This window comes from Lathyrus oleraceus, chromosome 4, assembly GCF_024323335.1.
Source record: "Lathyrus oleraceus cultivar Zhongwan6 chromosome 4, CAAS_Psat_ZW6_1.0, whole genome shotgun sequence".
Classification (NCBI taxonomy): Eukaryota; Viridiplantae; Streptophyta; class Magnoliopsida; order Fabales; family Fabaceae; genus Lathyrus; species Lathyrus oleraceus.
The window spans coordinates 499,543,563-499,615,651 of NC_066582.1; the positions used below are offsets into that span (position 1 = coordinate 499,543,563).

The window sequence follows — 72,089 nt, forward strand, 5'->3', positions numbered from 1 at the left end:
AAACAAACTCTTTCCTTCCTCAATCCCAGGAAATATCACAGTCTTATCAAAACAGTTGATAGAGACTCGGTTAAACACCAACCAATTCATACCCAGGATAACATCAATCTGCACTAGTGGAAGACACACAAGGTCTATCCCAAAGTCTCTACCAAAAATACTTAAAGGACAATTCAAACAAACCGAAGTAGTAGTCACTGAACCCTTCGCAGGAGTATCAATCACCATACTACCCAACATCTCAGATATCTCTAACTTAAGTTTCACAGCACAATCCAAAGATATAAAAGAATGAGTCGCACCTGTGTCAATAATAGCTACAAGAGGAAAGCCATTAATATAACACGTACCTCGGATCAAACGATCATCTGCAGAAGTCTCAGAACCCGATAAAGCAAAAACCTTGCCTCCTGACTGATTCTCTTTCTTCGGCTTAGGACACTGTGGACTGATATGACCCACTTCTCCACAGTTGAAACAAGTCACAGTCTTCAACCGACACTCTGCAGCCAAATGACCACCTTTGCCACACTTGAAACACTTCATCTCAGCACTGGTACACTCATGAACACGATGTCCAGCCCGACCACATCGGTAACACTTAACAGGAGCACTAGAGTCTCCCCCACTAGGCCTTTTCATCCCACTCTGCCTCTGAAAACCTTTGCCAGCTGTATACGGTTTTCCACGATCAATCTGATTCTTGCCTTTCCTATCAACCCTCTGCTGATAGCTCTCAGCTCTGGCCTTGGAATCCTGTTCAAAAATCCTGCAACAGTCAACCAGATCAGAAAACGCTCTAATCCGCTGATATCCAATAGCCTGTTTGATCTCGGGACGTAACCCGTTCTCAAACTTCACACATTTCGAAAATTCTCCAGCAGCCTCATTATAGGGAGTATAATACTTCGACAGCTCTGTGAACTTAGCAGCATACTCAGTAACAGACCTGTTACCCTGTTTCAATTCCAAGAACTCTATCTCTTTCTTTCCTCTGACATCCTCTGGAAAGTATTTCCTCAGAAATCTCTCTCTGAATACAGCCCAAGTGATCTCAGCATTCCCAGCAGTTTCCAACTCAGTGCGGGTAGCAACCCACCAATCATCTGCTTCTTCTGACAGCATATGCGTACCGAACCTGACCTTCTGGTTCTCGGCACACTCAGTTACTCTGAAGATCCTCTCAATCTCCTTCAACCACTTCTGAGCACCATCTGGGTCATATGCCCCCTTGAACATTGGAGGATTGTTCTTCTGGAACTCACTCAACTGACGAGCAGCTCCCATTCCCACAACATTCGGATTTCCTCCAAGTACTCCAGCTAGCATACCCAGAGCCTCAGCAATCGCAGCATCATCTCTACCTCTTCCAGCCATCTCTATTCTGAAAACCCAAACAAGCTAAACAATAAGTACTGATAGGGTTACACAACACCTATCCCGTACAGGGGAAATAGAATAGTTACGACTCGACACGACCGACTATGCTCTGATACCACTAATGTAACACCCTTCTAAATACCCCAAAATATTTAATTAAAAATATTAACATATGACAATCAGAGTAATTATGCCCCGAAGGGTGTCACACCATATTCATCAATTCATCCTGTCATGCTCATTTATTTAATTCAAAATATAAAGTATCTGCATAATACGCAGCGGATAGAATCAATTCAATTATTCCAAACATGTAACCTATTACATGCAAAATGGTTCACAACCAATCAATAAAATATTCAAACATCCCATCCCGATGTTACATCTATCAGAGCATGACCCCCTAGGAGACTACACTAGACTCTAATCCTTAGCTTCTACTCAACTCACTGCTCGTTACCTGAAAAAGAGTTGTAAGGGTGAGTTCCTCAATCAATATAATAAGCATTATACAACATTATGTAATGTTAAGTAAATAACGCATCAAATCACCCTAACCAGACTACACACTCCATAACGGCAGTATCAACGCAAACATTATACTCAACAATAATATATATCATATGTATAGTCTCAAACCATATTCAACACCAACAACACAACACAACGATTTACTCACTAATTCCTCACAATGGGAATTAGCTACAGCCCCACAGGCTATGCCATGCATTCATTATGCAATGAGACTCCATGAAATGCGGTACCAACTCTTCTTGAACATATAGTCCAAGCTCACCGATCCCTCCGGATACGGCTACTGAGCTCACTAGTCCCACTCATTGAGATCTAATGACTCACTCACTAATTCCTCACCATGGGAATTAGCTACAGCCCCAAAGGCTAGACTATGCACACTACTCATCTAGTATGCAAACATCAACAACAATTTCACAAGGATTCACTCACTAATTCCTCACCATGGGAATTAGCTACAGCACCAAAGGCTAGAATATGCATGCTAATCACCTAGCAATGCACTAACAACAACAATTCAAGAATAGACATATGCTCACACTCTAAGCCATACAACAGTCTATTAATAATGCATACATAACCGATACATTCACAGCATTATGCATACCATCACATATCATCAACACATTTTATCACGAAAGCATATCATATCATGCCATATAATTAATCATAGTATTAGCACACCCTACTAATACCTATGCCACTCAAACAACGGGAAATGATCCCTATTACATCGGTCCTCAGCTAAGTCACATCATTCAGCCTAGACAGCCAAAAACTGCATCACCACCACACAGAATTCACCATCCAACATCAACTTCTGCACAGCACAGTTCGCGCCGCGCAGCAGGGTTCGCGCCGCGAACGGTGCGTTACAGAACCCTTCTGGAATTGCCAGTTCGCGCCGCGAACTGGGCTTCGCGCCGCGAATCGCGCGCGAACAGAACCCTCTGCTACAGAAACCAGATTTCAGATCTACAAAGGTTTTCCCTATTACGAAACCTATCCGATCCAACCTTTCACAGTCCAATTTACATCAAATAATCGTCCATATTCTCAACACAATTCATATCTTATTTGATTTCACAAAATCTAACACGGTTACATCAAATTCCTACGAATTTCCTCTCGATTCTACCCCAATTTCGTTCATCCAAAAAGGTTCACAATTCATCATAATCATCCAATTCAGAGGTAATTTAAAGGTCTATCACTACCCATGACATATTATCATATAATACCCGTTAATCAACGATAAACTCCCCTTACCTGAGTTAATCCGGCAAATTCTGCAGCTTCAAGCTCTTCCTCTTCTCTTGCTCTGCCTTTTGCCCTTTCTCTCTTTCAGCCGCTTCTCTTTTCCTTTTCACGTGAAAACCCTTTTTCCAAAATTGGGACTTTTTATTCCAACTTATATATTCCAATAAATAATTATTCCAATAATTATTATTCCAAAATAATAATAATAATAATCAAAAATTCCAATTATTCAATTAAATTAATAAATAAAATATTAATTTAAGTTAAATAATTATCTTATTTTAATTGGGGTGTTACACGTACCCATCTGAGATAAGGTTCCATAGGAATAGAATTTTTCTGTCCTAACGTACCTCTCTTCACCATGCCCCAAGCTCGTACAAATCTTTGACGGAGGCCTTGGGAATCGTTGTCATAGTCGAACACAATGCCTTCGATGATCATTTCATGTGGACCATCTCTTCGAGCACAACCAAACTGTCGCAGAGCTAAAGCAGGATTATAAGTAATACCTCCTCTTATTCCTAGGAGTGGTACATTAGGGAACTCGCCACAACGGTCAATGATGGTAACATTTTCCTTGAACTGAGGACACCAACAGATGTCTGGGTGGGAGAGCGACATTATCCTTTGAGACCATTTCAAATTCTGCTCGTTCTTCAAGACTGATTGAGGAAGGTGCGAAATAAACCACCTAGACAACAAAGGTATGCAGCACATGAGAGTCCCTTGCTTCTTCATGGTACGAGTGTGGAGGGAATGCAAAATGTCTCCCAGCAAGGTAGGTACAGGGTTATGAGTGAGAAATATCTTAATAGCATTCATGTATATGAATTGGTCTGGATTAGGGAATAATGTAACACCCCGAATAAAATAAGAGAATTATTTAAATTAAGTTAATAATATATTTATTAATTTAATTAAATAAATTGAATTATTGGATTATTATTATTATTATTATTTGGAATAATAATTATTGGAAAATATATAAGTTGGAATAAGGAAAAGGGTTTTCAGTATTGGTAAAGAGTTTTCACGTGAAACAGAGAAGCGGCCGAAAAGTGGAAAGTGGATAAAGGGCAAAGAGGAAGAGCTAAAGAGCAAAGGTTGAAGAACGGAAAAGCTTGAAGCTTAGAGATTGGCGGATTATCTCAGGTAAGGGGGGTTTATCGTCGTTTAATGGGTATTATAGATTAACATGTCATGGGTAGTGATAAACCGTTGAAGTGACCCTAATTGGGATGTTGAATGCTGAAATATTGTGATGAATAAGTTGTATTAAAGCTGTAATTGAGTCCGTAAGTGTGTGAGTCGTGTTCCCCCGAACGTATAGCTTTTTACGGAAATTGAATCGGAGGTCCGGAAGTCCTCAAACGGCGGAAAATGCGGAGAACTCTGCATTCTGCCTTGTGTTAGCGCAGGAACTGCTGTTTTGTCTGCGTTAACCGGTTAACCCAGGGCGTTAACCGGTTAACACTGTTATATTTTGTGAAAATGTGCTGTTTTGCCTGCGTTAACCGGTTAACCCAGGGCGTTAACCGGTTAACACTGTTGCGTTTTGCCTGAAAGTGTGTTTTGTCCTGCGTTAACCGGTTAACCCAGGGCGTTAACCGGTTAACACTGTTGGAAATTGGAAAAATTGATATTTTTAATGTTGTGAACATAATTGGTGATTGACCTATTATCGTTAATTTTGATGAGTAATTTTGTTGAGTTTATGTTATGAAGTGTTGGTACAAATATGTTGATAAGTTGTGTTAAAGTTGTCGAAAATACTGAGTTGTAGGCTTGGTGAGCCAAAGTTGATTATAAGTTGATTTTGTTGAAAACATTGTTGTATTGCTATTATTATTATGTTGTTGACAGTTTAAAGTCGTGTATGCCATGTACATTCATATGCATTAAGTCGGAGCTTTGCTCACACCACGTTGGCCTGGATTGGCAAATTTTAAGTTGAAAGTTGAAGGCTTATGCCTTGATGCCCAATAAAATGGCAATGATTTTAAGTTGGGAGTTTTACTCCGAATGGTACCACATGCATGACGAGTCGAGTCTCATTAGAGTTGCATTTTGTTGGCTTGTTGTATGGATATTTAATTTAATTGAGGAGTGGAATTGTGTTGATATTAAGTATGATGTTTGAGTTGATGTGCCGTTACTGGATGTATGTTACGATTAGGGTGATGAAATGTGTGAATTTACTTAGCATTACATGATGATTTATAATGCTTATTATATCGATTGAGGAACTCACCCTTACAACTATTTTCAGGTAACGAGCAGTGATTGAGTAGGAGCTAGTGCCTGGAGTCTAGTGTCGTCTACTTAGTGGGTCGTGCTCTGATAGATGTAACATCGGGACAGGATGTTTTAATTAGTTTATTGTTGGTTGTTGAACCTTTTTACCTGTAACATGTTATATGTTTTGAATGGTTGGTTGATTCTATCCGCTGCGAATTATGCAAAAATGTTGTTTTGATTAAATAAAGAGCATGACAGTTATTATGGTGTGAAATGTTGTGTGACACCCTTGATTGCATATTTACTCTGATTGATATGTGTTATTTTTATAAAATATTTGGGGTATTTTAGAAGGGTGTTACATTAGTGGTATCAGAGCAGGTCGGTCTGTCCGGCCAGTTGTCGTGTCGTTACTGTCTAACAATTGTGTATTGTTACTAATCTAACTTTTAAGTTGTGTTGTATTGTTAAGTTGAAATGGCTGGAAGGAATGACGCTGCAATGGCTGCCGCAATGCAAGCGATGGCACAAGCTGTGCAGAACTTGCCAAATGCTGGTGGTGATGCTGGATCACGTAGCTTGGCGACTTTTCAGAGAGAGAATCCGCCGGTGTTTAAAGGGAAGCATGATCCAGATGCAGCCTTGGGATGGTTGAAAGAGATTGAGAGAATCTTCCGTGTTATGGATTGCACTCCAGCTCAGAAGGTTCGGTATGGTACTCACATGCTAGCAGTCGAAGCTGATGACTGGTGGCTAGAGACTCACGAGAGGTTGACCGTGGCAGGTGAAGTCATTACTTGGGATGTATTCCGTAGGGAATTCATGAGAAAGTATTATCCGGAAGATGTCCGTGGTAAGAAGGAAATTGAGTTCCTTGAGCTGAAGCAAGGAAACATGTCTGTCACTGATTATGCTGCGAAATTTGTGGAGCTGTCCAAATTTTATCCTCATTACACTGGTGCTGGTGCTGAATTTTCAAAGTGCATCAAGTTTGAAAATGGACTGCGCTCTGAAAATAAGAAGGCTGTCGGGTATCAGAAGATACGCATTTTTACTGAATTGGTTGATAGCTGCAGGATATTTGAAGAAGACAATAATGCTCATTACAAGATTGTCAGTGACCGCAGGGGCAAGCAACATCAAAATCGTGGCAAGCCGTATGATGCCCCAGTGGGAAAAGGGAAACAGGGAGCTGCTCCGGCTCAGAGGACTAGTAGGGGAGGTGATCCTGCTGGTATAGTTTGCTTCAAATGTGGTCAGGCTGGTCATAAGAGTAATGTATGCACTGCTGAAGTAAAGAGATGTTTTCGTTGTGGTAAGACTGGTCATGCAATAGCTGATTGCAAGCACAAGGAAATGATTTATTTTAATTGTGGCGAAGAAGGGCATATTGGAAGTCAGTGTCAGAAGCCAAAGAAATCTCAGACTGGGAAGGTGTTCGCATTGACCGGAACTCAAACCTCCAGTGAGGACAGACTTATCCGAGGTACGTGTTATATTAATGGCTTTCCTCTTGTAGCTATTATTGACACAGGTGCGACTCATTCCTTTATATCTTTGGATTGTGCTGTGAAACTTAAGTTAGAGATATCTGAGATGTTTGGTAGTATGGTAATTGATACTCCTGCGAAGGGTTCAGTGACTACTACTTCGGTTTGTTTAAATTGTCCTTTGAGTATTTTTGGTAGAGACTTTGGGATGGACCTAGTGTGTCTTCCACTAGTGCAGATTGATGTTATTCTGGGTATGAACTGGTTGGTGTTTAACCGAGTTTCTATCAATTGTTTTGATAAGACGGTGGTCTTTCCTGAGATTGAGGAGGGAAAGAGTTTGTTTCTATCAGCAAGGCAAGTGAATGAGGAAGTAGCTGATAGGGCAGAGTTGTTTATGCTGTTAGCGACTTTGGAGGCTAAAGATAAACTGGTGATTGGCGATCTAGCCGTGGTGTGTGATTTTCCTGATGTGTTTCCGGAAGAGGTGAATGAATTACCGCCAGAGCGCGAAGTGGAGTTCTCGATTGATTTGGTACCTGGTACTAGGCCGATATCGATGGCTCCGTACCGTATGTCTGCTGTTGAGTTAACTGAATTGAAGAGTCAGTTGGAAGATCTGTTGGATAAGAAATTTATTCGTCCGAGTGTGTCACCGTGGGGTGCACCAGTGCTATTGGTTAAGAAGAAAGAAGGTACTATGAGGTTGTGTGTGGACTACAGACAACTGAATAAAGTGACGATCAAGAATCGGTATCCTTTGCCGAGGATTGATGATTTGATGGATCAGTTGGTTGGTGCAAGTGTGTTCAGCAAAATAGATTTGAGATCTGGGTATCATCAGATCCGTGTGAAAACCGAGGATATTCAGAAGACTGCTTTCAGAACAAGGTATGGACATTATGAGTATTCTGTAATGCCTTTTGGTGTGACTAATGCGCCTGGAGTATTCATGGAGTATATGAATAGGATTTTCCATCCGTACCTAGACAAGTTTGTTGTGGTGTTTATTGATGATATTTTGGTGTATTCGAAATCTGAAGAAGAGCATGCTGAACATTTGAGAGTGGTTTTGGGAGTTCTACGAGAAAAGAAGTTATTTGCTAAATTGTCCAAGTGTGAATTTTGGTTAGGAGAGGTGAGTTTTCTTGGTCATGTGATTTCAAGAGGTGGCGTTGCTGTTGATCCTTCTAAGATAGAAGCGGTATCTAAGTGGGAAGCTCCGAAGTCTGTTGCTGAGATTCGAAGTTTCCTTGGTTTGGCTGGTTATTATAGGAAGTTCATTGAGGGATTTTCTAAGTTGGCGTTACCATTGACGATGTTGACTAGGAAGGGGCAAGCGTTTGTTTGGGACTCAAAATGTGAAGAAGGTTTCCAAGAGTTAAAGAGAAGGTTAACTACTGCTCCTATTCTGATATTACCGAGTTCGTCGGAACCATTTGAAGTTTACTGTGATGCTTCATTGTTGGTTTTGGGTGGCGTGTTGATGCAGAATAAGCAGGTTATAGCTTATGCTTCAAGACAGCTGAGAGTTCATGAGAGGAACTATCCGACGCACGATTTAGAGTTGGCGGCTGTGGTGTTTGTTCTGAAGCTATGGAGGCATTACTTGTACGGGTCAAGATTTGAGGTTTTCAGTGACCATAAAAGTTTAAAGTATTTGTTTGATCAGAAAGAGCTGAATATGAGACAGAGAAGATGGTTAGAGTTTCTGAAGGATTATGACTTTGGTTTGAATTACCATCCGGGTAAAGCAAACGTAGTGGCTGATGCATTGAGTCGAAAATCATTACATATGTCTATACTAATGGTTAAGGAATTGGATTTAATTGAGCAGTTTAGAGACTTGAGTTTGGTGTGTGAGAGTACTCACAATAGTGTTAAATTGGGAATGTTGAAGTTAACAAGTGGTATTCTGGATGAGATCAGAGAGGGTCAGAAATCCGATGTGCTTTTGGTTGATAAGTTGACTCTAGTGAATCAAGGTCAAGGTGGCGAATTCAGAGTTGATGAGAATGATGTTTTGAAATTTGGTAATCGGGTGTAAATTCCGGATGTTATCGAACTTAAGAAGAGTATTCTTGAAGAAGGACATCGTAGTGGCCTGAGTATTCATCCTGGAGCTACGAAGATGTATCATGATTTGAAAAAGTTATTTTGGTGGCCGGGAATGAAAAGAGAAATTGCGAGTTTTGTTTATTCCTGTTTAACTTGTCAGAAGTCAAAGATTGAGCATCAGAAGCCGTCTGGGCTAATGCAACCGTTGGCTATTCCAGAGTGGAAGTGGGATAGTATCAGCATGGATTTTGTTTCTGGTTTACCGAAGACAATTAAGAATTTTGAAGCTATTTGGGTGATTGTTGACAGATTAACAAAGTCGGCTCATTTCATTCCGATCAGAATGGACTATCCGTTAGAGAAGTTAGCTGAGTTGTATATTGAGAAGATTGTAAGTTTGCATGGTATTCCGTCGAGTATTGTTTCGGACAGAGATCCTAGATTTACATCGAAATTCTGGGAAGGTTTGCAGAAGGCTTTGGGAACTAAACTGAGATTGAGCTCTGCATATCACCCGCAGACTGATGGTCAGACTGAGAGGACGATTCAGTCATTAGAGGATCTTTTGAGAGCTTGCGTTTTGGAAAAGGGAGGTGCTTGGGATTGTTATTTACCTTTGATTGAGTTTACCTACAACAATAGTTTTCATTCGAGCATTGGTATGGCGCCGTTTGAAGCTTTGTATGGTAGGAGATGTCGGACACCGTTATGTTGGTATGAGTCCGGTGAGAGTGCTGTGGTTGGACCGAAGATTGTGCAACAGACTACAGAAAAGATTAAGATGATTCAGGAGAAGATGAGAATTGCTCAGAGTCGTCAGAAGAGTTATCATGATAAGAGGAGGAAGTCACTTGAGTTCCGAGAGGGAGATCACGTGTTTCTTCGTGTTACTCCGATAACTGGGGTTGGTCGAGCTTTGAAGTCAAAGAAGTTGACACCTCGATTTATTGGTCCTTATCAGATTTTGGAGAGGATAGGAGAGGTAGCCTATCGTATCGCTTTACCGCCGTCACTTGCGAATTTGCATGAGGTTTTTCATGTGTCTCAGTTGAGGAGGTACATTCATGATCCGTCGCATGTGATCCAAGTAGATGATGTACAGGTAAGAGATAACCTGACTGATGAAATATCGCCTATGAGGATTGAGGATCGAGAGTTGAAGCAGTTGCGGGGTAAAGAGATTGCCTTAGTGAAAGTAGCTTGGGGAGGACCAGCAGGTGGCAATGTGACTTGGGAACTGGAGAGTCAGATGAAAGAGTCTTATCCAGAGTTATTTGCTTGAGGTATGTTTTCGAGGACGAAAACTCTTTTAGTGGGGGAGAGTTGTAACACCCCGAATAAAATAAGAGAATTATTTAAATTAAGTTAATAATATATTTATTAATTTAATTAAATAAATTGAATTATTGGATTATTATTATTATTATTATTATTTGGAATAATAATTATTGGAAAATATATAAGTTGGAATAAGGAAAAGGGTTTTCAGTATTGGTAAAGAGTTTTCACGTGAAACAGAGAAGCGGCCGAAAAGTGGAAAGTGGAGAAAGGGCAAAGAGGAAGAGCTAAAGAGCAAAGGTTGAAGAACGGAAAAGCTTGAAGCTTAGAGATTGGCGGATTATCTCAGGTAAGGGGGGTTTATCGTCGTTTAATGGGTATTATAGATTAACATGTCATGGGTAGTGATAAACCGTTGAAGTGACCCTAATTGGGATGTTGAATGCTGAAATATTGTGATGAATAAGTTGTATTAAAGCTGTAATTGAGTCCGTAAGTGTGTGAGTCGTGTTCCCCCGAACGTATAGCTTTTTACGGAAATTGAATCGGAGGTCCGGAAGTCCTCAAACGGCGGAAAATGCGGAGAACTCTGCATTCTGCCTTGTGTTAGCGCAGGAACTGCTGTTTTGTCTGCGTTAACCGGTTAACCCAGGGCGTTAACCGGTTAACACTGTTATATTTTGTGAAAATGTGCTGTTTTGCCTGCGTTAACCGGTTAACCCAGGGCGTTAACCGGTTAACACTGTTGCGTTTTGCCAGAAAGTGTGTTTTGTCCTGCGTTAACCGGTTAACCCAGGGCGTTAACCGGTTAACACTGTTGGAAATTGGAAAAATTGATATTTTTAATGTTGTGAACATAATTGGTGATTGACCTATTATCGTTAATTTTGATGAGTAATTTTGTTGAGTTTATGTTATGAAGTGTTGGTACAAATATGTTGATAAGTTGTGTTAAAGTTGTCGAAAATACTGAGTTGTAGGCTTGGTGAGCCAAAGTTGATTATAAGTTGATTTTGTTGAAAACATTGTTGTATTGCTATTATTATTATGTTGTTGACAGTTTAAAGTCGTGTATGCCATGTACATTCATATGCATTAAGTCGGAGCTTTGCTCACACCACGTTGGCCTGGATTGGCAAATTTTAAGTTGAAAGTTGAAGGCTTATGCCTTGATGCCCAATAAAATGGCAATGATTTTAAGTTGGGAGTTTTACTCTGAATGGTACCACATGCATGACGAGTCGAGTCTCATTAGAGTTGCATTTTGTTGGCTTGTTGTATGGATATTTAATTTAATTGAGGAGTGGAATTGTGTTGATATTAAGTATGATGTTTGAGTTGATGTGCCGTTACTGGATGTATGTTACGATTAGGGTGATGAAATGTGTGAATTTACTTAGCATTACATGATGATTTATAATGCTTATTATATCGATTGAGGAACTCACCCTTACAACTATTTTCAGGTAACGAGCAGTGATTGAGTAGGAGCTAGTGCCTGGAGTCTAGTGTCGTCTACTTAGTGGGTCGTGCTCTGATAGATGTAACATCGGGACGGGATGTTTTAATTAGTTTATTGTTGGTTGTTGAACCTTTTTACCTGTAACATGTTATATGTTTTGAATGGTTGGTTGATTCTATCCGCTGCGAATTATGCAAAAATGTTGTTTTGATTAAATAAAGAGCATGACAGTTATTATGGTGTGAAATGTTGTGTGACACCCTTGATTGCATATTTACTCTGATTGATATGTGTTATTTTTATAAAATATTTGGGGTATTTTAGAAGGGTGTTACAAATAACACCAAGCCATAGATTAGCAATGCCAGGATGTCTTCGAAAGCACGGACATTCATAACTTTTAAGAATTCTCGGGCCTTATTTGTCAGGAATTTGGCAAGTAAACCCTTAACTCCACTCCTTGTTACCCAATTAGCTTCAATGTCGGACTTTGTCATGTGTAAAGCTGCGGCAACTTCTTCAGACTTCGGAACCTTTTCTAAACCACTGAAAGGTATTTGATCAAGGATAGGTATCCCAAGCAGTCTGGAGAATTCTTCCAGTGTAGGTACCAACTGATAATCTGGGAATGTGAAGCAATGATGTTTAGGGTCGAAGAACTGGAATAAAACTCTCATCATATCTTCTTTGAAACCAGTGGTAACCAAATTGAGGAGAGAACCGTGTTTCTTGATGAACTGGGCATGATCGGAAAGTTCTGACACTAAGTTCTTGAGTTGAGGAGAGATTGCTACAAGATTAATCCGGATGGTCTTCCTGGGAGCCATAGCTTTACAAAACAGAGCAAAGTTAAATCCCTAAGTCCTTGAAATGGTTATAATGTCATGATATTATGATGTTATGATGTTATTATGTTATGATGTTATGTAAACAAACACAAGCAAGTCACACAACAATCACTCCTAAGTTTTAAGGCTTGCATGAGTTCCATAGGTAAGTACCCTCCCTACTGAAGTTTGGTTGGTTCAACCTGTCCTAGAATAGTAACCGGGTTCTAAAAGGATCTCCAATCATTGACCTTCCTTCAAGTCCACTTCAGTGCAACACCAAGTGGTTGACCGAAGCTTCCCTAAAGTCCAATCTCAAGGAGTGTAGTATCGAGTCTCAACCAACCCCAGTCGGAACCGAAGTCAGTTATCTCACTACTTTCTAATGGCCAGGATGAGTCAATTAGGGTTCTAAAGGTCTGGTTAATGCTTTAATGACACCACGCAGATGCCAAATTTTTCCTCAAGTAAACATGAGGAACATCAGGACATCCAAAGTGTCACATTAACCGTAGCCATCATTTTAACCATTCCAGTATACGCCGGATAGTCGCGATGATCTATTCCTACTTACCTAAGGTACACTAGATCCGGGTGTAGGATCTTTCACTCAAGAATACCCAAGCAATCCCTTAAAAGTAAATCAGACAATTTTAAATAAGTGATCTTGTTTTTTAAGGTAACCTTTCTTGTAATCGTCCCCAGCAGAGTCGCCAGTTCTGTCATACGGTGAACTGACTTGGGGTATTTTGCTTTTTATCGCAATGTCGCGGATAGCAAGAGTCGCCACCGACTTTTCTTTTATCCAATAAGGAAAGGTGGAAAAGAACAGGAAAGACCTCAATAGATTTTGGGTTCGGGAGGTACATTATACAAAGGGAAGGTATTAGCACCCTTTGTATCCATGGTTATCCATGGGCTCTTAATTGCTGGATCACTTATATTTTTGTCTGAAAAGTGTTGGTGAATTGTTTAAAAATGTTTCGAAAAGAGAGTTTAACTTTGTAATGATTCTCGTATGAATGTATACAAAGTATTTATCTCGTTTGATTTTGAAAAACAGTTTAGAAAAATATAACTTGGTAATGATTCTAGTATGAATGTATACCAAGTGGTGATTTTCTAGGACTTGCAAAGTGTGAGGGGTGGAAAATGTTTTAGGTTATGATCCAGTAATTGAGAGTTATACCTTCCTAAGGTCGTTATGGGCATTTCCTATCCTTATGAGGGTAAAACTGTCCTTACTATTGAGAAGTAAGTAGTTTTATCCTTTGGATGTAAAAGGGTCATTGTAGGGTCATCGATAGGTCATTGAAGGCAACAATTGTAAGGATACCTTAGCATTCGAAAGGACGATCATCATTTAACCGTAGGCTACACCGAAGGGTCATCGAGGGGCGAAATCATATATTCGAAGGCAACATCCGAGGGACTATGATTTATTTTATGATGATTTAATCGAAGGGCCATTGCTAAGTGTATCCCCACATTCGCGGGACATGACCGTGGTACCGTAATATCGTAAGGCAAAAGAGAGGTCCAAGATCACATATTTAGAGGCCGTATTTTACAATCGATTAGGTAATTAGGATGAATCTCCACATTAAAATTAATACATTAAAATTAATACATTAAAATAATACATTAAAATTAATTAGGTAATTTAGGGTGAAACTCCACAAGGGTATCCCACAAATAAAGTGGAAGACCTAGACAACAATCTTTTCCTGGGAAAGGTGAACCTTTACAAAATTCAGCAAACGGGTTAGAGTACCAAGTCAGGATGCAATCAAGGATTGCACCGCAAAAGAAACCAGAACAGCAGTAGGGTCAGATAAACAATGCATGGCTATGATAAAAACATGACAGGTTAGCAAAGGACAGAACAGAAAAATCAGCGACTGTCCCGGTCGCCGCTGCCTCGCCTAGCGAAGGCTTAGCGAGTACTCGCTGCATGCTCGCTTAGCGATGTGCTAGCGAGCGGCTGCGGATTCTGGTTTTGATAACAGCATAATGTCAGCAAGCTTCACACCTTATAGCATCCATTACAGAGATTATGTGGTTAGACATTCAGATGTTCATGCATACTTAAATTCATATGTAAAACTTAAGATAGTTTCATAAATTCAATCATGATACCATATGCAAATTAAGAACATAAGGTAGTAATAGCAATGCCAACCTGTTTGTAATCGAATTGTAACCTTGAATTGGCCGATCGGATTGAATTGAGCGGAAGTGACCTTGCTGCCGCCGGCTTTCCTTCAGGGTTTCCTTTAGGGTTACTCAGAATTCTCAAGGTTAGCCTCCAGGGTTTGCCGTCTGTGAGCGCTAGGGTTTGCTTGCTAGGGTTCTCCTTTCGTCCTTTTTCGTCCTCCCTTTTTCTGACTGGCGTTGTGGTATTTATAATGCCTTTTTTCATGACCTAATGGGCTCAGAGTGAAGCCCAGAATTTTCTGTTATCTGCCAGCTTCGCTAGGCGAGCGTGTAGCGAACGTTCGCTAGGCGAGCGTGCAGCGAACGTTCGCTAGGCGAAGGATTTGCTCGCCTAGCGAGCAGGCCAGTTTGGGCCATTTTCTGGATTGGGCCACTCGTGAGCTGGGCCTTTGTTCCTTTAAGATCAGTGTCATAAAAATGAGTCGGAGTGCCCTGAAAAATGTCTTGAAATATTAATGGGCAAATTTTGGGGTATGACATTTACTTTGCAACTTCTTGTATGAAAATCATTTTGCTTAATATAATCTCGGAGGGATTGATACTTTTTCTTATCACTTGCTACTAATTTGATCGTGTATACTTTGCACATACAAAAAATAACCAACAAGATTTTGGCGCCGTTGTCGGGGATTATTTCATTAAGATTTCTATTTTTTAGTAAAGTTCTAAAATTTACATTTGAGCATTTATCTTTTTTGTCTTTTAGTGACACGACAGATGTGCAAAAGTGTTGCATGCGTAAGTTAATTTATGCAGAATGAAGGTCATACAAACCACTATTTTAGCTGTTCAGCTGGCTGAAATACATAATATGCTAAAGTACTTTATGATGCCACCTAATGTGACAGTTACTCCACCACTAAATGTCATGACATATGATCCTGATTTTTCTTGTGGAGGATGGATGAATTATCATAGTTATGCTCCTAATGCAAGTGTGACAATTAATGGAACCAACCGATTGGAGTATATCTTGATAAATTTCATGCAAGAAACAAAGTCATAATTTTAAGCTCAAGATGACAATATAAAAAAACTAGACATTCAAATTGGTCAAATCGTTATTACTCTAAGCTCAAAGGAGTATGAGGATCCAAAGTTGTCTGAAATGTCAGAAGAAGACACTCTAGAAGCTGAAACATCACAACCCATTATTGTCATACAAACTGTTGATTCATCAAATCCATATATAGAGAATGGGAAATCTTATGTCACATCATATTCAACTAAAGAGACACCATTTGACGTGCCAGAACCCAAAGCATTTAGATTTTTTTTCAAGAAATACCACCTCCACCATCCCCTCAAAGGATAACGAAAACTAATAAGATATTTGTTGGGGAGTTTATGTTCATGAAAGAAGAAGAACTCAATGAGGAAGGTGTCTTAAGAAGGCCTTCACCAAAGCCACCCGATACAATTTGATTTAAAAAGTATGAAATGCTTGAGACGACTTCTAATATGACATAACACAATATTCCACTCTCGTCACTTCTGAATATTTCAGTACACTTCTCAGCAAAACTAAAGAAAAAGAAATTGAACTTAAAGGATGCTGCTATCCAGGAGACGACCTTCGTCATGCCTCCTGAAGATGAGAAAAGTTGGATGAAGGAAGTAGAGGAACTGTGGAAGAAGAGAAAAAGTCCCAAAAATCTGGAATAAGGAAAACCAATAGGCTTGTAGCCTGACATGTATTTCTCCCTTAACCTACCAATCATTCCATGATTAACTTAAATTTTATGTTCTTAGTTTTTGTCATGTTCTGTCATGCCATAACCCACCAGGATAATAGTGAGAGCACTGTTCTTGCTTTAAGTTTGGGGATGTGACACCTTTTTGTTGTTACTTTATTTTAATTTCCTTTGAATTAATGATTTTTTCCGTGTTAATGTGTATTAAAAGAAAGAGAGAAATAATTATTAACCAAGTCTTGAATCAATAGAATTTCAAAAAATATCTTAAAAGATTTTTCATTGAATTGTTGAAAAATGTTGGAAACAAAGTCTTTATAAGAATCAATGCACACATTTGTGACTCAATGATAACCTCTGTCGCGCTAGAAGAAGTCAGAAAAGTAGTTAGCCTCTTAAGAAGTTTGAATTATTCTAAAGTATGGAATAAGTTTCATTATAGAATTTAGTTTAGGGGAGGACACACTAGTAAAATAAGGCTAGCACACATATCTACTATATCTACTGAAATGTTATTAAAAAACACATAAAAATGTGAAAAAAGAATGAAAATGCCAAAGAGCATGATGAATAAAGTTCATGTGCCTGAAACTGGAGGAACAATGAACGTCTCCACCATTAGTAACAGGTTAGACTCATTACAAATAAGATCCCGTCAAGTTAAAAGGTGGAGCATCTAGCAAAAGTTACTAAGAAAAGTGATGCAAGTAGAACCCCCAAGTTCAAAATGAACCAAAAAGCCAATACATACAATAAGCTACTTAACCCCCCTGCTGAAACTGAAAAATGAGATCTTGGATCATAGGATAAAGTAACCAAACCATGATTTAGGCTAATTATCTTGAATGAAGACATCTGGCATGACATGCAACATCATGGGTTCCACACACGCACCAAATGAGCTAAAATATGATAAAGATTGAGTTGTGCTAATGTTTAGATACAATCCTTTGAGAAAGATTCGGGTTATAAGAAATGTGTTGGTGATTTAAATACTTCGTGTAGTTGTTATTTCTTTTTGATGTTATATGTCGCATCACCCGAGGACAAGTAATTATTCAATTTTAGGGGTGTGAAAACTCACTTTATGTGAGATATTCAATCCTTTTATACTTGAATTTTAGGGTATTTTATATCTTGAGTAATGTCATTTATTTATGATTTTTACTTTCATTAATTTAGGGTAGAGCACACTAGGTGCTCTCTTTTGTCAATTTTATGTATTTTATGGTTGTGCAGAATTAGATCAGGTGTCGAGTATTGTCTCGATAGGAATCCCTGAACACCATCCAGTAGGCCTTGAGCCAGAAGATGTTGGTATGAGTTCTCAACTTCAGTGTTAATGCTGATGTGACAGATATTTGAGAAGAAAATGTGGTTGAGTTGGAGAAAATGAATGGATAAGGATGAAATACTACAAGACAAATGAGAAAATGAATGGATAAGGATGAAACACTACTAGAAAAAACTCTGAAAAGTTGTTTTTGGTATACTGTTATTGCTCTTGCATTGCTGCTACTTCTACATTTCTGCCACAATGTCATGTTGTCTCCCATGTGCAGTGTACTATCATAGTACAACATAAAGGAATATGCTTTATTTCTTGAGCTTAATTTAATGGATCATTGTAAAGGCCCAAGAATCAGAGAGAGACAATATGCAGTTGGAAAATCTCTATAAATAGACATCCAATGCAATGAAGAAAGGGGTTCTAAAACTTGGAAAATTCTACATAAGTGTAATAAAAGAAGGCGAAGAGTCGCTGAGAGGCGTGACGAAAGACGTCACTTGATGATTAACAAATTGCAAGTGATTAAAGTGTCACCCTTAGGTTAATCATTTATATCTTTTTTCTTAGGAATGTTTAGCTTAAGATCTTTCTTTGTTATGCTTATTTTTCTCATTATGAGCTAAAATTGCTTTGTTGGATAATGTGAAGTTTAGTGAATTTGTAATCTTTTGAATGTTATGAATGAGTTGTCTTGATATGTTTTACTCATGCGAGTTTATGCCATATGTTTATTCCTTTGTCTGGCCACATTGGGAGTAAATAACAACTTGTTAATGTTGAGAGATCATTTGACAAGTGGAACTCCTAAGTAAATATGGTTGAAAATAGTAGGATAGAGATATGCATTAGATTAAATACTTTAGATATATGGAGCTACAATCATATAGGGCATTCAGAATGAAACTAAGACATGCATTAAAGTTACAAGTGAGGCTTAGAGATTTGTCCCCTTAGTTTTCTACATATGTTACTAATGTTGTAGAGGTACACCATAAGATCACGTTCTGAACTCATATGTCATGACAACACATACCAAAATCATACATTAGATGAACTCATAAAATGGAACACTGCCCAACATATTTGTTTGCTATGTGTTAAACCTTTATTATCTTCTATAATTTTCCCACTTTCTTAACCACGTGAGACACACTATTATTTTATTATGTTTGCTCATGTTTACTTTACAATTTCTTATATGACAATCATTATGCTTAATACAATCTTTGTGGAATCGATACTTTTTTCTTATCTTTTGCTACTAATATTACCGTGTATACTTGAACGTACAAAAATTAACCAACAACACCTGTCGAAGAATTCATCCTATCATGAGCGAACCAAACACATCAATGTGTGAGGCTGCATTTTGTCAGAGAGATAATCAAGCATGGAGAAGTCCATTTGCTGAAGGTTTCAACGGAAGACACTGTTGTTGATATGAACACCAAGACATTGCCAAGTTACAAGTTTTTACACTGTATGCAGTTGGTAAAGTTGCATGAAGAAAATCATTTTGTTCCCTTGATGTTTGTGGAGTTTGTGCCAGGGTGGAGACTTTTGAGATTTTGGATCGAACTTTAATTTCGACAGGGATAACTTGATATTTCAACAGGAGTTGTACATGCTGTAGTCGAAGTATGTTCAAGCATATTGTCGAAGTATGTTAACTTGTATTCTAAGTTAGTATGTCAAATTGGGTCTTTGTTTAAGCCCAATTGTTTAAGTTAGCTTGTTGCTTAAGTTAGCTTAGTAGTCTATAAATAAAATAGTTCTCTCAGGTTGTTAAGAGAGGTTAGTTGTTGGTATTCACTTGTAATCTTTAACCCTTATTGAGAAAGTGAATAGTAACACTATTTAAACCCATTCTTTTGCTTCCTTCTTCTCTCTCTTTTATAAAACATAACAGGGTTTCTTGTGTTTGTTCAAGAAACTCAATCTTTATCTCATATTTTGATTTGTTCTTGACGATATTAATTCATAACACAACACTTACCTAAACTTCAAAATTTCTCCTTCAACAGTGCTACAAATTCAACATTATTCCAACAAATAGAGTAATTGAGAAAGAGAATGAATCTCACCATTCCAATTCAATACCAAAAAATGATGCTTACCAAATGATTAAATCTAACACTAAACACAACCTTGAGTTCAAATGGTGGAAAGTTAGATCTGAAATGTGAAAATTAGGATGATTGGCGGAAAGGTAAATCTGAATATAATGGTGGAAAGGTAGATTTGAATCAAGCTTAAACAAAAAAGATGACCGGAGGTAGCTCTCTCAAATGAAAAGATAAAGTTTTATGGTGGAGGTGGCTTATGTTCGCGGTGGCCGAAGCATCTTTGTGATGAAGGTGGCTTACATTGCGATGGCCAAAGCATTTTCGTGAAGGTGACTAGTAACTAAGGTTTTCGATTGGAAGATTCTTTGATGTGTTTCCAACAAAAACTAGAGATTGGAACTAAGATACATAAATTGTGTTTCTAACAAAAAAATAGAAATTGGAACCAAGATACTGTTCGCCTATGATTTTCAGCTCAAGATTCATTGAACCCCACTAAGACTGGTTTGGAAGAATCTCAGTAACAAATCCACAAGATTATGATCACTCTCTCTTCAAAACATGTTTAAAATCTCGAAAAAGTTTGTAGTGTTTTAATATTTTGACATGAAAGTGTAGTATGAAGTTGGTGGGTTTGACTCACCCATCAGATATTTTGGGACTTACTGTATTCTTCAGTTAAAATATTAGGTGACTTAGAGACATTCCAACACCATTCTAACAACACGTGGAAAGAAAAAATAAGACATAGGGCTACATAACGGTGTACGTGTCGAGTGCTAAAGAGTATACCATTATCGACAATCATGAAAATTTAGTATATAGGCATATTTCATTCACGCAAATTTTATCAGTATTCTCTATAGAACTCAAGTATCCAAGTCACAAAGAGAAAAGAGTTAGTGAGAGAATATATACGAATATGCATCACTTTTTTAATTATTTAATCAAAGCACTTTATTTCAATACTTTTATTGTTTCCTTTGTTTTACTTTACTTCTTATAACAATTCTGCATTGTTCTTATCGAGATTTTCACCATTTTTTTTACATTCAAACATCAAATACCCAAGTAAAAATATATTTTCTCAAATCTTTTACACAAATTGTCCCGAGGATTTTTTTGAATTTAATCCCTTAAGTAAAGAAAACTTGTGATTTGATTTAGCAAAAACAACGGTGAACAAATACTTGTTATGATGCTTGTCATACGGTGAACTGGACTTTTTGTGGTTTTAATCGCAATGTCGCGGTTAGCAAGAGTCGCCACCGACTTTTCTTTTATCCAATAAGGAAAGGTGGAAAAGAACAGGAAAAACCTTAATTTAGATTTTGGGTTCGGGAGGTACATTATACAAAGGGAAGGTGTTAGCACCCTTTGTATCCATGGTTATCCATGGGCTCTTAATTGCTCGATCACTTATATTATTTTTGTCTAAAAAAAAGTGTTTGTGAATTGTTTAGAAAAATTGTTTTGAAAAGAGAATTTAACTTTGTAATGATTCTTGTATGAATGTATACAAAGTGATTATCTCGTTTAGTTTTGAAAATTGTTTAGAAAAATATAACTCGGTAATGATTCTAGTATGAATGTATACCAAGTGGTGATTTTCTGAAGGTATTTTGAAAGATGTGAGGTGTGAAAAAATGTTTTAGGTTGTGAGCCAGCAATTAAGAGTTATACCGACCCAAGGTCTTTATGAGTATTTCCTATCCTTATGAGGGTAAAACTGTCCTTATTATTGAGAAATAAGTAGTTTTATCCTTTGGATGTAAAAGGGTCATCGTAGGGTCATCGATTGGTCATTGAAGGCAACAGTTACGAGGATACCTTAGCATTCGAAGGGACTATCATCTTTTAACCGTAGGCAACATCGGAGGGTCATCGAGGGACAAAGTTGTATATTCGAAGGCAACATCCGAGGGACTATAATTTATTTTATGATGATTTAACCGAAGGGTCTTTGCTAAGGGTATCCCCACGTTCGCGGGACATGACCGTAATATCGTAATCGTAAGGCAACAAAGAGAGGTCCAAGATCACTTATTCAAAGGCAAAGTTTTACAATTAATTATATAATTAGGATGAAACTCCACATTAAAATTATTAAAAATAATATATTAAAAAAAATTAATACATTAGAAATTAATACATTAAAAATTAATTTAGGGTGAAACTCCACAAGGGTATCCCACAACTAAAGTGGAATACCTAGCCAATAACCTTTTCCTGGGATATGCGAACCTTTACGAAACTCAAAAAAAAAGAAACATGTCAGAACACCAAATCAGGATGCAATCGAAGATTACACCGGAGAAATATCACAACAATAAATAGGATAGGATAAATAATGCATGGCTATGATAAAAACATAAAAAAAACAGACTAGAAGAATCAGGTACTGTCTCGTTCGCCTCTGCCTCGCCTAGCGAAGGCCACGGATTTTGAATTTGAAAACAGCCCCATGTTAGGAACTTTGAATTTTATGGCATTTTATCACAGGAATAACATGGTCAAACATTCAGGGTATTCAGGCATATTTAAATTCCCATACGAAAGCAAATTATATATCAACATTTAATCATGATGCATTATATATGTAGATATGGCCAATTGAAAGTATAAACAATAGAGATACGCAAACCTGTTTGCCAATTCAAGGTTGAAGGGATTGACCACTTGTAGTATCGGAATAAGTTAGGCAGCGGGAATTGGACGGCGATGGCTTCGGTGCAGATGGGCTGCCTTTAGGGTTTCTTTACTCTGAATTCTCCGGGTAGGCAGGGTTCCTATGCCAAAGTTTCTATCCGTCCTTCTCTGTTCTCTCTCTTTCTTTTTCCTCAAGGTTTTGTTCCAAGGAAACCTCAGAGTGTTTTGCTTCTCTTCCTTCTTTCTCCAGTGAATCTCCCAGTGTAAACTCCAAGTGTAACTCCCCTACTGAAACTTATAGACTAATTTCGTGGGTAATGGGCTTGGAATGAGGGAGACCCAAGTCCAAAATAATTTGTTATATTTTATTTATTTATTTATTTTAATTATTTAATTAATTAATTAATTAATTAATTAATTAATTAATTAATTAATTAATTAATTAAAAAAATTTTTTTTTTTTTTTCGTTTTTTTTTTTTTTTTTTTTTTTTTTTTTTTTTTTTTAGGAAAAATGATGGGTAATTTTTGGGGTATGACAGCTGCCCCTGTTCAATATTCTTGAACCGAGAGAGTTAGGATGGCGTGTATGCCATTCGTGGTCTGGAGGTGGAAGATTATTGAACACTAGAATGCCCCAAAAATTTGCACTTGAGAATCGACAGTTGGTCTTGATGGAGATGGGCTTAAAGATGCCATCCGGGAGGTTTGATGACGAAAGCTTCAGATCGCACCGTATATTAGGCCAATTTGAAGACATGGGTGCCACACTGGGTCGTACGTTAGACTGTATAATGAGTCATCCATTAGGCTGCCGACTTCGCTGGGGAGTCGGAGTGTGTCATATGCTGTTGGGGATAAAGGATCAGAATGGACCATACGCTAGATCGTATCTGAGTTGCAGAATGAGCCGTACGTTAGGCTGAATCTGATGACGAAAGGGGTAGTCGTACGTTAGACTACACTTCAGAAATGTACCGTATGTTAGGTAACATCTGAGGGGATGGACATCCGAACGGGTCGTACGTTAGACTGTCGCAGAATGAGTCGTCTGTTAGGCCGCATCTGATGATGAAAGCGGTAGTCGTACGCCAGACTACACTTCAGAAATGTACCGTACGTTAGGTAGCATCTGAGGGTTGTAAGATCCAAACGGGTCGTACGTTAGACCGCGTTGAGGTTGTTGAAGTTCAGAATGGATCGTACGTTAGATCGTATCCGAGTTGTAGAATGAGCCGTCCGTTAGGCTGCATCTGAAAAAGAAAGTAGTCGTACGCTAGACTACACCCCTGAATGTACCGTACGCTAGGCAGCATCTGAGGATTTGAAGGTCCCAATGGGTCGTACGTTAGACCGCATTGGAGTTGCTGAAGAAGTCATATGTTGGGCTGAATCAGAATGAACCGTACGTTAGGCTGTATCTGATAACCTGTATATGTTGTACTTGCAATAATTGTCTGGGATGGGCTTAGAGATGCCATCGTTAGGAGGATATCGAAGTGTTGTCAGAATGAATGTTCCCCTGAACTGTATTTGAAATATGTATCTGAATCTTGAATGTGATTGATAAAGGTGTCTGTCTGAATGAACCTTCTACTTTGACTATATCAGGAGGATAATTAACCTGCAAAGAAAAGTTAGCTTCATGCTATGTCATGATGCATGAGATGTTTCGTGTTATGCTAAAATAAATGTGAATGTTGTATGCATGCGTATGCTGTGAAAGGATGTAATGAATGAGTTATGCGTATGAGAAGTTCTGCTTGGGGACTCTACTGGGGAAAATAAATCCCCATCTACTGATTTGAGACATTTGTGTCGATGACCCTTTCTCGGCTGGGGATGCTTGATTTCTGTCTGATGGTGGAAATATTCAACAGAGCCTGGCTGGGGATGGATGAGATGATCAATCTGTCTGGTGACGCCGACCTCTGTTGGGGAGTAACTGGCTGTGCCTGGGGATACTGCCATTTTCTGAGGAATAACAGACTTGCTGGGGGAATAGAATTGGTAGCGGATTCATTGGAAGCATGGTTAGACCTTCTCCTCGATCCTGAAGTCGGGTAGTAATTGCTATTGCTATTCTACGCATATATTTTGGTAAACATTTATCATATTCAAATGCACATATTAATTCAAATTAAATCAATGGACATTTACGCAACCAAAACAGAAAAAGAAAAAACAAAAGCATCTTTTGAAAGAAGGTTGTATTGATTTTGAAAGAAGGCCTATAAACAGGCAATTTGTGTACAAGGAGACAGAAATCCTAGTAAGAGGAAATTGTCGAAAACAAAGAGAAAGCTATGTGGAAGAAGTCCTATTGATTTTAAGTCTACTACTGTCATTATGTCTTCGAGCATCTCATCCCTTGCTGTCGGATAGAAGTGATTGGCTTGGTCAGTCCCTCGAACTTGGATGAAAGTTGACTGAGAACGGGACATAGTCATACGCTTTAATCCCTAATTTTTGCCTGGACCGCCTTTTCAGGTTTTCAGTCCACCAGGATACCCTTTTTTGCCCAAGCCGCCTTTTCAGGTTTTCGACTTGCCGGGTGTACATTTTTTTTTATATATCCCTAATTTTTGCCCGAACCCTTTTGGTTCGCCGGGATGCCCTTACTTTTGCCTAGATACGTCGATCTAGCGGGTCTCTTTTATGCGTAGTATTTTTTAACTATGTCCGCGTTCACGGGATGTGGGAAGTCTTCACCATCCATTGTAGCGAGTATCATGGCTCCACCTGAGAATACCTTCTTAACCACAAATGGCCCTTCGTATGTGGGAGTCCATTTGCCTCTGGGGTCAGTTTGTGGTAGGATGATGCGTTTGATTACCAAGTCGCCAATTTGATACACTTGTCTCTTGACCTTTTTGTTGAATGCCCTGGTCATGCGCTTCTGATATATCTGCCCGTGACATACAGCCGCAAGTCTCTTCTCATCCATCAAATTTATCTGATCGAGTCGAGTCTGAATCCATTCGTCCTCGTCTAAGCCCGCCTCTTTCATGATCCTTAGAGAGGGAATCTGAACTTCCACTGGTAAAACGGCTTCCATTCCGTAGACTAAAGAGAAAGGAGTTGCCCCTGTCGAAGTTCGCACCGAAGTACGATAACCATGAAGAGCAAATGGTAACATCTCATGCCAGTCTTTGTATGTTACCGTCATCTTTTGTATAATCTTCTTATATTCTTATTAGCCGCTTCTACAGCGCCGTTCATCTTTGGCCGGTACGGAGAAGAGTTATGGTGTTTTATTTTGAACTGCGTGCAGAGTTCAGTAATCATCTTGTTGTTCAAATTAGTACCATTGTCAGTGATAACTCTTTCAGGAGACAGCAGGTTTCTCAAATAGGTATTTGATAGAATCCATCTTAGAAGTCAATAAGGTGGTATGATTCAACATATACTGTCTTAGTCGGCGAGCAGCCCAGGCCAAAGCACAGCAAGCTTTCTCGGGCTGTGAGTATCTTGTTTCACAGTCGGTACCTTTTGCTAAGGCAGTATATGGCATGCTCTTTTCGACCAGACTCGTCATGTTGCCCCAACACACCTCATTGAATTTTCTAACACGGTCAAATACGTAATTAAAGGTCTTCCTTCAACTGGTGGCATCGGAACTGGAGGTTCTTGGCGATATTTCCTGATTTTGTCATAAGCTTCTTGGCATTCATCATTCCATACCATCTCTTGATTTTGTCTCAGTAATTTGAAGATGGGTTTGCAGGTAGCAGTCAAGTGTGGAATGAATCGGGCAATGTAATTCGAGTGCCCCAAGAAACCTCTGACTTCTTTCTTGTTTATTTCAGTACCCAGATTTACAATTTCAATTGATTCCTCATGCGGCTGTATAGTCTTTTCTTCTTGCAGTAGTCGGGCAAGTTCTCCAGGGACTTCACAATCTTCCTCGCTTCCATCCTCGGCTTGGTAGATCGGATTTTCAAAGTCATAATGAACAGTAGCAGAGTCATTACCAACAGGATCCAGAGTGGATATGGATCGGCAAATTGTTACGTGAGTGTGTGCAAGAAACATAGCTTGTTTGAAAAATGACAGGAAAGATAAAGAGCGCAATATTTGAATGCAAAAAGTCCATTGATCTATTGAATATGAATATGCTTATGAAAATGACAAACCCCTAACAAATTAGCCATTGTGCCTCGGGCATAGACACAATGCTTTAAGAAGTTTGATTGTAAAAGAAAATTAAAATTTGCAATTCTAGAATAAACAATAACAATTACTCCTGACTAAAGGAAATCGGGATAATGTCTTCAGTCTTCCAATTGTTGAGTCCGTCACCAATTGTTGGGAAAATCCAGCTATCCAAGTCGCAATCACTATCAGCATCTTCCATAGCATTAATCTGATTTTTGACTATCTTTCCAGAGTTAAACCCCAGGCCAGCTTTATCAGACTTGTACGGTACATTGATCAGTTGACCCCAACCAGCACGATCACCATTTTCAATCGCGGCTTGAGCATCTTTCAGAGAGATCATGACAGGGGGAGCACGAACAACCTTGGGCACAAGGGGAGTTGGCTTAAGGACAGGACTGGGTGGAGGAACCACTTCAAATGACTGAGAAGGAGTCTCAAAGAATTCACCATCCATCTCGACGTATTTGAAGGCTTGCACACTACTGACAATATACTCTTCTTCTCCACATACAGTGACAACCATGCCTGCTATTGGATACTTCAGCTTTTGATGAAGCGACGAAGCTACCGCACCTGCCCCATGGATCCAAGGGCGCCCCAACAAGCAGGAGTAGGCGGGACGAATGTCCATCACGTGAAAGGTAGTGTTGAAGACTTGAGGTCCTATCTTGATAGGGAGAACCACTTCACCATAGACAACACTCTTCGCACCATCGTAAGCACGCACCACAACATCACTAGGTTTCAGTTCAATGCCTTTGTAGTCAAATTTATCGAGTACAGCTTTCGGGAGCACATTCAAGGAAGAGCCGTTGTCGATCAACACGTGAGCCAGGGTGATCCCCTCACACTCGATGGAGATATGCAGAGCTTTATTGTGATTCTTTCCTGCTGGCGTCAGGTCAGCATCGGAAAAGCCTAGGCCATTGTCAACAGTCAAATTAGCAACATAATGTTCGAATTGATCGACGGATGTTTCTTGAGGCACATGAGCGGTCTTCAAGAATTTCATCAATGCATTGGCATGGGATTCAGAGGATAATAACAAGGACAACATTGAGATTTTAGACGGAGTATGCCCCAATTGTTCCACTACATCAAAATCGCTCTTACGGATGATTTTCAACATCTCTTCCATTTCCTGTTTGGCAACATCTTCAGAAGTAACTTCGACCGATGTCTCTGACTGAGGAGGATTGACTGGTCTTTTTCCTCGAATTTCGGGAGCGGGAGGTGAGATTTCTGGGGAGTAGATCCTTCCACTTCGAGTAACTTTACTAGTCCCCACAATATCATTAGGATTAGCAGAACTACCAACTTGCTTTATGCCATGGATGTAAACGTCGCCTCCATAGTTCCACGGAATAGCTTTGCTGGAGGAATATGGCACGGGGCCAGGTGCGGTAATAATCAGGGGAGCCACTTTGGGCTCAGCGGTAATCTTCACAGGCACTCTAGTAGCGGTAATCTTCACTGGAGCTTTGGACCTAGCAATCACAGATACCTCTTCAATAGAGTTGTCCACCTTAGGAACCCTTTCAAATAGAATTGTACGATCATCCATCAGCCGTTGAATGCCGTTCTTCAACTTCAAACAATCATTGGGTCGGAGTACACAGAGATCGCAATCTTCAGCACAACCTGGAAATAAACCAGCTTGCAATAAATTCTTCTTAACGATCAGGAGAGGAGATGCTAAATCAGCAACGTCAGTAACGTGAGAATTGTCGTCCACAACATTAACATTCTGGTCATGATTAGGCATAGGTGCTGTGATGACATTGGGGGTCGCCGGAGGATCAAATTCAATTTCTCCAGCGTCGATCATATCCTGAATCTTGTTCTTCAACAACCAGCAATCATTCGTATCATGCCCGGGGCTATCGGAGTGATAGGCACACCTGGCGTTGGGATTATAACGAGGAGAAGTAGTGTTGGGATTTGCAGGAGGGCCTCTGAGGGTAATCAAATTGGCCTTTAACATACTCTGCAGTGCTTGGGTTAAAGTCATATTGATCTTGGTAAACTGTCTTCTCGACCTGTCTTGTCTGTGTTGGAAGTTCTGAGATGGCGGTGCGGCAATTGTAACTGCCCCAACAGTATGGTCACGATTCTTCTTGTTATGCTTCCTCTCACTGTACACAGCATTTGATTCATTCTTTCCCTGATAGGACTTTTTGGTGCTTGCAGAAGTAGCTGCCTGTATCTTTCCACTTCGAATGCCGCTTTCAACCCGTTCACCTGTCAAGATAAGTTCAGTGAAACCTGACGAGGAACTTCCCAGTAGATGGCTGTAGAATGGGCCAGTCAGTGTACCCATGAACATGTCCACTAACTCTCGATCAGTCATAGGGGGTTTGACTCTGCCAGCCAAATCTCTCCACTTTTGAGCATATTCTTTGAAACTTTCTTTAGAGCCCATAGTCATATTTTGTAGCTGTAGCCGAGTAGGCGCTAACTCAGAATTATACTGGTAGTGCTTGTAGAAAGCTGTTGCTAAATCAGTCCATGTGCGGATGTTAGAGCTCTCAAGCTGATAATACCACTCTAACTGTGTGCCAGACATACTCTCTTGGAAGAAATGGATCCACAGTTTCTTATCAGTAGTGTGCGGCTGAATCTTTCTCACATAAGCCCTTAGATGCATCTGAGGACAAGAGGCACCATCATACTTAGTGAAAATGGGAACCTTGAATTTGCGGGGAATGACCACATCAGAGACCAGACCCAAGTTTTCGAAATCCAGACCGGGCACTTTCTGCCCCTCCATAGCTAGCATACGTTCTTCCAGCAACTTGTACTTATCATCCTTCGGAGAGTACTGTTCATGTTCATAATCTTCATCGTCGTCCTCAGAATTGACGAGATTAGGATTCTCATCTTCCGAATCATTCTCGGTCTCTTCTTCTGAATCCTTCGGAATTCTAATCTTGACTCCTGTAACCTGTCCCTTAAGCCTTCTCCCCGGGTTGATGTAACCCACAGGTTTCTGGTCCTTCTTCTTCTCCATCAAAAGAGCTTTCAGTTCTTCCTGCCCCTTAGATAAGCTCAGCATCATTTCCTGGAATTGAGCATTCTGGGCCTGGAGATCTTTGACAGTTTGTTCGAGAGCCATTGTTCAATCTGTTTGAATCTGCTGGAATCTGTTGGAATCTGTTTGATAGGAAAATCGTGAGAACACTGATCCTTTAGAATACCTGTTATGCGATGCAATGCAATGTATGAAATGTTTTCAAGGACTTTCGGGATTTAACTTTGCATAAACTAACAAAAAGAGCTTTTTTTTTCTTTTCTCTTTTGTTTTTGCTTTTGTTTTTGTTTTTTTTTGGCAGAGTTAAATCCCTAAATCCTTGAAATGGTTAGTACAATGCCATGATGTTATGATGTTATGTTGTTAGATAAATAACAAGCACAAGCAAGTCACACAACAATCATTCCTAGGTTTTAAGGCTTGCGTGAGTTCCATAGGTAAATACCCTCCCCACTGAAGTTTGGTTGGTTCAACCTGTCTTAGAATAGTAACCGGGTTCTAGAAGGATCTCAAATCATTGACCTTTCCTTAAGTCCACTTCAGTGCAACACCAAGTGGTTGACCGAAGCTTCCCTAAAGTCCAATCTCAAAGAGTGTAGTATCGAGTCTCAACCAACTCCAGTCGGAACCGAAGCCAGTTATCTCACTACTTTCTAATGGCCAGGATGAGTCAATTAGGGTTCTAAAGGTCTGGTTAATGCTTTTATGACACCACGCGAATGCCAAATATTTCCTCAACTAACATGAGGAACATCAGGACATCCAAAGTGCCACATTAACCGTAGCCATCATTTTGACCATTCCAGTATACGCCGGACAGTCGCGATGATCTCTTGCTACTTACCTAAGGTACACTAGATCCGGGTGTAGGATCTTTCACTCAAGCATAACATACCCAAGCAATCCCTTAAAAATAAATCAGACAAATTGAATAAGTGATCTTGTTTTTAAGGTAACCTCTCTTTTTAAGGTCCCCAGCAGAGTCGCCAGTTCTGTCATACGGTGAACTGGACTTTTTGTGGTTTTAATCGCAATGTCGCGGTTAGCAAGAGTCGCCACCGACTTTTCTTTTATCCAATAAGGAAAGGTGGAAAAGAACAGGAAAAACCTTAATTTAGATTTTGGGTTCGGGAGGTACATTATACAAAGGGAAGGTGTTAGCACCCTTTGTATCCATGGTTATCCATGGGCTCTTAATTGCTCGATCACTTATATTATTTTTGTCTAAAAAAAAGTGTTTGTGAATTGTTTAGAAAAATTGTTTTGAAAAGAGAATTTAACTTTGTAATGATTCTTGTATGAATGTATACAAAGTGATTATCTCGTTTAGTTTTGAAAATTGTTTAGAAAAATATAACTCGGTAATGATTCTAGTATGAATGTATACCAAGTGGTGATTTTCTGAAGGTATTTTGAAAGATGTGAGGTGTGAAAAAATGTTTTAGGTTGTGAGCCAGCAATTAAGAGTTATACCGACCCAAGGTCTTTATGAGTATTTCCTATCCTTATGAGGGTAAAACTGTCCTTATTATTGAGAAATAAGTAGTTTTATCCTTTGGATGTAAAAGGGTCATCGTAGGGTCATCGATTGGTCATTGAAGGCAACAGTTACGAGGATACCTTAGCATTCGAAGGGACTATCATCTTTTAACCGTAGGCAACATCGGAGGGTCATCGAGGGACAAAGTTGTATATTCGAAGGCAACATCCGAGGGACTATAATTTATTTTATGATGATTTAACCGAAGGGTCTTTGCTAAGGGTATCCCCACGTTCGCGGGACATGACCGTAATATCGTAATCGTAAGGCAACAAAGAGAGGTCCAAGATCACTTATTCAAAGGCAAAGTTTTACAATTAATTATATAATTAGGATGAAACTCCACATTAAAATTATTAAAAATAATATATTAAAAAAAATTAATACATTAGAAATTAATACATTAAAAATTAATTTAGGGTGAAACTCCACAAGGGTATCCCACAACTAAAGTGGAATACCTAGCCAATAACCTTTTCCTGGGATATGCGAACCTTTACGAAACTCAAAAAAAAAAGAAACATGTCAGAACACCAAATCAGGATGCAATCGAAGATTACACCGGAGAAATATCACAACAATAAATAGGATAGGATAAATAATGCATGGCTATGATAAAAACATAAAAAAAACAGACTAGAAGAATCAGGTACTGTCTCGTTCGCCTCTGCCTCGCCTAGCGAAGGCCACGGATTTTGAATTTGAAAACAGCCCCATGTTAGGAACTTTGAATTTTATGGCATTTTATCACAGGAATAACATGGTCAAACATTCAGGGTATTCAGGCATATTTAAATTCCCATACGAAAGCAAATTATATATCAACATTTAATCATGATGCATTATATATGTAGATATGGCCAATTGAAAGTATAAACAATAGAGATACGCAAACCTGTTTGCCAATTCAAGGTTGAAGGGATTGACCACTTGTAGTATCGGAATAAGTTAGGCAGCGGGAATTGGACGGCGATGGCTTCGGTGCAGATGGGCTGCCTTTAGGGTTTCTTTACTCTGAATTCTCCGGGTAGGCAGGGTTCCTATGCCAAAGTTTCTATCCGTCCTTCTCTGTTCTCTCCCTTTCTTTTTCCTCAAGGTTTTGTTCCAAGGAAACCTCAGAGTGTTTTGCTTCTCTTCCTTCTTTCTCCAGTGAATCTCCCAGTGTAAACTCCAAGTGTAACTCCCCTACTGAAACTTATAGACTAATTTCGTGGGTAATGGGCTTGGAATGAGGGAGACCCAAGTCCAAAATAATTTGTTATATTTTATTTATTTATTTATTTTAATTATTTAATTAATTAATTAATTAATTAAAAAAATTTTTTTTTTTTTTTTCGTTTTTTTTTTTTTTTTTTTTTTTTTTTTTTTTTTTTTTTAGGAAAAATGATGGGTAATTTTTGGGGTATGACAATGCTCATGTACAAAATTGGGGAAGAAGATGAAAAATACTAATTAAAATCCAGAGAAAAAATTAGTGACAGATTTTTGTGTCACTAAATCATTCACAAATTTAGTATAAGCCACATGATTCAACATCAACATCATATAGTCAGAATGATTGACTTTGACTAATAAAATGGACGGAAATGATTAATGTGATCCAATTTGCATAGTTAAGAAATTAAAATGATCTTTTTAAAAGTTAAAGGATCAAACTAGACATTGAGTCAAAGATAAGAGGCAAAAAAAAGTATTCAACCTATTTTTTTCCCTCTTATAATTTGTAATACATATAGAAATTACTGGTGGACAAATTTTAACCGCCGAATTAAAACTGACAGACTCATTGTTCTTTTTGTGTAAACGAACCAGGTCGGGTGTCAGGTTGATCTAGTTGCTTAATTTGGATAGTATAAGATTGCTTCGATCAGACTTAGATGATTATTTTGGACTCCTCAAAAATCGAACTCAATCGAACTCAATTAATACTTATTTTTTTTTAATTATTATTATAGAGCTGATCGATTATAAAAATGAGGTTTATAATATTGTGGATTATTATCATTTTTATAATTTAATAGTAGCATTGTGTACTCATTATAATACAAGGATATGCAATAATATATTTTTAGTGTTATTTAATTTATGGTTCAAAGTATTATAATGACCAAATTAATATTAAATGATATTAGAAACATTATCAAGTAATGATAATTTTACTTTTAATAATAAAAAAATATCATATCCGATCTTATTTATAAAAGAAAATTTATTTTTTAGGTTCATTGAATAATCAATGTATCTAAATTGTATAATGTATCAGATACATTGATTATTTAATGAATCTAAAAAATCAATTTTTCTTATAAATAGAATCTGAAAAAATGATTTTTTGGATATTGTAAAATTTTGATAGTTTTTTTTTAATTAAAAAGTAAATATCTATGATTTTTTTTTATAGATTTAACTCAATAAATATTAAACCGGCTAAATCTATATGATTTATCCACCAAACCAACTTAATTGAATATTTGAAAAACTGAAATTATATCGATTGAAATAAGACTTTTAGAAAGAAATTGTAATTTATGTCAAATTTAAATTTTGAGTTGAATATCTTGGCATGACAATGGGACGGGTCGATGACGGTTTTTACTTTCCTCAAACCCAAACTCAAATCCCTGTTTCCCGTCCCAAACTCAAACGGGGATGAAGAATTAAAACACAAACTCGTCCCAAATGGGTTCGGGTATCTCCGCTCCGTCATCATTCTTTTAGTAAAATCAATGTTTTTAATAGAAATATTTATTTTTTCCAAAATCAAATTACATTACAAATAAATAAAACAACCTGGAAAAATTTCATATATACATTTCAAATATTTTAAATAATTAATACAAATAAAAATATCAAAACATTTGTCACATATCTAATATTCCAAATTATGAAAACTAAATAATAATTTACATTATGAAATAAATTGTGCGAATTCGGAGACGGGTCTGGGATGAATACTAGTGTCCTCACCCAATCAAAATTGATTTTCTCCATTAACTTCGAGACGGGTCTGGGATGAATACTGGTGTCCTCACTCAATCAAAATTGATTTTCTCCATCAACTTCGAGACGGATTCAGATGGATATCCGTAAGTGTAAGTATGAATTATATTGTACTAATATCTATGAATATGGATCCATTGTTCATCTCAAATAGAAATATAATAAAAACATTTTTTTCTATTCATGGAAGGAACACCTAAAGTTTGAAAGAAGTGCTAGATTCCACGAGGAACAAATTCCTTACAAACAAAGCATCATATAGTCTTCCCACAAGTAATGCCATGGATTATGCTGTCAAAGCATATGCCCCCTTGAGATTGGGTCCAAATTATCTGACAAATAACCAGGTACAACAAAACAAAACACATACTATTAGTAATAACATTAAATTAATTACTGTTTTTTCTATTCTGTTGAAGAAACAAGACAACTGTAATTTTTAATTACTGTACTAAACTAAATGCCTGCCGTCAAAAATCACACTGCTTAGCACTAATTGCAACGTTAAATTACTAGTACTATAGGAGGCCGACACATTTTCTCACACATGTTTGGGTTTCCTTATTTTACGTATAGGGCACGTGATACCATCTAACACATGACCAGACCCACTCACTCAGATCAAAGACGTTTCATAAACTCCTCCCATGTGAAACCCCCTTTGTTTCATAAGGCATACATGTGATTTTTTCCCCCAAACTATTCATTTATGACAATAATAGTACACCGGACACTATTCATTTATGACAATAGTACACCGGACACATTAAGGCTATGTTTAATAAAACTATTTCATTCTAGTTGATAGTCGGTACTTGATAGTTGATAATTGAAAAATCTCATTAGTTTAGTGTATTAGTTTTTTTATAAATAGCATAATAGTATTTAATTATTGTATAATGCAAATCTTAATTAGGATTAAAGATATTATTTTCTATTCTATAACACTTGTAATCTTGTTTTAAAAAAATAATAATAAATAACCATTTATAACAAATTTCATTATGCTCTTATTGTTTTCTTCTTTTCTACTCATGTGAATTTCTTATCGATTAAGAAATCAATTATACTTTATAATTTCAGCATCGTTTTCACAATAAATTGATGCAGTGAGCACGAAGAAGGTCATCCATCCAAGTTGTTTGTAGAATGAGTGCATGTTCACACTTTCACATGTGACATAAAATTTCTCTATAAACGTTTCAACTCCTTTTAAATTGTCAACAAATATCCAAAAGTGAAAATCTTATAACAATGAACATGTCATCATCTTTGTTATTAAGATTTAAATAGTGTGTGTATGGTACCTGATGTTGAACTCAATCCTCCCTTCCGCATTAAATGTATGTGAGATATTAGACCGAACTCTAGTATGATCAAATGGTAGTTTCTTGGTTTGATAATTCAACATGACCTTAGCATGTCATTGAAGTCCGTTCACATGCTATAGTCGGAGTATGGTAAGATTGTTAGCATGTTGAATTGGGTCTGTTTGTTATGCACAATTGTTTAAGTTAACTTGTTCTCTAAGTTAGCTTGTGTAATGAGCATGTGTGAAAAAATCCATTAGTCTAGTGTGTTAGTTTTCTTATAAATAGCATGCTAGTCTCTCATTATTATGTAATTCAAATTCTAATTAGGGTAAGAGATGTTATTTGCTATTCTATAACACTTGTAATCTTGTTTCAAAGAGAAAGTAACGAATAATAGTTTATAATCAATTTCATTGTGTTCTTATTGTTTTCTTCTTTTCTACCCTTATGGATTTCTTACCGATCAAGAAACCAATTATACTTTGTAATTTCGACATCGTTTTCACAACAATGTCCAAGACATCTATTTAAATGCTTGTCAAATGTCTTTGTAGATAATGACTCGACAACATGCCTCCTAGCTTCTCTACCCATTTCTTCTGCTCCTAGGGGATCATTAATAAAGTTATCCATTACTGAATAATTCTTTTGTGGTGTAGGGTTACAAAGGAAGTCAGTTACATCATTCTTGACCGATTCCACGTGACTGCAACTATTACATGCCATTACAAGTATATAAGCTGCCAATGCTTCCAAAAAAAAAACAATGCCAGAGTGCTCATTCTATATCAAATAGCATTACGTGAAAATTATGTTTCTGCATTCAAATTTTATCCATTTTCAACAATCATAATTAACAAGATTCCACATACCTCTGGCGTGTAAAAGACACATGCATTCCGAAAGAAGAGTATTCCTTTCATTTGTAGAGCAATATGTGATGCAATTTATTTTATCAGAGACCCCTTGCTTTTAAGCTAAATTTGTAAGCTCTTCTAGGTACTCCACATTCTCCTTCAAATGTTTATCAAAGCCACCTGAAAAAATGTGTGACAATAAATTTTCTACTATCAAATTGCACAGGTACACAATTGTTTCAAAATGAAATAAATGAGAGGTATCGGTGGTTCAAATGTAAGACTGAGCTATTATGTAATAACAATTACATTTATACTTATGGCGTTTATATTTCACAAGTTATGGAAGGTGGGGCCTTTGGTTCAAATCTTGAATGAAGGTAAAGAATTTTGGAATTTTTCTTAGAATTTTGATGACCTTTGTGATGAACATATACCATTTCAAATGCCACATGTATGAACATATGCCATGTTAGATGCCATGCGTGCAAAAATAGATGTCGTTTGTGAGAATTAGGCGGAAAGAACATAAATGACGTTGTTTGATGTCAAGGGTTTTAGCCACATCATCCGAATCTCCAACATAGATTTCATCATCAAAATACCAGACATGAAGAAGAATATTGTAATTGTATCTGATTTTATGAGTCAGAGGGTGTAACACACAAGCAAAAAGGAGCAGCCTAATGGATCATCTTGTTCTACTTAAGTGGCTAACATAACATGTTTATCCCTAAGGTACAACCTCATTATATGTCCATAAAAAACTCAATCCACAAATAAATATATGGGCATCTCACCTCGTGTCACACAATAGTACCAATCAATTTACCATTTTGAAAGCATCCAAGTAATCTATTGTGAGCATAACTAAAGAACCATTTGCATGTCAGTTTCTCAATATTTGTTGGCTTTATGTAGAATGACCTCAATACCACCTGATATCCCGACCCAAATTGAAAATCTTTGAGATATTTGCCACATATTTATCCACTTATTTCTTAACAATCTTGAATATCAAACATATCCAAATAAAACCTACTACAATATAATGTATCCCACCATCAAGTTTTAATAACGATGTCAATGGTGTGAAAACTAGAAACTCTGTCAAATACATAAGACATATTTTTCTTAGTCATAAGTTAACTACCAGAGTGATGTTTATAAAATATCACTTGCCACAACAAAACCTTCTCAACACAGTCCATCTAATATACGTAGGACTTGCTAACCATTTCTACAACACAATGTCTCTTTAGAGAAAGATTTAAAGCACCTTAGAATATTGTCAAATTCAAGCACAAAGAAAGTTTTAAAGAACATGGTGGTTGACGTGAAGGGAGTGACTGATACAAGTGTTTAATCCTTCAAAACCTTCTTTGTATTTCGATTATACGAGGTCACTTCAAATGATCAACCACTTTCACATCAACTGTGAAATGTTCATGTGTAATTTTACGGATCAATTGTATGATGGATTGAAAAATCCTTATTGAAAATTAAAATATTTAACTTTTTAAAAGAATAAATTTTTATTTGTGTAAAAATAAAAATACTTTTTTATTTATAATATTTAAAGAGAGTATTTTTAAACCACTTCTTATCAAATATCTTTATTCTTAAAAAAAAATATATATTTTTATTCACATCAATTATAAGTCACTTTATAATTTTCATGCAACAATAATTTATTTCTCCTTCTTAATATACCCTATTAATTCCTCTTTATTCTTCAACTTATTTTAATTTCTATTTCATTATATATTTCATATATAGTCAATGAGTTGTTGTATTATAGGTGTATTCTTTTATCCATATAAAATAACTTCTCCCTCCTGTCTCATGATATGATATACGTCTTCTTTTTTATTTACTTTTATTTTAAATTATTTATTTTTTGAAGTACCGATATAATATTTTTTTATTAACTTATTTTTATTTATTATATTTTAATTAATACAAGTATTATACTACATATTATTATTCATAAGATTATTTTAATAAATAATGTTGATTTTACAATTAAAATAAATACAACTAATTATTATTTAAAAAAGTAAAATTTTTAAAAAGAACATCTATGATATGGATGAATATATTTTTTAATTTAAGTAAAATATTCAAAAAAAATTATAATTTATAGTCGATCCGGGGAGAAAAAAAAGAGCTTTTAATTTTTCAATTACATTAATAAAAAAAATTAATTTAATAAATGTTATTTAATTTTTAACTTTTACCTTTTCTTACTATTTTGTTGTCAAAAACTATTTAAAATAGCTCTTTAACTTAAAAAATTTAATTTATTATTTTTTCTTTCATTTATATCCTTATTATTTTAAGAAAAATATATTATTATTTTTTAATTTATACCACTCGTATCATTAATGTTATATATATATATATATATATATATATATATATATATATATATATATATATATATATATATATATATATATATATATATAAAGTCTTTTAATTTAATTTAATATTTTATTTTAGTTTTTTAATTTTTAATTTTATTTTTGTTATCTTATTTAATCATTTTTATCAATATTTGATCATAAAATAATGTTAACTTCGTATGACATTGAATTAACACAACTAATTAAAATTTTAAGTCATTTTGAAACACTTTTATTCTAAATAAATCATTTATTATAGAAGGAGGGCTACTACTAGTTATCCCATCTCCATCATTATTTAATTTTAATTTTACCAATAAAAATAAAAGTTCAATCAAACACATAAATAAAATAAATATTAAAAATTGAATAAAAAGCATTAATTTTATTTTATAACGAAATACACGTAATAGTTTATGGAAAATTGATCCATATCAAAATTACTTTGATTCTTTAGAACAATTAATGTTTTAAAATAGAAGGTCAAAAGAGCATTGATGACCAATAACTAACTAGAATTTTTAAATACACATCTTCTATTCATCCGTTATAAATGGTAGATTTGAGTAGCATCTCTAGTTTTAGGCTTTTTAGCCCCCAACCATACCATACTGTAGTATACAACACCGCAGAGTAGTAATGTATGATGTAGTAGATCACAAAAGAGACGAAATGGGAAAAAGAAAAACCAGCAGAACAAAAGAATCAAAATCACACACACTACCTTCGTCCCCATCACACTCATTTTCATCATCTTCTTCCTCTGATTTCGAATTCACTATCTCCATCTCACCTCGCAAATCCTCCAACCATCTCTGTCCCGCAGATGAACTCTTCTACAAAGGCCAACTCTTACCTCTCCATCTCTCCCCTCGTATCTCCATGGTCCGTACTCTTCTCCTCTCTTCCTCCTCCACCTCCTCCGCCACTTCCTCCTCCACCGCTCCCCGTGACTCCACCGGTAGCACCAACTCAAACGATTCCACCTCTTCTTTCATCAGTGACCTCGCTCTTTTCCCTGACTCCTGTGATTCCTCTCGACCAAGCTCTGTCACTGAAGACGACGAACTCAAACGTCTCCATCACAACAACAACAACAACAACAGATCCAGTTCACAGTTGAAGAAAACCAACAAGTATTTCTCTCTCTCAAGATTCTCCTCTGTTTTCCGTAGAGAAACCGTCGTAAAAACCAGAGAACGAGAAACCGAAACCGAAACCGAAACTAGTAATATCATTAACAACTCTTCCATGAAACGAATGAGTGTTACTGCAAAAGAGGTTATTCGAAAATACTTCAAGAAAGTGAAACCATTATACGAGAAACTTTCTCAAAAACAACAACCAACGGAAGAACTTACAACAGCTACAAACACAAATACAACGTTAACGGTCATGTCTCTGTTATCAAAAGCAGAGAGATCTGAGAAGGAAATGAAGAAAGAAAACGCGGGTATGTTATCTCATTCGTTTTCTGGGAATTTAAGGTATCCAAGAAAGAGAAACTTCGTTTCAAGCTGTCCTTCTTCAATGAGATCTTCGCCAAGTCATTCTGGTGTTCTTTCATCAAAAGGTGTTCTTCGTGATTCTTCTTCCATGGAAGAGTTGCAGAGTGCTATTCAAGGTGCTATTACTCATTGCAAAAACTCTTTGATTACCAATCATAAAACACTGGTTAGTACTAATAATAACCATATTAATCTTATCTAATCTAATTAGTTACTAGTACTATAAGACTTGTTGTAATTTGTTTTATTATAATGTTCATGTTCAAAAAAAAGGAGAATCTTTTTTGTATTGTAGAATCTGACGTGGCATTGAATTTGCATGTGACTGAGTATTAGATTTGGAACGTGTTTTTGGATTTTTAGTTGGTTCTTTTTTCTGACTGTTTTTTTGTTGTACTAGTATTTGATATATCAAAATATTGATTTAGATTTTTTTGATATGAGAATATGAAAGTATATGAAAGTATAGTAGTTGTAATAAGTGTGACGTTGATGTGGTACAGTGATGGTAGTAATTGCACTGCAATGCAAAAATGGCATTATATGAATTGGAGTTTTGTGTGAATTATTATGGTTCCACCCTATGTAACGTTACACAATGAGCTTGTGGAGATTTCATTTAAATAATGATGATGATTATTAATTGGAGATATATAAATGCAAGTAGTACTATTATCTGAAAATGCATGTGCATAATAGATTGAAAGGGACGTTGTATTCAAGTTAATTAAATGTGCATTTATTGGATAGTTGAAGAGGCATGTAGTGGGAAAATTCGGGTATGCTTCCTTCTTAATGTCGGTAGCTTGTTTCTTTGAATTTCCCCTATGCTAGTTTTTGGTAATGTCTTATAATAACTCAATTTAAATATCTTTGTATTTTCTCTATGCAATTTGTTTTATGCTGATTATGTTGGATTTTAGTTGATTTATGTTGAACTTGTTGATATTGAATAGGTACTAGTAGAATGTAAATTGATAACATAAAAGTAGGTTAAATAATTAATTTGAATTTAAAAAATAATTAAGGAGACAGAACTTATATTAGAATCAATACGCACGATATGCGAATTTTGGATATTGATAACTCACGCAGATAGAAAACATGACTTCCATGGAACAAAGAGAGTAAAACTCAATGTGTTTTTTATTATAAATCATTTTGAAAAAATATTTAGTACTATAATATAAATTATTTTATAATATTAATAAATTATTAATATTTTTTTTATATTACTCTTAAATATTTATTATTATTTTTAATTATTTTATCTTTTCAATATTATTAATAAAAAATGATTTTATAAAACCTTTTATAATTTCTCTTTCTTATATCATAATTATTATATTTTTTAATACGTGTGAAAAATAAATATTATAAAATAATTTATAATAAAAAATAGATGGAGTAACACATTAAAAGAGAAATGTTACAAAATGAGAAAGTGGTGAAAAATATTATACCAAGACCTAGGCTCATTAATTAGTAATCCACTAATTACTAATCTATACCTTCTATATTTCTACATATTCTCCTGCAAGCTAGAAGGAACGCACAATACTTTCAGCTTTGACAACATTTCCAACTTGAAATGGTCGACAGAAATCAAAATAAAAAATACAATAATAAATGTCAGAACATACCAGCTGCATCAAAGCCATAACCATTTATTAAATTTGTAATAGTCGAGGTGCATAACTCTAAGAAGTCTTCGAGTTACTCTTGGACCTCATCAATCCTCTTATAATGTTTCCACAACATTCACTCCAAAAGAAAATAAGAAAAACTCCATTCTTCGGAGTAAATTTCCATATGCCAAACAAGGCAATACAAGTTTAACCATCAAGTAGAAACCTCAACTTAAAGTTTAATCACTCGAAAGAAGCAACAATCAAACACTTAACCATTAAGTAGAAACCACAATTCAAGACTTAGCTACCTAACATAAGTGATAAAGTCTAGCCATCATAAGGTAGAAGCATATCAACAAAGTCAATCGAGGCACAAATTTTGACAATAAATAGTACAAGTTAGTGCTTGAGACACTTTTAGTGAGGAGAGAAAGAGAGAATAAGAAAATAAGGATTGTATTATTAAATTGAATTTGTTTGAACAAAGTTGCACCGACTTTGTCTTCCTCTCCATACTTCTCCAACTTCAAATTTGGTTTGATATGCGAAGATGAAGAAGTCGAATCATCCATTATGAATCTCTTGAGTATCTCTTTGACATACTTTATTTGATGTAGCACCATACCTTGCTTAGACATTTGAAATTCCATGCCTAGGAAGTATGACAACTTTTCCAGATCCGACATTTCAAATTCATTTTTCATCAGCTCTTTGAACTTTGACAAGTTCTTCAAGTTACTTTCAATTACTAGTAAGTAATCAACATATAAGCAGATGATTATTATATCTTGTGCCATAACCCGAACATAGACATCATACTCATATTTTCATTTGATGAATTCCAATTCGACCAAGTATGAGTCGATCTTCTTATTTCATGCCCTAGGTGCTTGCTTGAAACCATGTAGCGCTTTGTGTAACTTGTATACTTTTCTTGCTTCCTCCTGAATCACAAATCGAAGAGTTTGTGTGACATACACCTCTTCATCTAAAGGTCCATTCAAAAGTGTTAATTTTACATCTAAGTGAAATGTCGACAAACCTTGCTTACATGCCAAGGCTACCACTAGTCGAACCGTTTCCAATCTTGCGACACGTACAAAGACTTCAGAGTAGTCGAGTCCTGCTCGCTAAAGAAATCCTTGAGCCACCAATTTCGCCTTATGTCGTGCTATTGAACCATCAATATTATGCTTCAACTTGAACACCCACTTCACTTTGATGGTTTTTGTATGTGTTGGCAATTCGACCAACTCCCATGTGTTGTTTCTTTCGATTGCTTGTAACTCTTGGACCACAACAAACTTCTACTTCATATTTTTTAAAGCCTCACTATAGTTGATTGGTTCAACACCTGCAAGTAAAGCAAAATGAACTAGTTCTCCATCTGTTGTGACTTCATCATCACCAACCACTTCATAGTCTTGAAGCTTGCTGGACGAGCTCTAGTTCTTCGAGGTCTCTTACTTGTGCCATTCATAACCTCTCTGACTTCGACTATGTCTAGCATGTCCACAATAACTTCTACTTCAACTAGAATATTGATAATATCTTCGACTTCGACATCATTACTTGCTTCATCGAAGTCATAACTCATCAATGGCTTGTCAATTGCATTACTAGAATTCCAATCCCAGACAGAATTTTCATCAATCATAATATCTCGACTAATCATAATCTTCTGATTAATTAGATTGAATAACATGTATGCTTCAGTCTTATGATATCCTACTAGAATCATAGGTAAACTCATGTCATCAAGCTTCATTCTTCTAGCATCAAGAGCATACTTGTAACACATAGAGCCAAACACCTTTAGATGACTCACTGATGGTCGTTTGCCATTCCACACTTCTTCAGGAACCTTATTCTTCAGCTTCTTGGTAGGGCACCTGTTCAGTATATAAACGATAGTCGAAACAGCTTCACCACATAAGGATTTTGGAAAATTCTTCTGCTTCAGCATACATCTCGCCATATCTAATATGGTATTGTTTCTTCTTTTTTCTATTCCATTATGTTAAGGAGTATAAGGAGCATTTACCTCATGATTAACACTATGTTTTGCCCAAAATGCTTCAAATGTCTTGGATGTGTATTCGCCACCTCCATCTGTTCGTAACACCTTGATATTCTTTTTACCCTGGTTTTCGATAAGCATCTTGAATCTCTAAAAGATTTTGAATACTTAGTCCTTTTTCTTGATCACATAGATCGACAACTTTCGAGGATTCAGAAGCTCTATCATCGACCTTATTCTTGTGAGGATTCGACCAAGACTTCTTAACCCGAGTCTTGTCGATTTTGCCTTTGAACTTATTGGAACCACCATTCTTCTTCCATGATTGAGCCTGTAGTGCTTGTATCGAGTCTTGAACTCCTTTCCTTTCGACAATCCTAATCTCATGCGCCTCCAACAAACCAACCAAATCTTCTAGTTTTAGGGTTTCAAGATTGTTAGATTCTTGAATAGCTACGATAACATGATCAAAGTGAGTGGTCAACGTATGCATTACCTTCTCAACTATCATCTTATCAGTTAGGATTTCACCATAACCCTTCATGAGCTGGACAAGTTATTGCACCTTCGACACATAGCATGTAATCTTTTCTTATTCTCCCATCGACAACAATTCATATCGTCATCGCAAAGTTTGCAACTTGACAACCTTGACTTTCCCCCCTCCTTCATAGTACTTGACAAGATTATCCCATGCCTCCTTCGTCGATTCAACATGAGCGATTCTATCGAAATTAGTCGGATCAACCGTCGATTGGATGTAAAACGCCGCCTTGCAATCCTTCTTCTTGGCATCCTTGTGAGCGGTTCTCTATGCGTCAGTTGCATCTTCACCAACCACATGAACTCCATTAGTAACCACTTCTAAGATTTCAGAAATTCCAAATAGAGATTGTATTTGTTTTCTCCATCGAAACTAATTATTATCGTCAAGAGTTAGAAGGGAGTTAGGTAAATTACCGTTACCATTCATCTTTGCAGCGATTGATCAAACAACCCACGATCTCGGAAACATGATCTCCGACGTGTGATTCTTGAAAACACAATAAAAAATCTAATTGGAGCTCTAGATACCAATTTGTTAGTGCTTGAGGCACTTTTAGTAAGGAGAGAAATAGAGAATAAGGAAATAAGGATTGTATTATTGAATAGAATTATTAAAAAATGTTTATTTATATACTAAGTGACTTGAATACTAAATAAAATAACAAATTAAGTAATAATTTCTAAACCCTAATTAGCTTTGGACTTGAGCCACAAAACTCAACTTGGATTATATCTAATATCTTAACACAAAACACTAAAATATATAAGCAAAACAAATGCTTACCCATCTATGACAAAAGCATCATGCTTAATTATCATAAACAAAATCTAAATAAAAAATAAGCCAATAAGGCTAAACATCATCAACAACAAATAACCATGGGAAGAAGCACAATATTTATAACCATGTTGTAGTCATAAATGAGTAGAAATTACTTTGGTATTTTCATTGTCTGCAATATGTTGTTGCTTAACAAGTTAACATACACTACTGCACCGGACCTTCCAAGCTAGAGTAATCATTAATATTGAGATTTGTCAAGACTATCATAGTAGGTATGATCAAGTGTTGTTGGTAGATATTCTCTCAGAAGGATTCATGATCATTTGATTCTCTTCATGGTTATGCTTATGCCCCACATGAAGTAACAACATGGATGTTCAGTTAATTACCATAACCAAAATTGCATTAAACTTCATCAACCAAAGGCCAAGCAAACTCAGAAACAGTGCACTTAAGAGATTTGAGGTAGTCAACAAACGTTTCAATTACAAACCCTCTCCAATAAGTGAATACTATTTCCAAATCAACATGCTTCAAATTAAATTTCTCCATGGTGATCCAAGTTAGAAAAGAATAGTTGGAAATCTAAGGCAAATAAAGGTGAAGATGTAGCAAACCAGTTATTCGGCAAGAAATTATGCAATGAAGATTTCAACACCACAAATACATTACAAAAATCAAGAGATAGAAACAGTTTTGAAACTCAAAAATGAACTGAATTGAAGGTCAAGAACAGAGGCAAAATGAGGATAATTAGTCCACGACTAAGCATGTGAGAATCAATTCCTAACTTCACTTGCAATGATAGTAACCAGTGGGAAAGAAAAGATTGAGAGAATAACATAAAGCAAAACGCGACATCTCAAATCGCAATAACGGTAAGAAAAAAGAAAGAAGAGATTCAAGAGAATAAATCCTAGAATCTACGAAAGAAAATGAAATGTCTTGGAATGGATTTGGTGGAAATTATGTATACAATTGATGAAAGAAAATTAAATTTCTTGGAAACAAAATCAATGAAAACAAATTTTGATGAAAGAAAGGGGATGAAAGGGTGAGAAAATTTCATTTTCTCAAGAAATCGCAATAGAAAATTGCATTCAATTTTGCTCAAATACTAGGTTAAGAAATGTTGAGTCAAACTCAACCCTACAAAATTGTTGCACTTTAAGATGAAGATTGTCTCTATTTATAAGTACATATTCGAACCATATATTGTCCAATATGAAACTCTTAACACAACTATTCGTCCAAGACTGAACATCTGTAGCGTGGAAATAAATGATAGGTGACCTCATAGCGGAAATCTGATATCAAGTAGCACACCAGATTTTAGACCAGATTTTTAATATCATATTATGAATCAAGGCTTTTATATAGGCTCACCAATCAGTAACCCGCAATTAGTAATTTATACCTCATATATTTTTAATACATGGCATTTGACATGAGTGAGAAAGACTAAGAAACAAAAGATAAAAACTTTATTGAATATTTTTCCTTATTACCATTCAATGGAGGTGTCCGGTATAATATATAGTAGCATTGAGTCAACAAACTGAATCCTACAAATAAGAAAGTTAGTTACAAACTAACTTAAATAAACATAAACTAATTAAGGGCTAATGTTCCCTCAAACTAGAATGGATATTGTTCATTTCTAGGGAACAAGAGAGCTAAAAGGTTCACGATAGAGATGTTTGGTAAAAATATCAGCTACTTGATTGGATTGAATAGGCATTGAGTAAATAATTTTCTCTTGTACTTTATCACGAACATTGTGACTATGTGACAATCCATCTCGATGTGTTTAGTACGTTCGTGAAAGATCGGATTCTTGCCGATATGTATAGCAGATAAGTTATCACGTAATAAGCTTATAGATTGGCTGTGTTAAATTCCAAGGTCAAAGAGGAGGTACGAAACCATTGTGCTTCGCATGTGGCATTTGCAAGTGCATGGTACTCTGCTTTAGAAGAGGATTTGGAAAATGTGTTGTTTCTTGCTCTTCCAGCATAGGAGAGATATTCCAATGTAGAAACAAAATCCGGTTGTTAATCTTCTTGTTTCGTCACTTGATCCCCAATCGAAATCTGTAAAATCGGTTAGAATAGTAGAAGATGAAGCCTGGAAAAGAAGTCCTTTGGAAGGTTATGTTTTGATGTACCGCAAAATCTATAATGCAGCTTGTAGATGGTCATCAGTTGGTTTAGAGAGGAAATGACTTAACCTACAAACAACATAACTAATATCAGGAAGAGTATGAGTTAAATATAGAAGCTTGCCAGTTAAGCTACGGAATGAAGTGCAGTGAGAAAGTAGAGGAGAAACAAGATCAAAATTAATTGTATGGCTTGGATCCATAGTAGTATGAGCCATAATTTGAAATCTAGATAATAAAAAGTAACTCCCGTAAACAAAATCCATAAGCAATAAGCAATTCACAACAACAAAAACTAATATTTCTAAGTTGCGTGCATGGATAAAGTAATTCACAGACCGAAAAACATGATGAAGAAGATGCGACAATGGTGGAGGAAGATTTGTTCGAGTTTGGTTGTCTTTCCTTCATTTCAATCTTCGTTGGTGCTTCAATGACGTTCAAATGAATTAAGTGAAGTCTCGAAAATGTGCGTGTGTTGGAAGAGATGATGTTTTGAACACATAGGTGTCTTAGAAGAGATGATATTTCAAAAACAATGATGGAAGTTGAGTTTAAAATTACGTTAAGGCGTTTCGATGGAGAAGATAAAGATGAAAATCACATATGGTATGTTTTGTTAAGATAATGTTCAGTTTCATAGGAGAACGAAGATGAAATCGGTGTTGAAAAGTAAATGAAAAGCTAGAGTTTAATTCTAAGAAATACATGTAAAATAAATTTCCTCTCGGTTGGACCATCCAATCGAGGGAATAGATAAATTAAAAAAAAAAGAGAAAAACATCATTTGAAAATACAAAGTTGAGACTTTCTCTCTCAACGCATGGAATAGATAAATTAAAAAAAATCTTCATTTGAAATACAAAGATGATATTTTCTCTCGGTTGAAAGTCTCAACCAAAGAAATATATAAATAAAAAATAAAAAATAAAAAAGATGTCAATTGAAAAAAAAATAAGTATAAAATATGAGTTTTGAAGTTTAATCCCTAATCCACGTTTTTTATCGGTTGGTTCCTTCATCCGAAGGAATAAATTATTTTGATTGATTTAAAAATAAAAAATAAAAAATAAAAAAGACACCAATTAACAATAAACAAAAAAAATAAAATAGTTTGAGTTTGAATTCGAAGTGTGATCCTTTATCCACTTCCTCTATCAATTGTTTTCCATAGCTGAGAAAATAAATGAAACTTATTTTTAAAAAAAAATTAAAATGTGACTGACTCAAAAATTATACTTCAAATATAAATTGGTTAAGGTGAAAATTTTATTATAAAATACATCATATTATCGGTTAGGGGTGATATATAATTCTAAAACTACTAAATGTTTATCAAAAAAAAAAAATCATATCTGATACAAATACTTCTGCAATTTAAGAGTTTATAACCTCTTACTACTAATATTTTAGACTTGTCTTCAAATGACTTAAAACTTTGTCCATCAAATTTTTACCACTAAACTCACATCGCACGGATGAATGAATAAACCAAAACAAGAAGAAGAAAAAGCTTGTAAAAGAGAAATTGCATAACTGCAAAAACAAGAGCCGGAGTATGAAAGCCAAACCTCATGCAGCCGTCTCATTCATAGTTTTCATCTCCAAATTAACAAATTCAATATTTAAACCAACTAATCTATCATTGATTTTCATCAAAAAACACAATCACTAAACATATACTACATTGACAGCTACATATGAACTCCTATATATATGTAATGCAAACCTGAGCTATCTTCTAGAAATATATTTTCCAAACTCATCATCAATATGTCATGCGCCTTAAAGTGTTCCAAAGGCCTAAAAATCTGCTGTGCCGTAACATCCATTTTCCTAATTGTAGTATTAGTCATTCTTCTAGTCTTATTCCTCACTGATTTCAAGCGTAAAGACCCCACAATTACTCTACAATCAGTTAAGTTTGGAAGGTTTTTCTTCGATGTTTCTCCCATAATTGATCTTAATGCATCATTAGCCATATTAGTTACAGTTGATAACCCTAACCATGGAAGTTTTACATACCAAAACAGCACAGCTTATCTTAATTACCGTGGCAGACTCTTAGCGGAAGCTCCATTACTTGAAGACACAATTCCAGCTCTTAAATCGCATAACATTACCACTGTTTTGAATGTTTATGTGGATGTTACTGAAGTTCCTGATTTGTTGGGTGATTATTTAAGCGGAATTATTAATTTTACATCATCAACTACTTTAGTAGGTAAGATTAAGATACTGAAGTTCATAAAATTCAAAGCTACAAGCTACTCCACCTGTGAGATTCTTGTGTACACGCGTAACAAAACTGTCGATTCAACCTGCAACACACAACTCAAATTATGAATGTATTTAGATTTTTTATTCTTGTTATTCATTCATATGAAATCGTTGATTCTTTTTGAATTTAACTCGTTGAGATTGAAGCTTGTATAAGTCTGTGTGGCAGCTGACATTTAGCACTTCGAGTGTTTTCAAGCTTGTTTTTGTCATTCAGTTATCTATCATGTATGTCTTCTTTTTTGCTTCAAACTCTCTCTCTCTCTCTATGATTTCTTCGACTTTTCATTTGATCTTGCTTGAGACACTTTTCGAATCTTTTCAAATTTTGAGTATAACATTATACTAATACGAAACTACAACTGTTTTATAGATGCATTTGGCCGAACTTTATAACCAGACAACACGTGCTCTAATGTTTTACGCTTTATTGTTTGTTTCCTCTTTTGAGGAAGAGTGTTATAATAACTTGAAGTTTGTTCAAAAGATAAATTTTATGTTAAAAGAAAATTCTGCAAATCTTTCAACTAAGTTTTTTTTTTCTGCTGATGTTTCTGATCATTCATGACCTCTTTTATTCTTTGGATTTCACTGAGATGACCCTAGAGAAGAATTAGAAGTACTCTTTTGTTGTTTCCCACAAAGTGTTTGTTAAAATTCTTCAACTAAAAATCTTTTGTATTTAGTTGAGGAGAAGTACAATTTTGTATTGTCCAATGATTTCTACTTGGTTAGGAGGCTTGCATTTTCTGTAAATTCTTTTGTTGTTCTGATGGCAAGGATGGGAGTAAAGGTATTTTTTGTATGGTGTGTCATTTTAAAATGCTACACCTATGCAATGATGAACGCAAACACGTAATTCGAAAAACTATTGAGAATGATCCGAATTTGTTTATGGCATTCAAGTAGTCTTTAAGGGGAGTTAAGCAATAGATATGTGAAAGGTGTATCAGCATTCATGTCATGAGTCGGACATGGCATCACCGTGATGGTCTGGTTAGGGTTATTCATGGGGCACAGGAGGTCAGAAGTCTTATCATGGATATTGTAAAACAATCTATAACAAATTCTGATAACCTTGATGCAAACGAGGGGATTGTATTGGATGCAAGGTTTTTAGAGAGAGTCTTCGCAACACCTATCTTCATTATAAAGAGTATACTTCTTAAGTGTCATCTTACTTTCTCCCAAACATTGAAAGATGCTCTTTTTAAGGTGGTTGCTAAGTCGGGGTATGTAGGTGTTTGGATTTGGTTATTACTTCCTCCTAGTTACATTTTACAGGTGGTCAAGTATTAGAATAGGCGGGATCGCAAGTATGAGAACTAGAAGGCCTTAAAATAACATCACATTTTGGAGTGCTTAATTATTTGGAGGGACGTAGATGTTCTTGCCAAGTTAGTTGATAGTATGTTGCGTGTAACACCCCTTCTTATTATTTAAACAATTTATTTAATTGTTTGCGTGATTTAGTGATTATATGAGGATTGTGGTATTTTTCTGAGTGTGGGGATAATTTGGTAAGTTACTAATTACCGGGATTAAGAATTGAGAGATCGGATGAATAATATTATTTTAATTATTACTTAATTTTTTATAAATAAAGTAAAAGGAAGTGGAGAATTGTGATTAAATAAATGAAAAGGGTAATTTTGTGATTAATGGAAAATAGAAGGTAGAAAGAGAGAGAATTATATTTATTTGGACAAAAATTATAAATTTGAAAATTTAGCCCATATAAATACTGAAAGGTGTGATAAAATTAGGTTAAATTCAATTTTGTCATAATGTGAAAGAGGCATAGGGTTTTTTGAGAAATTTGGGAGAACGTGAAGGTTTGGGAGTAATGAATTTTTAGGAAATCAACCTTACGACATATTTGAGGTAAGGGAGAAAATTGTCTACACTTATGTGGTTTCTGCCTTGTAGAATAGTGAGAGTTTCTTACCCTCCTATCAGCGCCCTTAGGGATTGTTATGGATTTCCCTAATTTTCCTTTCTATGAATTATGCCTTAAGATGTTTTCTTGCATATTGAGTTCTTTTGTGTTGGATTGTTGTTGTTCTGAGAATACTTCATTGTTGGAGGAAAATTAGGGAAAACATCGTACCTCATAATTCAATATACAAGAAAATATCGTAGCTCATAATTCACATAAAGGAAAATTAGGGAATTGCAGCAACGCGTAGTCAAATTCAGTCATGAGTTGGTCATCATGGTTCAAGCATAACTGGAGTTTTGTAAGTCCTTTTGCGATGTTGTTAGTTGCGTTAGAAAGAGGGTTTAATGTTCTTTTCAACTTGAAATTTTCATAATTTTCTCATAAGGATACAATTTTTTGCGTCATTTTGAAGTCTGGCAAAATATTATGCCTGATGGGAGTATTCATCTGTGGTGTTTGATTAAGCTGAACCGATTGGTGTATTAAGTGTTGAAATAAAAATCATTTTCTTAAAATAGACTCTCTAAGATTTTCGAAACATATTCATTTGCTTAATTCCGACTCCGTTTGGTATTTTAAATAATTATTCGAATATGATGTGTGACTAGTAGGAAGGCACAACTTTGGTGTTTTCCAACTTTTTCTGGCATTTTTGGTGTTTTTGAGTTTTTTAGCATTCCCTGAAATTTTTGGAGTCCGGGAGTCTTCGGTGGCATTTTGGAGCATCTTGTGGCATTGGAGTCTCTTTGGTGACCTTAGGGACATTTTTGAACAAATTGAGTAAAATACTTGTCATTACTCTATTGGTGGTTTGACACAAACAATAATAACGGGTTTTAAGAGTTTTTGAGAAAATGGGGATTTTGTGAGTTTTTAAAAAATAATAATTTTTGAGAAAACTACGAGTCTTTGAGACTTTTTGAGTTGTTTTGAACAGTTTGTTAATTTGAGGACAATTGATAATAATATAACATTACCTTTTAAAATAAATAAATGAATTACTTTAAAAATATAATTTTTTTAGTATAGTAATCTAGAGAGGGATTACAGTGATGACCTTGAATGGTGTTTTCAGTTAGTAATATAGAGAAGGATTACAATGATGATCTTGAATGATGTTTTGAGTTAGTAACCAGAGAGTGATTGCATTGATGGTCAAATATGGCGAATTATAGGTTCAAGAGTGAAACCTTTTATGAATGATCGAGACTTGTGATTTTGTATGATTTTGATATGATGATGATGTTGAATTTTGTGTTGTTTGTGATCATGCATTCATGTAATTCGGAGATAGGTAGGAATTTGGTCTAGTTATGGCCTGGTTCATATAGGTACTATGGTGGTCTCACGTCCAGAGAGGGACATGATTTTAAGAGGAACCAAAGACATGAGAATATCAGTAACATACTTCTGATCCCTGTGATTTTGGTATCACATACATTTGAGATGGAAATGGTGGCATTGTTGGAGAATTGCCATCCAAGGCGCAGCGGAATTTAAAAATTTCTCCATTTAGTGATCCTTACGAATGGGCATGATCAATGATAGAATCGTTACCTCTTGTGGCGATTCAAACCTTTGGTGCAGATCTCTGATAATGATCAAAACCTTTGATACAGATCCATGGGGCGATCACAAACGTTGAACGATGACAACGTCTCTACTCAGTCCACACGAACGGATTCCTTCAATCGCAGTGCTAGCTGTTATGAATGAAGGCTTTGAGTGAGAGAAAGAGGGAAACAAAATTCCAAGTCTCTACTTGAATTTCTGTCTGAGTGGAATGGAGTGACAATGCTTCTACCCAAGGGGTTCTATTTATAGAACCACTTGTGTGGGCTTCAAGCCAAAAAGCCCACTTAAGTGCATTTTGGCCCATATCTCATAATATGCCAAAATCACTTAAGTATTTGGTACCTTACCATATTTTGTCTCCCACTTAAGTGCACCGTACCTTACGATGTTCCTTAATTATTCTATCTCTCATCAATCCGTCCTTTGTGTGTGACCCTATAGGTTTTCGCGACGTTGGCAATTATATTAAATCACGCATTTAACATAATAAACAGTGAGCGGTATCTAGCAACACATCATTGCTACCCAAGTCACGAAAATGTCATGTGATCTGACAAAACCTCCTGTGATAATAATTATGTGTATAATTACCCCTTTGTCCTTATGTCTATATTGAACACAAGGTATAGACCGTGTCACCCTTGTCCAGTTCAATATTGGGCCTATAGACATTTATCCTGTTACGCAGGATTGGCAAATTCCATCTAGGACACTCATGTCCCTCAGCATGCTTCGTGGAGTACTCATCAACTGTCTTTATGGTTATCCAGTTACGGACAACGTTGGATCAGCAATAAAGCACTCGACTCTACATCTAGGATCCATAGTGGTTTCAGGTCGAAGAGTGGTATACACTATTATCACCATGAGAATAACTTATGACACTTTGCATAACTTTCTATATAGTATTCTCATAGCGGGTCAATCCGGTATAAATATTACTCCTAATATTCATACCTATGTTTAAGACTTGATAACTCTTTATCCATGATCCATGAGATGTGATCATCAATCTACAAACATAATAGTCTTAATGCTTTAATGTTATCCCACTTCATATTAAAGCTCGACTACGGATACTTTAAGAATAGTGCCCTTATGTTTAATGTGTTCTCATGATTAAGTCATACTTAATACATTAAACGGACTATCTATTCTAGGGACTTTATTAATCAACCATAATAAAGAAAATGCCTTTTATTATTAATAAATAATTCGATACAAGTACCAAAAGTATTGGCCTCTAGGGCTTGCACCAACAGGCATTGCATTGCATTTTCATTATGACCTGTTTGATTGTGTTTGAGTGTCATTGAGAATATTGTTATATTCTTATTACTTCATGTCTCGCGGAATTTCACCGTTACTAACTGTTAGATGTATTCTCACCTCCTGTTTCTTGTTGTGGTGTTTGTGCTCCTCGGGAGTACATGAAACTAGGTACAAGAGTTGTTGTTGAGTTAAGGGATGAAATTGATTCCCCATTAGCTTCTATCATTGGATCTTAGGGGATTCTCTATGATATGTAGCACTAGGGATTGTGATGTCTTCCGTCATTTATGTTTTGTTTGGTTGAAGGTTGTTGTTGAGACTTTATGTGGGACTTCCCCATTAGCTTCTATCATTGGATCTTAGGGGATTCTATATGATATGTAGCACTAGGGATTGTGATGTCTTCCCGCTGCTTATATGATATGACTATATGATATTTGGATTTTTTACATTTTTGTGACACTCTAATATTTGATTTTTATTCAAACTATTTCATTAAATGTCGAATAAGGGATTAGGGTGTTAAATAGTGGTATCAGAACAGGTCGGTCAGTCCCGCTAGGTTTTTGTGATTTTATTTGTTTCGTGGTACGCGACATGTGTGTGAAACACTGTTGGCACTCGTTTCTTTTTCTAATTACTTGCTAGTGGGAGCAAGATTGAAATAAGTGGGGGGAGAAGCTTCTGCTTCTCCGAGACGTTCTAGAGTGGAGAGTTGGTTCAACGTGTTGTTGATTGCAAGAGTGCAAGTTGTTGGATGATGTTGTGTTGTTTTCCGAACCCAAAGAGAATACTGATTCGAGATTCATGTCTGCCGGTCAAGTTGAGATATCTTTGAGGGAGAATGATCGAGTACTTGTGATGTTCGCTTCTCTAAGAGTGGAGAACAATGTGGTGGCTAGTGATATGTCAGTGGTGTGTGAATTCCTGATGTTCTTCTTGAAGATAATTGTGACTGCCTCCGAAACGTGAGACCGAGTTCTCCATAGGTTTGGTACGTGGTACCTGACCTATGTCGATGGCACCATTCAGAATGTATGCGTCAGAATTGGGTTAACTGAAGAGTTAGTTAGAAGATCTGCTTGAGAATAAGTTTGTCAAACAAATTGTGTCACATTGGGGAGCTCTTGTGTTGTTAGTGAAGAAAAAGGGGTACAATATGAGATTATGTGTTAATTACCCTCAGCTTAATAAGGTCACCATCAAGAATAAGTATCATCTTCCAATGATTAATGACCTTACAGACCAGTTAATGGGTACTGATGTTTTTAGCAAGATCGACTTGAGGTCGGGGTATCATCTAATGTAAGTGAAGGATAAAGATATTCCAAAGACTGCATTCAGGACACGACAATCACTATGAGTACTTAGTGATGCCGCTTGGTGTGTCTAATGCCCATGATGTGTTTATCGAGTGTATGAATATGATCTTCCATCGCTATTTAGATCAATTTGTAGTGGTGTTTATTTATGACATTCTTGTGTATTCTTAATCATATGAATACCATGTTGGACATCTTCGTATCGTACTACAAGTGTTTAAAGAGAAGAAGTTGTATGTCAAGTTATCAAAGTGTGAGTTCTGGTTGCGAGAAGTGAGTTTTCTGGGCCATGTGATTTGCAGTTGTGGTATAGCATAAGACCTTGCTAAAGTAGATGCAATGTTGCAGTGGGAGGTATGTTGAAATGTGATATAATGATTTATAATTTCAAGCAAGGTAATGATAAGCTTGTCTTTGTACTCCAATATAGCTATGTTGAACGCCTCATATATGTTATTCACTTGCAAATCACAATGACTATCAATGCGGAATGTAGACCTAGTCCACATGGAAGGTGGAAGTTCCATCATGTCTTTCCATGCATCTTCACTAATATCTTTTATTTTTTGCATGGATTTCTCCCAATCTTGCATAGTTGTTGCCCTAGCTAAATGTCAAAGTAATCCTTTCATGTGTCCAACACGATACTTCTTCTTATAGTTTCCATGCAATTGTTTAACACACAACATGTGTTATACGTTTGGTCTCAAATTAGCAATAACTAGTACCAAACCCTTTAAAACATAAAATACTTAATAACTTAACCAAACTGGATATGCAAAGTTAACAAACATATATATGTTTAAGAGTTACCTTTTTTTGGTCTAAAACGAAACCACATGACCTTTGCATCAAATTATTCAGATCTTGTAGTATTAGATCCAAGACCCATTGCCACAAGTCTCTTTTCTCCACCACAACATATGTAATCATCTGATTGTTTTCATCTTTTCCTACTGTTGCCATTAACTCATTGTCCCATCGCGAAAAATACGATCTACGAGCGCATCGCACGCTCGCGGAATGATTGAACTGAGTCGCCACCAAACTTTATTTATTCCAAATAAGAAAAGGGAAAATATCGATAAAACCCGTAAGATAAAAACAAAATGGTCATCGCAAGCAAATTCAGGTTTGGAAGTCGATTATGCAAGGGGAAGGTATTAACACCCCTCACATCTGTTGTATTCAATGGGAACCATTTAATTAGATTTGCGATTAGAATGTTAGCGTATTTTAATTGCTTCTGAGTTTGTTTTATTTTATTCCAATTCCAATTATGTGAATAGATGTATGTATGTATGCGTGAGTGTAAGGTTAATATGGATGTTGGTGTGGTGATGCTTTGTAATGTTGTTGCAAACTCGTATATTTGGCCTTGTTTTTTTTTTTTTTTTTTTTTAATTTCAAATGATGTATGTTGTTGTGTGTATGATGTTAGTGTTGTTGATGATGCTTTTTGGAATTATGATATGCTATAGGATTCACGTTTTTTTCACTTCTTGAATTTATTTCTCATTTTGAATTTCATTTGGAATGATGACTTTTGTGAATGTGCAATGCAGGGTATGAAAATGGAGACCGTGACATGAGGAAAGGGGATGACACGGTGGAGATGAGGTCATATGCTCGTGTGGGCCCAAAGTCAAATGACATTCTCCTCTTTTTTTTTTATCTTTGTATTTTCTTATTTTGTACTCTATTAAACTTTGAAAAAATATAATGTACAAATTATGTATAATACTTTCTTACCTTTTACTTAAAATCAAAATGATGCAAAAAATGAAAAATGCATTCTTTTTATGGAAACTTGCGCAAAGATGATTACTTATAAATGTTAAATGTTCAATAACCAATTAATCATAAAATGATTTCATATATTTTTGAAAGCAAAAGCATTACAGCAAGTTCCAATTATCTTTAAAATATGGTGTGTGCCCAAAATAAAGTGCAAAAACTGACATAATATAGTGCACTAGAAAAATGAAAACAAAATATGAATGAAAGTAAATCAAATGAAACCAAAAACTAATTTCTTAACCCAAGATCAAATGTAGGTTTTGCTAAAAGAGAAAGCATCACTCTTAATGAATTTAAAATATAATTATTAGCAAAAGCCACGTCATGAATGACCATGGCCATATGCCAAATGGATTGTTATAGATGCAATGGGAAAATGAATGCACTAGATACAATATAATGCAATGCAATATGAGGCTTTGATTAGATGATTCCTAAGTACCAACTGGATCTAGATGTAAAAATGCAAAAGATGCAGATGCAAAATAATTTAAAGGATAGATAAATGGTATGACAAAATTAGGGGATGACACTCACCCTTCAAGAAACATGCATTAAGACCAATTAAATGCTTGTATGTATATGCGAATGCAATTTTTCACGCCTCAAGACATATATATTCTCTCGAAAATAGGCCCAATATCAGACACATTACACTTAATTATCATTGTACTATTAGGATTAGATCTCCTCAGTTACTCAACATAATTCCTTAAGTAAGAGTATTGCTCAACCTCAACAGTTTGAATTAGTTCCAATGCTCTTGTTTTGATCCTATATGCTTGAGCTGATGAGAGTTTCACACGTCACTTCTCAAATGCATATGCAATAAATACCTTTAGCCTTACTTCAGATGTATGTATAAGGATTGGTATAAACTTCTTAACTAGCCACTGGTATAAACCATATGACCTTTCATGTCTTCCCCGAATTTTAAGACCTATGTATCATTGTTAATAGATCTAAGCCCAGGCTCAAATGAAACTCTGGATCATGGTACCACATACATTTGATTCTTTCATAATCCAATGTCTTGATTACTTTGAATATCTCCATATATGACATAAAATCCACATCTCATTTCCAAGACATTTGATATACCTTTCCATCTACATATAGCTTGCAAGGATAATGAAATAAAGCCTCTCATGATTAGTTATAAGTTTAACTGCATTTGTCTTAGCTAGCTTACACAACACCAAAATAAAAATACATAAACATCAACAACATGCCCTTTTAGTAACATGTTCAGAACCCTACAACTACAAACAACAACAAATAACAATAACATGCTCTATTTGAAATTCGATTCAGAACCCTACAACTACAAACAATAACAACATGTTTTTTTTGAAATTCAGTTCAGACCATACAACAACAAACAACAACATACTCTATCGAAAACCTTTTCAGAACATACAATAACGAACAACAACAATAATGCACGATAAAAAACCAACTCAAAATAAACAATTGACACGCCTTAAACAATATTTGGAATTTTTCTTAGTCCAAGATGAGGGTGCACCGTTAGCGTACGATATTGCTGATTGACATTGGAATTAAAGTTAGGGTTTCACAAATTGTGTCTTTGTGTTGATTTTGTCTCAGAAAAAGAATCAGTTTGAGATATTACCTTGAGAAGGTACGTTTTGCAACGATTTTACATCTTCTTCTTTTGAAATGGTGTCTTTGTGTCGATTGCGTCTTTCCAACTTCACTGCATACGTCTTATGAGTTCATGTTCTTGTGAAATGGTTTCACTTCGTCTTTTGGGCTTCACTAGAGCTAAAAAATCATTTCAAATTTATTTTGTATTTTAGTTTATTACTTTTATTTGACTTATGCAATAAAAATTCCACTAACAAATAAAAAGCTCATTTGTCTTGAATCAAGTCCATCAAAAAAATGTCATGTATAAAACATAATGACACTTCAATGTTTTTTGACGACAATCAGGGATGAATGACCAAAACTATTTAAAAATAAAATGGGATGACTGATTTCGTGAGCAAAGCAAAATAAAGAGATCAAAATTATAATTTAATCTAAATTTAAATATATTTTACTATAATCTTCTATTAAATGGGAAATTTGATCAACATCATTGTTAGGATCATTCATACAAAAGTATTATTAAAATACTATTTGAAAATTTCTTATTGCTATCAAAATGAAAAATAAATATTATGTTATCTACCTAAAAAAAGTGACATTTGAAAATTTTGTTAGCATAAAATATAGTCATGAGAGTGAGATTTTTTCTTTAAAAATAACTTTTTTCTTTTTTTCTTTTTTGACTCCAATAACACTACAAAAGTTGACACTTAATTGATTTATACGTATAAAAAATATTTGTATTTTGTTTACATATAAAAGAGATATTATATTATATTTCAGTTTTTATAATCATTTAATTTTGGTTAGTAATAGTAACTTTTTTATCCACATAAAATGATTTTGGATCCATCGCTCGGCAAAACGTGATTTGATACATTTGAGAAACACACAATTTATTGTAGGGAGTTTTTAGAATTAAATGTTTATATAATTTTATTAGAAATGACTTATTTAATATATTTCAGTGTGTTGAAGCATCTATGAAGAAAGAGACTTTTGTGAATTCTTTGACTGTTCCACGAGATGAAAGATTGATACCTGAAGCCCGTAGATGTTTTGGTGTACGAATGGGTAGAAAGAAATCATACATGTGTAGACTTATTGAAATTTTACCAGTGGTGAAATTATGGACTCGAGGTTTTAGTGTGGGACAGACAATCAAAGTCACTTCAAATAAAGTGGTCAAACATTAGAATATGTATTCCGACAATTAACATATTTTCATATAATTTGTTTTTGATAGTTTTGATTTTCTAACATTAGAAGAGAAGTAGTATATCTTTTACGGACTCATACAAAGTAAATATTATATCTCCTATAATAATAAATATAATTTTTAAAATGATTGATTTTGCTTGTTATATATATTAAGTATCAGAATTGTTTTCGTTAGAACTTAAATTTGAATTGTTTTGAACAATTCATTATTAAATGAAATTTAATTTGAGTTTAACGCCATGTTAAAATAATCCGCCAAGTTGAAAAACTACCATATATTTTTCAATAGGCAAAAGAAAAGTAATAAAACTTTGCATTATTATTAGATAATGTATATGAGATTAAAGATAGTGCATTTGTAAATTATTTTTACACCATCATTCAATAAAATTATAATATTTCGCTATTTCATACTAATATTTTAAAATTAGACCTATGATTCGATGGGATACATGTTATTGATTGGTTGACAATGTAAAATTATTTTACACTTTTAATACATATTCTTTTTTGTCGAAATATATTATCCTATATTTATCAAAATACCTTGTGATATTGAAGTTGAAATGTCAATCATGAGTCATGGCCCCATGCAGGTCATGATGCATCTGTACGTATTTTCTTTTGTTAGCTTTATTCAGCATTTAATAGACTGATAAAAGATTATGGGGACCTTGTTGATATATTTTCTTCTATAATAATGTGGAGGCTACTTCATTTTAGACTTTTCACTGATACAAAAAGTTGGAACCCAAGGTATACATGACATGGAAATTCAATGTGGTTGGGTCTAAATTTACTGCATTTAGAGGCTAATTCATGATACTAGTTTCTCAATTCACTCTTATATGAGTAAATTCAGAAAAATACATTATTTAAAAGATGTTACTGGTAAACCCGTTCGTTTTAAGAGAGTGGTTGATAAAATCTTATTATAAATGGTTAAAAATCGAAATCATCTATGCATATAGATATTTGAAAATTACTATTAGATATTAAACTTACTAAGAATACAGACTTAACATGTCTAATTTATGCAATGAACTTCTCTATTCACAAACACATTAACTGACAAAAATATTTTGTAGCTATTAATCTTGTAACGTATTTTTTAATAAATTGAGTTCTAGAATCCAAACAGTGCATATAACTCAATGAAATTCTTCTTCTTCACTTATATATTTCTCCCATTTGAATAAAGAATTTTGAAATTCTAAACATCTCGCATTGCTTAATTTCTCATTAAATTTTAGTCAAATCATCTGGTACTCAACTATTTATATACTTCTCTATTGCATTTTTTTCTTTTGGTTTGTTGGTAATGATTGAGTTTTATGAGCCTCTTTTTAAAATCTAAACGGGTAGAATTAGACCATCTAAACCACAACCTAAAGTGCGGAAAGTTGATGTATATCTAAGAGACTAGTACGACATGTCGTTATAGACATTTTACATAGACCACGTGGTTAGAGATATTGGGAAGAGAGATGTACAATATGTCTTTCCATTTAATATTTTTACAATTTTTTTCTTTTTTTTTTATGATGTTTCTAATTTATTCTTTTATTCTTTAAGATTTGTAACATGTCACTTAAATGTGTTAATGGTGACAAAAAATCATTAATTTGAGTACTTCATACAAATGATGGTTTATTAATGACATTAAAGACAATGGATTGGACACATGTTATATCATGGTTGATCATGGTCTACTGGCAACCTTTTCTAAGAGGTGGCATGAGGAGACAAGCATTGTTCATCTACCAATTTAGGAGATGACAATGACATTGCACGATGTGTCTTGTCTAATGCATTTGTCCATCCAAGGTTGTATTGACTATATCATGATGACAAAGTTAATAGGATATGACCTATAGACCGTTATGCAAATATTTAAAAGACCAATTGGCTCATGTATGATCAATTTTTCTTAAAGATGGATTTTATCAGTAGATAAATAAGTTTTTTCCTTTGGTGAATCCTTATGAATGATCATGATCAATGACTGAATGATTATCTCTTGTAATGACGGACCTCTGAAGTTGAACTTATAAAGTGATTACGATCACTATACGAACGAAAGTACCTCTTTTTATTCCACACAAACATAATATCTTCACTAACAATGTTATATGATTCAAATGAAGTCTTAAAAAGGGGGTGTGATTTTATGTTTCAAAAACTAGGGTTTCTAAAGTGAATTTTGGTTAAAACTCTTTAATTCAATTGAAGGGTTCTATTTATAGAATTTCTTGTGTGAGCTACAACATGAATAATCTTATTGTACCTTACAGTGTACCGTATTGTAAATGCATTGTATCTTATGGTGTACTATATTTATCTAATTAACGCTGATGCATTGTAAGACTATACCACCTAATAAGTTTCACTTATTTATTTAATCTCTCATCAATATGTTCTTATGCGTGTAACCCAAGTTCTTATAACATTGATAATTATATTAAATCACATATTTAATAATAAGCAACACATCACCTTTGCCCAAGTGATGAAGATGTCATGTGATCTTGCGAAACCTTTTTGTGATAATGATTATGTGTACAATTACTTTTTTTTCTCGTGTTTATATTGAAAATAAGGAATAAATCGAGTCACCTTTATCCAGTTCAATATTGGGCCCTTAGAAATTCATCATGTTATGTAGGATGGTCAAATTCTATCTCAATCACTCATGTCCTTTAGTATTATTTGTGGACTACTCATCAACCATCATTATGGTAATTTTATTACGAATAATGTTTGAAAAACAATAAACTACTTGACCCTCCACATCTAGAGTTATAGTAGTTTCAGATCGAATAGTAGTATACACCATTATCACCATGAGAATAACTTATGATATTTAAATAACATTCTCGGTAGTATTCTTGTGGAGGGTCAATTCTATATAAATATTACTTATAATATTTATACATATAGACTTGATAAATCTTTATCTATGATATATGACATGCAATCATTAGTCTATCGATATAATAGTCTTTATCCTTTAATTTTATCCCACATCACAATAAAGTTTAACTACAAATACTTTAAGAATAATGTCATTATGCTTACTAGGATCTCATGATTAAGTCGTATTTAATGTTTCACCAAACGAACTAGATATTCTAGAAAATTTATTATTTTGAAAAAGCAAACATGATAAAGAGATGTCTTATTATTATAAATAGACTAGATTATCTGACCCGTGCAACGCACAAGTCTAGTTGGAATTTAATATATTTGATTAAGATTATCATAAAATGTAGATAAAAATATTTTAATTATATATAAAAAAGTACATATGCTTTCATGACATTGTCATTATTTATGTCACACGTTTCGAAAAACTTCTTTCTACACAACATTTTATGTGAAATTAGTATGTCGACTCTCTTCATCAATTATCGACAAACTTAAACCTCCTATTGAAATGACTCTTGAAAACGCCACATATAATTGACCGTGTGAAAAAAATGGCGAAGGAATATAAACTCCAACATTTGTTAGTGATTGACCTTGACACTTATTAATTGTCATTACAAAAGAAACATACAATGGAAATTGTCTTTGTTGAAATTTGAAAGGAATTCTAACATTGGATGACGTCAAGGACAACCTAGGTATAAAGACCTTATCTCTGATATTACTTCCCGACATAACTTTTCCTTCAACAACATATTTTCCCATCTTGGTGGTTATCAATTGAGTCTCATTGCACAATCCTAAAGACTAGTTAATATTTCTTAATAACATTACTAGAACCCCAACGTAAAATTTCAACTTGTGGTTTAGGATTCCAAAAATATTAATAGTGTTCAAAAATTATGGTGTGTGAATATCATCATCTACACCAATCTCTATATTGGATGAATACATACTATCATAGCTCAACTATGTTTTTTCTTCGCTCGTAAATAAATCCAACACATAATAATTAGTCATATCAACATAGGTACTTTTTGGAGTCAATATAACCCTGCTTTGAAAAAAGATACCTCGTTAATATTATCTAAAATAGAAGGATGTGTGCTCTTAGCAATTGCTGTAAGAGGAGTGCTATATGTTATAATAAGCAAGTCTGGTAGGATATCAATTGTAATATCAATGTCATTAAAATCTTCGATTGAACTATCACCAATACCCAAAACCCAATCAGAAAACCTCTCTAGCTCATAATTATCTGAATTTGGTTAACCAGTTAGAAGTGTCATATTTTTGGCCAATGTAAGAACTTCACACGAATCCCATAAGTATGATGAGTTTATTGTAGCATGCACAACTTCCTACATGGTTCCTTTTGGTATAACAGGTATAATTTACCTAGAGTCACCACCGAGTACCACAACTTTACCACCAAATGGAGTGTTCATGTTAGATTCGTCATAAGACCGAAGATTGTCTCTAAACGTTCTATCAAAAGCTTCAAAACAATGTTTGTGCATCATTAGAACTTCATCATATATGATTAAATTTTCCTTTGCTATTAAAGTGGCTAATAGAGATTTCGGTTTTATGGAACATGTTGAACACTCATCAATATTTATAGGGATACAAAACCTAGAATGTACCTTCTTCTACCAAGTATTAATGTTGTAGACACGACCCTCCAAATAAATGTTAGAACAATATCACTTGTTGATCTTAATGATGCAGACATGACCCTCTAAATAAATATTTTTCCTGTTCCACCATAACCATAAATAAAAAATAAGCCATGCTTTTTTTCATTTACCCTGTCCATTATCTTGTCATAAATTCTTCTTTGCTTTTCAGTCATCGTCAACATCAATCGAACATGTTCATCTGCCAAACTTTCTATGTCATAATTTAGTTCTTCTTCTAACAATTTGTTTTGAGATTCAATGAGTAATGATATATTCGGCAGAGGCATTGTAGGAAAATCCGTTAAACTCCAACCACTACTTTGTAACAAAATCTCAATATTAATCAATGCATATATCTTCAATTGATTTTCATATAGATGTAAATATGTAAGTTACAACTATATTAGTATTAAATTATTAATTTTTTTTATAAATACCCAGAGAAAATAAGTCATATGTAAGGGATGTAGATACAAAGTTTAACATACTTGGATGTCAAAGCAAATATCATTGTCTGTGCAGTATATCATCACTCAATTACATCCATGTGTTATTTAATAGGTCACAAGTATACGACTATATCGATTATAATATAAAAGGTTTTCGAATCCACAAAGACCAATTACAATTATCGTTGTTTATCGTTCGTATATTTAGTTAAGGCAACTCAGATGGTATTAGAAGTAATTCATATTTATTAGTTTTACTATTTTCTTAGCCCCTAAGTTTGTTAGAGGGTATTTTAGTATTTTATTATATTCTAGTAACCCTAGTTTTAGCTTATAAATAGGGTGACAATCATTGTAACTTTTATCATGTTTGTAGCCGTCATTCTCTTAATAGAATATTCATCTTTCATTCTACCTTTGCACCAACAATTGGTATCTAGAGCTCCGGTTCGGATTCATTGGGAAACACGGGAAACACGAGTGAACGTGAGGTCTTGTGTGTTTGATTTTGACTCTTAGATTCGTGTTGAATCTTGAACAAAATCTGATCAGAATTTTAATTCTGTGGGTTGGGAAACACTGTGTGAGAAATCTGAGTGTACTGTGCAAGGTAGAAAGATGAACGGAAACGGCAACATGAACACCAAACTTCCAGTATTTGACGGTAAAAACTGGAATCGTTGGATGATCCAAATGCGTGTACTGTTCGGTGCTCAAGATGTTCTAGATCTTGTCACTGATGGTTATGTTCCGGTAGCAGCAGATGCGACGGATGAACAGAAAAACGCGCAGAAGGAAGTAAGGAAGAAGGATCAGAAAGCATTGTTCTTCATTCATCAATGTGTTGATGTAAATGTGTTTGAGAAGATTGCAGATTCAACGACAGCAAAGGCTGCGTGGGACACACTGGTTAGATGTTATGGTGGTGACGCATCAGTGAAGAAGGTGAAGCTTCAGTCCTTGAGAAAGCAATATGAGAATCTCAACATGAAGAATAATGAGAAAGTTTCTGAATACATCTCCAGAGTGATTCTGATCACTAATGAGATGAAAGCGTGTGGAGAAACTCTTTCTGAAGAAACAATCATGGCGAAGGTATTGAGATCCTTTACCTCTCAATTTGATTACATTGTGGTAGCAATAGAACATTCCAAGGATCTGAGCACAATGAGAATTGAAGAGCTGCAGAGCAGTCTAGAAGCGCAAGAGTTGCGTTTGACTGAAAGAACTTCTGAAAGGGAAGTAGAGCAGCAGGCTCTGAAAGCAACTTCTGATAGGAGGTATCAGAAGCAGTCAGAAGCCAGGAGAAGATCTGATGGTGGTCAGAAGTCAGAAAGCTCAACCTCTGATAGATAAAAGAATGCTCAGAAGGGAAAAGAGAAGTATGACAAGAAGAAAATCCAATGTTACTGCTGTAAGAAGTTTGGTCATTTTGCTAGAGACTGTTGGTTAAACAAGGAGAGAAAATCAGAAGAAGCAAATATAGCCAGAAGTTCTGATGACGAATCTGTGCTATTGATGACCTCTGAATCTGATGATATGGATCTGATAGACTGGTGGTATATGGACACTGGCTGTTCAAATCATCTTACTGGAAACAAGAAATGGCTGGTTGACTTTGACTCTGAAAAAAGGACAAAGATCAGATGTGCTGATGACAAATATCTTAATGCAGAAGGTATGGGAAATGTCAGAGTGATTCTGAACAATGGGAAAACAGCATTGATTCAGAACGTGTGGTATGTACCTGGCATCAGAAGCAATCTGATGAGTGTGGGACAATTAATTGAGAAAGGTTTCTCAGTTACCATGAAGGACAATCTTCTGAAGCTGTATGACTGCAATCAGAAGTTGATTATGGAGTCAGAACAGGGAAGGAATAGAACATTCAAGGTGAATGTCAGAACTGCAGACTCAGAATGTCTTAGTGCAACAAGTGCTGAGAAGGAGAGTGAGCTGTGGCACAAAAGATTTGGTCATTTGAATTTCAGAAGCTTAAAACATCTGAATTCAAAGAAGTTGGTACATGGAATTCCTGCAATTAAGAAGCCTGAAAAATCATGCAAAGTTTGCATGGAAGGAAAACAACCACGATTGCCATTTGCGTCAGAAACTGCTCCAAGAGCAAAACATGCCTTGGGAGTTGTACATTCTGATGTGTGTGGTCCATTTCCAGTAGCATCGATTGGAGGGAATAAATACTTTGTGTTATTTGTTGATGAATTCACAAGAATGACATGGGTATCCCTTATTAAGTTTAAACACGAGGTGTTTGATGAATTCAAGAAGTTCAGAATGAAGGCTGAGAATCAGAGTGGTCAGAAGTTGAAGATTCTTAGAACTGACGGTGGAGGTGAGTATAACTCCAAAGAGTTCCAGAAGTTCTGTGAGGAGAATGGAATTGAGCATGAGGTTACTGCTCCTTATACCCCTCAACACAATGGTCTTGCTGAAAGGAGAAACCGCACTTTGCTTGATATGGTAAGAAGCATGCTAAAGGAGAAGAAGCTTCCTCAGAAGCTCTGGGGAGAAGCTGTTGCCACTGCAACGTATGTACTCAACCGATGTCCTACGAAGAAGTTGAAGGAAATAGTTCCAATACAGAAGTGGACTGGAGATAAGCAAAGTGTTAGTCATCTGAAGGTGTTTGGTTCTGTTTGCTATAAACATGTTCCAGAAGCCAGAAGACAGAAGCTGGATGATAGAAGTAAAGTGATGATTCTGATAGGGTACCACAGTACAGGTGCATACAAGCTCTATTGTCCAGAAACCAACAAAATTGAATTCAGCAGAGATGTGATTGTGAAGGAATCAGAAGTTTGGAATTGGGATAAGTCTCAATCTGATTCTGATGTTAGAACTTCTGAAGAAAGGTCAGAATTAAGAATTTCTGAAGTTGGAGTAAACTCTGACGTTGATTCTGATAGTGATTCTGACTCTGGAGAAGACTCAGAAGATGAAGGTGACTCTGATGATCCAAACTCTGATGATCCAGACTCTGATGACCCAGACTCTGATGGTAATCCAGATTCTGGTGGCAATTCAGACTCTGGAAATATGCCAGCCTCTGAAGATGGTCAAAGCTCTGGAGGAAGTCAACCATCTGAAGCTAGAAACTCTGAAGCTCAAGACTCTGAACAAGTTCAGAGACCACAAAGAATCAGAAACATCCCCAGAAGATATGCAGAATTTGACATGCTGCAAGACACTGAAGTAGACTCTGAAGGAGAAGTTATTCAGTGTGTCATGTTAGTAGACTCTGAACCCATAAGTACAGAAGAGGCTCTTAAGCAGAAGCTCTGGTTGAAGGCCATGAAAGAAGAACTTGATGCTATAGAGAGAAACAAGACTTGGAAGCTGACAGAACTTCCAAAAGACAAGAAAGCCATCAGCGTCAGATGGGTTTTCAAACAGAAGTTAAAGCCAGATGGTTCAATTGGCAAACATAAAGCAAGGTTGGTAGCCAGAGGATTTCTACAGAAACCTGGGCTGGATTACTCTGAAGTGTTTGCACCTGTAGCAAGACATGAAACAATCAGAATGGTGATTGCAATAGCTGCTAACAGGAATTGGCCTCTGATGCATTTAGATGTAAAATCTGCATTTCTGAACGGTCCATTAGAAGAAGAAGTTTACGTGTCACAACCTCCTGGATTTGTGAAAAAGAATCAGGAAGGGATGGTGTACAGATTATACAAAGCTCTATATGGATTGAAACAAGCGCCCAGAGCTTGGAATCTGAAGATTGATTCATTTTTCAAGAGGCAAGGCTTTCAGAAATGTGAGATGGAGTACGGTGTCTATGTTCAGCATACTTCTGAAGGAAATATGACTCTGGTATGTTTATATGTTGATGATATACTGCTGACTGGAAGTTCTGAACAGGAGATAGCCAAGTTCAAGAAAGTTCTGATGAATGAATTCGAAATGACTGATCTAGGCAAAATGACATACTTTCTAGGGATGGAATTCAGATACTCTGAGAAAGGTATTATTTTGCATCAGCTCAAGTATGAATTAGAACTTCTGAAGAGATTTGAACTGGAGAATTGTAAGATTGCTGTCACACCTTCTGATACAAATCAGAAACTGGATTCTGACTCTGATGGAAAGGATGTGGATGCTACAACCTTCAAACAGTTGGTTGGTTCTCTGAGGTATTTGTGCAATACCAGACCTGATATTTGTTATTCAGTTGGGATGGTTAGTAGGTTCATGAGTAAACCTAAGTGGTCCCATTACCAAGCTGCTGTCAGGATTCTGAGTTATATCAAGGGAACTCTGAAGTATGGAGTATTATTTCCTTCTGGAAGAAAGGATGAGTCAGAACTTCTGAGTTATTCAGATTCTGATTGGTGTGGAGACATAGTTGACAGAAGAAGTACGTCTGGGTACTTATTCAAATTTCTGGGAGGTCCCATTTCTTGGTGTTCCAAGAAGCAACCTGTTGTGGCATTGTCAACTTGTGAAGCTGAATACATTGCAGGTGCTGTTACTGCATGCCAAGCTGTGTGGATTCTGAATCTATTGCAGGATCTGAAGATTAAAGTAAACAAACCTCTGAAGCTGATGATTGACAACAAGTCTGCAATCAATCTTGCCAGAAACCCAGTGTTGCATGGGAGAAGCAAGCACATTGAGACCAAGTATCATTTTCTGAGACATCAAGTTCAGAGGAGAGTGTTAGAAGTTGTACACTGCAACACTCAGAAACAGTTGGCAGATGTTCTGACGAAAGCTATCAAGACTGATCAATTCCTCAGATTAAGGGATGGAATTGGTGTTACAAGTTTTGATGGAATATGAATTAAGGGATGGTATTAGAAGTAATTCATATTTATTAGTTTTACTATTTTCTTAGCCCCTAAGTTTGTTAGAGGGTATTTTAGTATTTTATTATATTCTAGTAACCCTAGTTTTAGCTTATAAATAGGGTGACAATCATTGTAACTTTTATCATGTTTGTAGCCGTCATTCTCTTAATAGAATATTCATCTTTCATTCTACCTTTGCACCAACAGATGGTTGGTTTTATTCAAAAAGTGGAAATAATTGACTTAAATCAATATTACGTACGAGAGACTCAAACAAGACTCGTATTTACTAGTTTAGTTCATATAAAATATAGAATTTAATTTAAATGAGAACTTTTATTATTTATAGAAAATATTATCTAGTGGTAACACCCACTTTTGTCGGTGCGTCACTAGACCTTAAACCCGCAAAATACCGACTTTCGCAGTGTAAAAGTTGAGTTTAAAATTCTTTTACAATTTGAAATAAGTTTTTGGTTAGTTTAAAAATTATTTTGCTAATTTTAAATTGTAAATTTGAATAACGAGGTCAAATACCGTTTTCGCCCTTTTAGTACGTAAACAATGTCTCTACTTTCATAACAAGCATTTTCTATTTTAATAGCAGAAATTACAAAACAGTGTTTTATTCTCGTTATAACTTAAATGTTCAAGTAACTCATATAAAATAAATTGATAAAGTACTAATCATGTTTTAGACACAATTAGACTACTAAGACATGGCAAAATAAACAAATAAAGTGCATATATTTGATAAAGATATAATAAAATTCAGCAATGAAAAAGAACCTCTAAAGTGAATAAAAACTGAAAGTTGCATAAATTAATCTAAGGGAGACTTTTGATATGGTAAGTAGAATTGAAAAAGCAGTGCAGAAATTGAAATACAGCAGAAACAGAATAAAAAAACAGCTACAAAATAAATGCTCAAAGTAAAAAAAAAGTTGCATAAACACCCCAATGTGGAATATTTATGCTTTAAAACAAGTAAATTTAGTGTTGTAAATAAGCTTGAATGCCTTCTATAATGTATTACAAGGATATTTATAGTCGAATTCGCACACTGAAAGTGCCCAAAATCATATGAAACATGGTTGGAGTTGTAACACCCTAAACCTCGAAAGTTATATAAAAATAATTATTCAACAATTTAAGGTGTCACTTCGACAACCAATCAACAAAACTATCAACAAATTTTAACAACATGCAGCTAAAATTAACATAATAATAACTTCAAATTGAACTTCTCAAATAAAGTATTAAACTTTAACATCACAATTTAACACCAACTCAAAACATAACAAAAGCGTCTCGTCCCCAATGTTACAAGATCAGAGAACTAAACCACTAAAATACACTAGAACGATAAATAAACGAAGGTCAGTTCTAAAAAACTATCTTTCATTCACATCAACAAAACTCTACTCTTGATTATCTGCAAGAGGTCCATAGTTGACAACATAAAGAAAAAAGGATGAGAATAAACTTTGATATAAAACGGCAAAAGAATGCGAGGGTAGATAAATACACAACACATCACACATTCAATACACAAACCACACAATTACAATCTCACACATTTTCCATCATAATATATACATATTTATGCAATGTGACTCACAACATAGACAATATGCATGTGGTACCAATCAACGATGGTTCTTCATATGAACTAAGTTCACCCTTATGGACCCCAAGTCCACCTTTATAGACTCAGGACAAGTTACTCGTCCACCCTTCTAGACTCGTAACTCGCCTCTTTCACAACGAGGATACAAATGA

General features: G+C 35.5%; 1 protein-coding gene across 1 annotated transcript; it reads left to right on the forward strand.

The window, feature by feature from the left end:
- The first annotated feature begins 39,277 nt into the window (after positions 1-39,277).
- On the forward strand, positions 39,278-40,701 carry LOC127076824 (probable membrane-associated kinase regulator 1). Its single transcript, XM_051018613.1, has one exon. It carries the CDS (start codon positions 39,395-39,397, stop codon positions 40,463-40,465), a length of 1,071 nt encoding a protein of 356 aa, XP_050874570.1. The 5' UTR covers positions 39,278-39,394; the 3' UTR covers positions 40,466-40,701.
- The last annotated feature ends 31,388 nt before the right edge of the window (positions 40,702-72,089 follow it).

Coding starts and splice junctions, on each gene's coding strand:
- LOC127076824 (XM_051018613.1), top strand. CDS start 39,395: ATGTATGATGTAGTAGATCACAAAAGAGACGAAATGGGAAAAAGAAAA.